Source organism: Trachemys scripta, chromosome 7 (genome assembly GCF_013100865.1).
Source record: "Trachemys scripta elegans isolate TJP31775 chromosome 7, CAS_Tse_1.0, whole genome shotgun sequence".
NCBI lineage: Eukaryota > Metazoa > Chordata > Testudines > Emydidae > Trachemys > Trachemys scripta.
In genome coordinates, this window is record NC_048304.1 from 63,185,755 (window position 1) to 63,257,843 (window position 72,089).

At 41.7% G+C, this 72,089-nt stretch overlaps 2 protein-coding genes across 7 annotated transcripts in view; both read left to right on the forward strand.

The window, feature by feature from the left end:
- Window positions 1-5,141: 5,141 nt before the first annotated feature.
- On the forward strand, window positions 5,142-39,262 carry SAMD8 (sterile alpha motif domain containing 8). 6 transcript variants are annotated; one of them, XM_034775869.1, is made up of 8 exons: window positions 5,142-5,257; window positions 8,104-8,208; window positions 8,556-8,632; window positions 22,257-22,846; window positions 29,710-29,805; window positions 31,333-31,450; window positions 32,300-32,450; window positions 34,035-39,262. In XM_034775869.1, the coding sequence occupies exons 3-8, from the start codon at window positions 8,594-8,596 to the stop codon at window positions 34,337-34,339; spliced, it is 1,299 nt and encodes a 432-aa protein (XP_034631760.1). In that variant the 5' UTR covers window positions 5,142-5,257; window positions 8,104-8,208; window positions 8,556-8,593; the 3' UTR covers window positions 34,340-39,262. The 6 variants fall into 6 exon arrangements, with proteins under 6 accessions (XP_034631760.1, XP_034631762.1, XP_034631761.1 ...); XM_034775871.1 differs by lacking the exon at window positions 8,556-8,632; XM_034775868.1 differs by lacking the exon at window positions 8,104-8,208 and having other exon boundaries at window positions 5,156-5,257.
- Window positions 39,263-62,646: 23,384 nt separating this feature from the next.
- The window catches only part of VDAC2 (voltage dependent anion channel 2), a 16,967-nt gene continuing 7,524 nt past the window's right edge, over window positions 62,647-72,089 (forward strand). The window contains exons 1-4 of the mRNA XM_034775359.1: window positions 62,647-62,801; window positions 63,239-63,299; window positions 67,325-67,396; window positions 69,258-69,307. Coding sequence (XP_034631250.1) covers window positions 63,260-63,299; window positions 67,325-67,396; window positions 69,258-69,307 — 162 coding nt within the window. The 5' untranslated portion in view covers window positions 62,647-62,801; window positions 63,239-63,259. The remainder of the gene's footprint in view (window positions 62,802-63,238; window positions 63,300-67,324; window positions 67,397-69,257; window positions 69,308-72,089) is intronic.

Here is a 72,089-nt window from a genome sequence, read left to right on the forward strand (position 1 = left end):
GTTTTAAGGCATGAGGACACATTTTCAGCCTCATAACTATATACATGAAATTACCATCTATAACATTACTATAACAATAATGTTCAGTGCACCATGAGCATAGGCGCTGACGCCATGGGTGCTCTGGGGTTGGAGCACCCATGGGGAAAAATTAGTGGGTGCTCTGCACCCACTAGCAGCCATGCTCCCCTCACCCCCACCTCCTCTTCCTTCTCCCCGAGCGTGTCCCGTCCCTGCTCCTCCACCTACCTCCCAGCGCTTCCCGCCCAGCCACCACCAAACAGCTGTTTGGCAGCGTTAGCTCGCTCTGGGAGTGGGGGGAGGAGCGGGAACATGGCGCACTCAGGGCAGGAGGTGGGGAAGGGGCAGGGCCAGGGATTTGGGGAAGGAGTCGGAATAGGGGCAGGGAGGGAGCGCAGTTGGGGTGGGACTTTGGGGAAGGGTTTGGAATGGGGGCGGGGCAGGGGTGGGGCCTCATGGAAGGGGTGGAGTGGGGGCAGGGGTGGGGCAGCGCGGGGGGGAGTCGAGCACCCACAGAAAAGAGGGGAAGTCAGTGTCTATGATCCTGAGCCTTCCGAAGACACCTGACATGACAAACTTTGCATTGGATACCACACAATCATATTATAAGGATGAACATGGGGGTGCACGGTGTTCCCCCAAGGTACAGAGCGTCACACTTACCCAGTGGTGTAAGTTATGCATGGAACAATAAATGGGTCAGAATACCAAACTCCCTTTGATTTCACTGGGATTTGTGCACATGTAAGGATTGCAGAATCAGGTTCACTGTTATAAACGAGAGGTCTCAGAAAACAAAGGCTGCAAGGATACAAGCCAATTTGTCTGCTGGTGGCATTCCATTAACTTTGATGGATTTATATTAGCACCCAAGTTTGTTATTACTACTGAAGCTAGAATGTATTAAGCTTTTGTTAGACATGGTGGTGGCTATATAACCAATAAAGGTAAGCTGTGCAAGTTCCTCAGAGCACATTATGATGTGGCAAAGGCACTGTATATTAACAAGAAGACTGATGGGCAAAAGTAATTTCTTTTTTGGACACCTTCTGCTCCCCCAAAATTGGCCCCCTTATGTAATTCTGCCTCGGTGTCCCCTTTCTCAGATTATTTATAACTTTGGAGGCACCTAAAGTTCTGGTACTTCATTATGGTCTCACAGGTTACCTGAGCTACACACCCCTGCTCTTTGAACCATTTCAAATAAACATCCGACTGAGAGCTTTTGGCTACCTGCCAGTTTACTCATTTTTTCTTATATAGGTACCAGGAAGAGCAATGAAGCTAAAATGGCACACTTCAAAGATAAAAAAATATTTTGTAGTAGTTCCATGATATGAAAATAGACATTAGTGTTAGATGAGACAGCAGGTCTTTTCAGCAAATTTATCCAGAAAACATGTCCTTGGGTGAGGGGTGTTTATTGACCAGTTTATTGATAGTTCTTTTTGTTTTCAATGGGAAAAGAATTCTCCCTTTCTTTGCATGTATTACAGAGTTTAATAGGATTATTCAAGTGCAGGTTTGTGGGACTGAGGAAAATTCTACTCAATGTTTGTCAGAAATCTTCAGCACTTTCATTGTGTTGTTTTTTTTAAATTTTAGATGATGTGTATAAGAGCCAAAAATATCAAACTGGATTATCAAAACTGATTTGTCAAAAGTAAGCTGGAGCGTCTGTATTTGTTATAATTAAATGCTAAAACCTACTTTAACATAACTTAGTTATAACTGAAAATCTGAACAGCAAAAGAGGATGAAAACCCTTCATGTTTTCCTGCAGGCAGGGCCGGTGCTACCACTAGGCGAACTAGGCAGTCACCTAGGGCGCAAGTGGTTGGGGGCCCCCAGGACCATCCTCATGCATAGGCAGCTGGGTAGAGCACCTGGAAATTTGGGGCACCATTGGGTCTTAGTGTCCACCCTACTGGTTTTCCTATCCCTGTTCTGACCCTTCCTGCAGGCTCTGAGTCTTCCTGGGAAGGGGATCTAGTAGTTAAAAGAGAAAGTCTCCAGCCTGCCAGACCTATTAGCACAACACTGAAACTGTTAAAGAGCCATTTAACAGGCATTTGCCAACCCCCAGGTATCTACTGTCAGTTTCTGAATGTACTGACCAAAACAGTTGTGCATGACTGTAATATTTACTCAGAACATGTCAGTCTACGGGACCTTAGTTTAAAATTTGCTTTAAAAATATTTCATTAGTGAGTTGGTGAAGATTATAAAACCACATCTCTAAAAAATCCTTGCATAGATTTTTAGATGCACAATCATCTTTAGCCTGAAATGCTTGGATCTTCAGACATATAGTTTTTTAAATAACTTCTTCAAAAGACCACCCTTATCTAATATACACATTTTAATTACTATAGTAAAAAAACTTACTTTCAAAGTCTTCCTGTCCTTTCTGTCCATCCATTTCTCTCCCTCTCCATTGAAGGAAGCAACAGCCCTTTGCTTCCAGATAGCTGGACATAGAGTTTCCCTGTCTTTACTTCTGACTATCTGATGAACTAGTTTTAAGCAAAATCAGTACCTTAGTAAGATATAAAATCCTTTGTTATGCCTAAAAACTTTGGAAACATATTTTTTTAAAGTTGGTGAAATTTCATAAACATGTATTGTTATGGAGATCTCACACAGTAAATTAGTGTTCCCTTTTTCTAAAAGCAATGAACATTGTTATGAACACACTGAACCTCTGTGACTGATTAATTTAAAATAATGTCTGCTAATGTCTGTGAGTTAAATATGTAGCAATCTGGAATGATTACTTTATGAAGGCTTAAGAGTACAATTAAAATATAAAATCAGCTTAGAAATACTGATTAAGAAAATGTAAAACAGAGAAGAGCTGCATCATGTATTCCATAATATTTAATGTTGTATTCAGCAAGACAGCTGACTCACCCTTACTACAAAGTTTTTGCAAATAAATGTCTGACAAACTTCAGGACATATCAAAAACCTGTGACTGACATTTTTTATTCCCAAGTTTAGTGCTTTTAATTAGGTACCTTCTGCATGTCCATTCTGCATGAGGGAGAGGGTACAGGGGGACTGCACAATTATAACTGTGACTCTCTGCCACTGTGAGGCGGGCTGGGTGTCTTGTTATTCTTTCTGCCTTGTCCCTCTGCCCACGCCCACGCCGGGCTGCAAGCTCAGGCTGCTGACGGGCTTAGGGGCACCAGTTTAATAATACCGCATAGGGCCCCATAAATCCTAAGGATGCGCCTGGGGGCGCCAAAAAGCGGTGCCCTAGCTCGGCAGGGAGGAGCTGCCTTCCGGAGGCACCAGAGAGCCAGAGCTTCGGCTTGCGGGGGTGGTGAGCCCCAGCCATGGAGGAGCTGGCGCGGCGCAGGGGGGCAGGAGCCCTGCAAAGGGGGCGGTGCCGCTAGCGGGGAGCAGCCGCACCCCCCGCCTCTCCTGCCCAGACTGCAGCAGATGCATGTGGGCAGAGGCCCCCGTTTGCCCCCCAGCTCCTCCCTCACCATGCTCAGGCTCTGTGGCTCCTGGGCACGTGAGCTGCCGCCAGGGCGCGGGGCCCTAAGCCTAATCCAGGAGGGGCAGCAGCGGTGGCTCACACTCCCAGGAGCCGCAGAGCCCGAGCGTGGGGAGAGGGACCAGAGGGAAGGGGGGCGTGCACGGGGGCTTCTGCCCACATGCATCTGCTGCAGGAGCCCCCAGAAGGCAGCTCCTCCCTGCCAAGCTGCTGCACCCCACCCGTTACCCAAGCCTGACAAAGTGAGTGGACTCGGGGCGGGGGCCGCCAGGGTGGGGTGGGGTGGGGTTGCAGTGGGGCTGTGCACCCTCCAGGGGAGTTCAAGGGGTGGGGAGGGGGGAACCTGGTCTGGGAAGCAGCCTCTGGGCACAGCTGGCGCCTGGGGTCTATAAAGGCTCTTTGGGATTTGCCCCTGAATGAACTGATGTGCAGGGAGGCGGGGGTGCAAGGTGGAAGTTTCACCGAGGGCGCAAAATATCCTTGCACTGGCCCTGCCTGCAGGGCCTTTTCCTTTACTCCCTTATCCCTACTTACATACACTTTCTGTATAGGCCTGCTCTGCTGATGCTCCTCCACTTCACGAAAGGGAGAAACTAATCAACGCTTCTCACCTAGCCCTTCCATTGAACTAGTTCAAGACTTGTAGGAGCCCTTTCTCCTCAGACAACCTGCAGAAAAGATACTGCTACTGCATCGCTGGGTTTGCATGCCCTTTTGCAGCTCAAAGGGGTTGTGAAGAAGTCTGGGTTACTTGACAGCTCCAGTTCTACAATGAGTAGTGAACCACAGCCTTCTTGAACTACTGGACTCTAATTTCAAGGCTGTTTTGTTTAGCTAGATCTCTAGGGTAAGTTTAATGAAAGGGCCAATGGGGGTTACTTTAACTCATATCTGGCGCCCCAGCTTTGGTGCCATAGCATAAGGCAGCAGTTTCTCATGCAGGTTGATGTCGCTTCAAGTCATAATAAACATGTCCTTCTAGGGAGCACCTTTCATACCAAACTGCTAGGCAGCTAAACCCCGACCCAGCAGAGGCAGCCACCTTTGGGGGAGAAGGCGGTAGCTGCTCAGGGGTACAGAGGCATGTGACTGGGTGGTTTATTAGGACAGGAAGTGAAGAAGAATCCAGTACCCAGGGGGCACTGTGGGGAGTTGTTCGGCATTGGCACTAGATCAGGCCTTGCTTGCACAGAGTGGGGTGGGGTCTGTAGGGATGGGGCATGGCTGTGCCCAGTTTGCCTTGTCCCGGGGGTAAGTGCCAGCGATGGGGGTGCCTATGGGCTGGCTCATGAAGGGTCCTGGGCCTCAGGCTGCCATGTCTATCTGAGGGGGGCTGCCCAGGAGCCCCTGCGGGGTAACGAGCACTGGGGGGGCGGGGCAATGGGCCAGCTCGCTCCCGCCCCCTTCGTCTTGCGGTGTGTTTCCCGGCACAGCCCCGCCCCCGCAGGGCTAACGGCCAGCACGGCCCCGCCCCCGCTCCCGCCCCGGCCCCAGCCCCCGGCGCCGCTGATAGGGCGGGAACTACAGCTCCGCCCTGCCTCTCCGGATCCCGTCGGAGCCCGAGCCCGAGCCCCGCCCCTCTCTCCGGATCCCGCCCCTTCCGCTCGGGACGGGGGCGGGGCTGTCCGGTCTTCGCTGGCGGCACTTCCGCCCGTGTGATGGGGCAACCAGCCGCCCGGGAACGGGCCTCTCTACGTCGCCGGGTCGCGCGCACGGTCCCGCGGGGAGGTAAGGTCCGGTCCGGGGCTAGAAGGGGCGGCCCTGCTGGGAGGGGTGCTCCGCTCCGCTCCGGGGAGGGACTTTGCTGGGGGGAAGAATGGGCTGGGGTGGGGGTATCAGACCCCTTTCCCGAATCGGTTACCCCATCCCTTGGGGGCGGGTCTCTCCCCTCCATCTCCTGACTGGTGTACGGTAGATGCCAGTTGCTCAGCAGTGCTTCATGCTGGGGGGAGGTTTCTCTGTATTTATTCATTTAATGTTAGGGTGACCAGGCAGCAAGTGTGAAAAATTGGGATGGGGGTGGGGGGTAATAGGAGCCTATATAAGAAAAAGAACCAAACATCGGGACCGTCCCTATAAAATCAGGACATCTGGTCACCCTATTTAATATACAAGCCACATTCCCCACGCGCAGCGCTTGGGCCCCTTAGTCTCAGTGTGAGCCCTATCTCTGGGGGCGATGTGGTCACTGCTCGCTGGCTGGGTGCTGTTCTGGCTGAGATTGTAGAGTATCCGTTTAACATCTGGTACTTCCCCTCTCTGCAGCGGAGCAATGATATAGACTTGGTGATGTAATATTATAGTTCTTATTGCCCAATACTCTGACCCTGGGAACAAGACGCTTGGAAAATAATTACAAAATTCAAACAAAAAGAGTAATTTCTCTGTTGCTTACAATATATAGCCATACATGGTATATTTCTTTAAAATGGCACAATATTTTTATATGAAACCTGTGTTTTGGAATGTGCCTATTTTAGGAAATGCTGTAAAATTGTGTTGAGGTTTGTTGCTGTTGAGCACTTTTTGTTGCTGCCTTTGCATGCAGATCCACATGGATATTTGCTCTATTGTGAATAAGGTACAGGAGATGTTATATACACACAAGGTTTGGTTTCAAGATCAGAACTTCATTGCATACTAATTGCAACCAGTTTGTCCATTGGTGTAATACTGATGTCTTGACACAAACTTTTTAAAAAAGTTTTTAATTTTTTTTTTTAATTTCTCTCTAGGAAATTGCACATTAGTTGTACAAGTTATTTGTAATGTATGCTTTCTTGAGTATAAGGGGAAGGTTGCCATGACAGTCTTAACTTTAAATGTTCTTAGGTTTTGGTGACTTGTCATGTTCATTTTATTTTAAATTATTTTGTGCAAGTTTTTTATATTAACCAAGGTAAGGAGGAAAAATCTTTCCTGGAAAACTTTGATACATACCACAGAAGTGGCAAAATCTTTAATTAACTGGTCTATGTTCTACATACACGCAGTCAAACTTATGCTAATGTTTGACAGTTAAGATGCTCTGCTTAGTAGGACCCTTATAGACTAAAAGGAGAGCTGACCTAATTTGATTTTATTCTGTCACCAGATTTCTTTATATCAAATTTTTTCTTTAGAAATAATTTGATAAAGTATAATTTTGGTAACATAAGGATGTCGCTATTTGCATGAGCATGAATAATTATTGTGACAGTGTGGTATTCCAGTTTTTGCTCAAAACTCGATGGTAGTTGATACGAATTGGGGTTCTGTTTCACGTACTTGGGAGAAAATTCAAAAATTGAAACAGTTTGGTCATTCCACTTGAAGATCATATTTGAATAGCAAGGCACTGTGGAGAAGCTTGTACTAATGCTGCCTATGCTGTTGTGATTTGGTAATTAAATGGAGGATTTGGATTTCCTTTGAAGTAATGTACAAGCATCTTAATCTATTAACTTCTAACTCTTGAAATCATATTTTAAAAGTGGCTATCCCCCCCCTCCCCCCCCCGCTTAGTAAACAAATGGAAGAAAAGGCAATGGTCAGAGGAGGCATTAATGTGTTCCATCTCCCTGTTATGGTTTTACAAATAGTTATGTTAAATCACTTTCTTAGGGTTTTCTTCACGACTCTTGCCTAGAAACTTCAGAAAAATAGCTGTTCACTCACACTCAGATTTATTTAAAGCTGTCAGCTAAAATATCAGACGATTCCATCTGCACTGAGTGTCCTCCATCCCCACAGAGCTCCTTCATGCTGCTGGATGGCACATGCATTACCCCACAGTGGATACCCCAGGGTGGCAAGAGCTGAGCAGAGCTTCTCCTAGCCTTGCTCCTCACAGTAGCTGGGGCCTGCTGTACTGCCAAGCACAAGAACTGAGAATAAGGAGCCTCCTGTGCTCTCATTAATACAACTCTTCTGGGATCGGGGGGGGAGAGGAGAGGAGAAATGTAGAGGAGGAAGCAGCCAAACTCACCGAGAAGAACATGGAAAGGAGGTGAGGTTGGGAGTACTGGGGGCAGGAGCAAAGCAGGGAGAAGAGCATACAGAGCTGGAGGGAGGTACAAAGGATGGGAGGGGACAGAGGCAGGATCCAGGAGGAAGGGGGAATAGGAGCAGAGGAGAAATGGAGGCAGAAAATGGAGGGAAGGGAACAGGAACTGGGGAAATGATCTGGAGGCAGGAGCCAGGGTGAAAAGGGAGAATAGAAACAGAAGGTGGGGCTGGAGAAGGAGGATTCATGGTTATGTAAGTAGAGCACACTCCCTTCCAGAACCTGGAATTAAACTCAAGATTCCGGAGTCTCAAAATTTCTTCTGCGGTCTAGCAAATAGCTGTGAAGCACCCTGGCAAAGTCTCATTACCCTATAGAGGCCGGTCCACATGGAGGATAACAGCCTGTTCCTGGTACCCATTACTCCATGAGCTCAAGTACTAGAAGTTTGTGCTCTGAATCTAAAGGTCCCAACCCTTCTGATAATCCTCATATGGTGCACTGTAGTTCTACACGATGGAATTCTGTGTGTTAAATTTTAAAAAGCATAGGAAATTAAACTGAAAAACATAAATTTCTGTTTTCTTAGGCCTGAATATATAGTGATCGGTCTTCTGACTTTCAGACAACTTCTTAAAACCTGTTCAAAAACAGGATGTAAACACTTCTGATCCTGTTTGTCCATAGATTACAGGTAGATCTTTTATTTACCCTCGTAAGTATATATAATCTCTTAGGCCTGTCCATTTAGATCCTGGCAGAATGAATGGATGAATATTACATTTGCCTGGGCTTCTAATCAAATTCTTTCCTTTCTATGCACTCAGTTCAATTTACCTTTTTTCCAGCCTTTTAAAGGATCTTTTGCATTTGGGTGTGACAAACTATTTGATACAGACCAGTGTCTATTTGTTTACATGCCAACATTCATATCAGAGTTCCTTCATGTGCAGCCCTTTCTCAATTCATAATTTATTATTGACAGTACTATGTGACATTCATAAATCTTAATCTGATCCTAAAATTCTTTTATGTTTGTAGGCTATGACCCTGCAGTAAGGACTGCGCAAGTGAACTCCATGCACCTGCATAGAGCCCCACCGAAGTCAGTGGATGCTGTAAGATAGTTCTTGGATTAGCTAGTGGAGCATCAGAGCCCTTGGACTTTCACCTACTACAATAATGCCATACAATCGGGGGTAGCACACATTTTCCATGACATAACATTTTGGGAGGTAGGAAGTGAAGAATACTTAAACTTCACAGGAGAGTTAAATAGACTAAAATGAGACTACTATAGCTAGAATTTTTCCCATATGTTGAGACTAATCACTTCTGTTCTTGCAAAAAGTGTCATGTGATCTTTGGCCATAAGTAAGGCTACAATTTTGTCACAGAGGTCGTGGAAGTCACGGCATCCATGACGTTCAAAAACCTCTGTGACTTCAGCCCACGGCGGCTGGGAGCTGCAGGGTCCTGTTGCCTTCCACAGTGCCTGGGAGCTGTGGTGGTGGGGATACCTGGCAGCTCCCGGCCATCATGAGGGGCGGAGGTTCCGGTAGCTCCCCGCAGGCAGCGGCAGGGGGACCCCAGCAGCTGCCAGCCTGGGTGGAGGGGACCCAGGAGCTCCAATCACCTATGGGTGGTGAGGGCCCTGGAGCTCCCAACCAGCCACGCAGTGCTTCCATGAATTTTTCTTTATTGCCCATGACCTATCCATGACTTTTACTAAAAATATCCATGACACAATCTTAGCCTTAGCGATAAGTGGTTAGGATCTCTGTTCTGCTTCTCTCAAAGATGGTGGCACCTGCACCAGATAACCATGATACATAACAAAATAATTAGCCCCAGTGAAGCACCAAAGTTACGTTTACAGGAATAAATACAGTTATAACTGAGTCTTAAAAATCTGCACTTTGGATACACAAGTAGTTATGATAGTCAATATATATTTTCCTACTAACAGGAATAACTCCAAAGGAGTTGCTTCATTACGCTCAGTATAGAATTATTATTTTTTTTTTAACTGCCTAACCTGTTCTCTGTGTTTAATTAGCTTGGAGTCTTCATAGTCTCTCTGGGAACTAAATATAGTTGTCTATATCCATAAATTGTAACTCTAATCGTTTTTATTTTTCTGGGGATTTGACACAAACCAATGGAAGTGAGGAGTCAGTTAATACTGATGATCCTTAATATAAATTGTTTGGTCATTTTGTGGGGTTTGACTTAAGAGCAGCTAGTCCTTCTGTGTCACAATCTTGACACTTATTTAAATATAGCTTTGCTGTATTTAATTGTAGCTCCTAATAATTTAGGTCCCAGTCCAACATAGTGATGTGCATAAGCAGACCGTATTCCTATACAGTCCCCCTGGATCACTTTGCAAGATTAAGTCCTTAGTGGGTTTTTTTCCCCCCTTTTAACAAGGAATGAAGCTTCCTATGGCATTCTCATCTTGAAGGTTACTCTGCCTTTTCCCATTCTGTTTTGTTGCAGTATGAGCAAAATTGTGAAATAAGTGATAAACTTATCAGGTGATTGGGCCACCATGTTCTTTATTTTAAAAATATGTGAACTGTGAAAGTTTTTATTAGAAGGCACACTGTTGGTGGTGGTTAATGCTAATGTTTTTGTTGATGGTAGACCTATTCCTGTCATGAGGGTATTAAGATTGATCATTAGGCCCCAGTTCTGCAAAGATTTACACGCATGTTTGATTTTATGCACTTGAGTAGTTTCATGGATGTCAGTGGGACTTGGGTATGTAAACCTTTTCAAGATTGGGGCCACAACTGATAAAGGGCTTTGAAAACAAGGCATATTGTAAATGCAAATAGTCTTACTCTTGACTACTGGTTTAGGTTTTTTTTATGTTCTTAGTACCAAACAATTGATATGATGATGTTGCAGTGCTCTGCTAGAAATGATTTTTTTCGTTTAGAAAAGGTGAAAATATTCAAATTGATCTGTTTAGGTGGTCCCTTGCATCTCTTAGAGCCCAACTGATGTTAACAGGGCTCTGCAAGCATATAAAAGTCTGTTCATACAGATCAGCTAGCAAGATTGGGGCCAAAGTTATTTTATCTACAATGGAAATACACCCATGGGAAACTTGATAAACTAGTAGATATGGAACTTAAAGGATACTTTATTTGTACCTACATGTGGGAAAGGTTCCGTAAACCTGTTATCCTTGATAGTCTTTCAGTGGTTAATATAATAAAACAAATATGGAAGTCTAATACTTCTAAACCTTCTGGTATAATTTTAAAGTGTCAGTCGTGTGTGTGGTGTACAGCACTAGTGCAAGAGATTCCCAAGTCTCTGGGCACTTACACAATGTAAGTATTTAGTAATACACTACTTGTAAGTCATGTGCATAGTATCTCTTCCTTCTCCTTTTTATTTTAATAAGTATAATAAGCAGGGTGGATTTGAGTTAAATCATGATTTAAATCACTAGTCAGGAAGACTCTCTTTAATCATGGATTTCTCATAAAAGTGCATTCTTGTTGGTTGTTATAACCTTAATACATATTTTTCACAACTCAGAGATGGATGTATGTTTCATTTTTAGAAGGTACACACTATACATTTTTAAAGTGATTTATTTTGAAAACTTTTCAGATTAGATTTATAGCTATATCAGAAAATGAATGATTGTTTGGTTATTTCATTTACCAAAGGTAATTGAAGCAGATAGTTCACCTCCCAATGACTTCATAAATATCTCCAATTCAACGGGTTAATCATTAATATTTGGAGGATTTTCTTGCCATGCTATATTAGAGGAGAACTCACCAGACAGACATTTAAATTGTTTTATTTAACTAAAACAACAACGTTAGGTATTCTGGATTTTTTTCTTCAACAGCAAACATATAATATTGTAAGAAAACAACCATATGAATTTTTGAATTTAGTTAAAACATTCAAGTTTTTTAAAATAAGGTTTATTTTTAAAATTGTTTTTAACTAAAATAGTTAAATCATAGAATATCTGGGTTGGTCATCTAGTCCAACCCCCTGCTCAAAGCAGGACCAATCACCAACTAAATCATCCCAACCAAGGCTTTGTCAAGCCTGACCTTAAAAACTCTAAGGAAGGAGATTCCACCACCTCCCTAGGTAACCCATTCTAGTGCTTCACCACCCTCCTAGTGAAAAAGTTTTTCCTAATATCCAACCTAAACCTCCCCCGCTGCAACTTGAGACCATTACTCCTTGTTCTATCATCTGGTACCACTGAAAACAGTCTAGATCCATCCTCTTTGGAACCCCCTTTCAGGTAGTTGAAAGCAGCTATCAAATCCCCCCTCATTCTTCTTTTCTGCAGACTAAACAATCCCAGTTCCCTCAGCCTCTCCTCATAAGTCATGTGCTCCAGCCCCCTAATCATTTTTGTTGCCCTCTGCTGGACTCTTTCCAATTTTCCACATCCTTCTTGTAGTGTGGGGCCCAAAACTGGACACAGTACTCCAGATGAGGCCTCACCAATGTCGAATAGAGGGGAATGATTACGTCTCTCGATCTGCTGGCAATGCCCCTTCTTATACAGCCCAAAATGCCGTTTGCCTTCTTGGCAACAAGGACATACTGTTGACTCATATCCAGCTTCTTGTCCACTGTAACCCCTAGGTCCTTTTCTGCAGAACTGCTGCCTAGCCAATAAATGAAATATTAAAAAAAAAAAAAATTAAATAGACTGTCAGGTTAACATGAGAAACTTAAAATATTGGCTTCTCCAGCTAATTCAGTTGTCTTCACCTTCATTTTCCTGTTCATAATCTGGAAAAGAAAAACAAGCTTTCATGCGTTTTCAGGTCCCAAACGATTTCTCAATTTGGAATGAATTAGTCCAAAGGAAGAAAATATTCTTTCTACACTGGCAGAAGACGCTATTGCTGGTAAAAGTGAGATTATCACTTCAACAGTCTCTGAATCCAAGTGCTTAAGTGACCTCCACCAGTTCAGTGGTGTGACTTTCTTTAAAACATCATCAGCAAACATATATTTCTTGAATGGTTCAGCCTTAGCTCTGAAGTTTTATAGTTGTCATTATGGAGGGATGATTGCTGGATGTCCATGTCATAGCCAACTCCTCTTCTTCAGCAGTTAAGGTTTGACCCTGGTACCGAGTATTGAGAATATTTGCAAGAAAATGAGCTGGAGACAGTGCTTGTCCCATTTGACTTTTTTTAATGCTTGTAATTTAACTCTGTCATTGCATATTTCTCATTTTAAGATTTCACTCAGTTCCTTCCAAATTTCAACAGCATCAGCAATAAAACAGTTATTTCCCTGTATTTTGTTCAAGGCTACAGAAGTAGGCTTCAGGGTACTCAGCATGCACTCAGCATTTCTCTTAAGCCCAGTGTTGAAAACTTTGGCTGTGACAGTGCCATCTATTTTTTTTTCACGATTTTGTTCACAAACTCATCAGGTTAGGCCAGTTCTTGATATAGTGCTCAAAACTATCCACTACTGAGTTCCAGCACACATCTTGTGGGAGAGTTAGCTTGGTTCCTCCCACTTTTTTCAGAGCAGCTGCCGCAATGTGATTATTATGGAAGTATTTTGCAATTTCAACATTAGCCTTTATTCCTGGAACTCTGAAGTCTTTGGCTATGAGGTGCATCAAATGAGCACTGCAACCGTGTGTTATTAGCTTGGGGCTCTCTTCACTCTGTTCTAAATTTCTTCTCATCTTGGATATATTTGCAGCATTGTCTGTGACCAAGCTGAGTACTAGACATTTGAATTTTTTTCAGTTTGTTATAGCTTTTACTGCTACTTCTTGTAAGTATTCTCTGTGTTAAATACTTAAAATGTAGAATGCTCACAGCTGCTCACTGAACTAGAGAGCAGATTTTAAATGACAAACATTTGAAAAATAACCTCAAAAGCAACCTCTGATTTTTGGTACTCTCTTCTATAGCTAACAAATTTAACAGGGGATGCTGATTCCTTCTTCCTGTTTCTCTTATTTTGATCACCATAGAAGAGGGAAGATGTAAACACAAACTGCCACTTTGATAAGTGTATTTTGTTGAATATTGTGAAAATTGGCACGTATTTCAAAATTAAATCAGTAAATTAGCATATCAGTTCTTCAAATGATTGCATGTGTCCAGTCCTTTAAAAATTGGAAGTTAAATCCTGCTGAGGAAAATAGAAAGGAGCATAAGCTCTGGCAAGTCAGGGAGGTCAAAAAGAATACGAAGAGCAACTAGACAAAGACTGAAAAACTAACACTTTTTTTTAAGTACATCAGAAGAAGGAAGCCTGCTATAAATAATCATTGGCGTCATTGGACAATTGAGTTGCTACAGGAGCACACAAGGAAGATAAGACCATTGTGAAGAAGCTAAATGAGTTCTTTGCATCGGTCTTTACTGCAGAGGATGTGAGGGAGATTGCCACACCTGAGCCATTCTTTTTAGGTGGCAGATCTGAGGAACTGTCCCAGATTGGGGTGTCAATAGAGGAGGTTTTGGAACAAATTGATAAATTAAACAGTAAGTCACCAGGAACAGATGGTATTCACCCAAGAGTTCTGAAGGAACTCGCATATGAAATTACGGAACTAACAACTGGGTTATTTAAACTATCATTTAAATCTTCTATACCAGATGACTGGCCGATAGCTAAAATTACACCAACTTTTTAAAAAGGCTCCAGAGGTGATTCTGGCAATTTCAGGCTGGTAAGCCTAAATTCAGTACCAGGCAAATTTGCTGAAACTATCATAAAGAATACAACTGTCAGACACATAGATGAATACGATTTGTTGGGGAAGAGCCAGCATGGCTTTTGTAAAGGGAAATTATACCTCCCCAATCTATTAGATTGCCTGCCCTCCTTCCCTCTCCCAGTAGGAAGGAACTGAGGGGGTTTGGGGCAGTATGGCCCTTTATACCTGTGTACAGTGGCATGACTCACCGGAGGGTGCCCATGCTGCCCCAACAGTACTACAGAGTGGAAAATCTCCAACAATTGTGCACGAGGCAGTCAAACACCTACAGTGGAATGGACATGTGCAACACATCTCAAAGAACAGCAGTTAGCTACCTTTCTGTAACTTTTTTTTCTCTGTTTGCTATGTAATATTTTTTGAAGTAAGAAAATAAATACTTGGCACTTACATAGTGCTTCAGATTTCTAAGTGTTGTACAAATATTAATAGAATGGTACAATAACATTCAAACATGTGTAAGTTACACTCTGTGGTATGGGAAGTAGGGTACTTAATAAGTTGGTTTCAATGTCCTTTGTCACTGCTTGTGCCTCAAGTTATAACTGTGAATGAAAAGTGTTTTCGTTTTTGGTTACTAGGCTAGAGGTCAAGCATTTCAGTGTTCAAATGAGCACTGGTAGCCCATGTGATTTAACAATGTGTAAGAATAAAGTAGCAGTTAGTGTGCTGTTCAGCTCACTGCAAAACATAATCACTTTCTGCTGATTGCGAAGCCAACTTACATAGCTTTGAGTAATTTTTTAATACTTTCTCCATTTTATGTGCAGATATTACAAACTTAAGAGGCTCTCTTTAAACATAATTGAACTTTGGAATTAGCAGTATAAATCTTCTATAAAACATCATGTAGTTTAAGAAGTAAAATCTATTGAGAGCACTCATTTATTTTCATTACTGCAACTATTTGAAGAGGAGTGCAAGAAAGGCAATTTCTCCTTTCCAGTTCAAAATCGAGGGCACAGGTTGGGCTTCTATATTAAATACAAGATCGCTTAACTTTTCTTCATAAAGTACTGCTTGCTTAGCATAACCTAAGACGCAGTGTTGCTGACCATGCCACTAGCTGTCAGATCAGCATTTTTGTAGTAACTGTATAAAAGCAAGGTTTGTTAAGAAAATAAGGGTGTAACTTACAATACTGTTGTGTGTAAGAGTGTGTGCTTCAGGTAAACATTTTTCTCCCCCTTTCCAGTTTGTGTCCACCACCATATTCTTGATCATGCTCATACATACAATGGCACACATTGCTTGAAAAACTTAAAATCAGCTATTGACTGTGAAAGCACAGTAAGTTTGGATTTTGCAATATACTATATGTGGTGACATTTTGAAGGCAAAGTCAGGGTCAGCTCAGTGCATTAATGAACATTCTTCAAAGACAAAATACTGCATTATCATGAGAGCCTTATTTGCTTTATATAGTTTGAGAACTTCACAGTACTATTCTGTTTAAAGAAAAGCTTGTAATAGCAACCTCTGTTGCAAGTTAGATGCAGAGCACCTTGGGGACAAAGTCGTTCTAAAATAAAGGCAGTACTATGTAACTAGCTCTCCATGCTTCAAGCGTGGTACTACTAACTGGTGTATGAAGTATCAGAGGGGTAGCCGTGTTAGTCTGAATCTGTAAAAAGCAACAGAGGCTCCTGTGGCACCTTTAAGACTAACAGAAGTATTGGGAGCATAAGCTTTCGTGGGTAAGAACCTCACTTCTTCAGATGCAAGTAATGGAAATTTCCAGAGGCGGTATAAATCAGTATGGAGATAACGAGGTAGTTCAATCAGGGAGGGTGAGGTGCTAGCAGTTGAGGTGTGAACACCAAGGGAGGAGAAACTGCTTCTGTAGTTGGATAGCCATTCACAGTCCTTGTTTAATCCTGATCTGATGGTGTCAAATTTGCAAATGAACTGGAGCTCAGCAGTTTCTCTTTGGAGTCTGGTCCTGAAGTTTTTTTGCTGTAAGATGGCTACCTTTACATCTGCTATTGTGTGGCCAGGGAGGTTGAAGTGTTCTCCTACAGGTTTTTGTATATTGCCATTCCTGATATTTGACTTGTGTCCATTTATCCTCTTGCGTAGTGACTGTCCAGTTCGGCCAAGGTACATAGCAGAGGGGCATTGCTGGCACATGATGGCATATATAACATTGGTGGACGTGCAGGTGAATGAGCCGGTGATGTTGTAGCTGATCTGGTTAGGTCCTGTGATGGTGTTGCTGGTGTAGATATGTGACCTCGTTATCTCCATACTGATTTATACCTGCCTCTGGAAATTTCTATTACTTGCATCTGAAGAAGTGAGGTTCTTACCCACGAAAGCTTATGCTCCCAATACTTCTGTTAGTCTTAAAGGTGCCACAGGACCCTCTGTTGGTGTATGAAGGTCGACTTCTTACTGCAGTCAGGATAGGTTCACGTTCCTATTGTTCCCTATTGTGTGTTCATGGCTTAGACACCATCACTTCTGTTGCTGTCTGAGGTGTACTCAGACCCAAGTTCAAAGCGGGGAACCAAACATAGTTGTTTCACTTTTGAAGTGAAGGATGAAAAAAAATGGATGCAAGCAGCATTTAAAACAGTAATGCCCATGCTGCTCCAGTCAGCAACAGTTTTTGATCCTATAATACCTATGCTGCTCGTTACCTGGCACCAGTGATTTTATTGTTCACCTTTCCACAGAACGTTTAGTTTGAGAGTTATGAAGTCCTATGAATGCTTACATTTGGGGAGTTAGGAGCACAGGTCTGTTTACATGGCTGACTGCTGGTAATTCCAAAAGCACAGAGCTTCTGTCATTTTACTAACTTTGGATAATCAATGATAAGATACTGTAATTTTGTATATTTAAATATGCACTTATTTAGCAAAACAATTTGTTTAACAAAGCTGGTTATGGTCTGTTTCATACAGAAACTTTGCTTTTTAAGTGAACCATGGATATTTGTGGTTTGAGGGGTCAAAGTATTGGAGTGAAAGAGAACTGTGTATTTTCACAGAATGGTAACACTCAATATTTTTTTTTTTTTTTTTGCACATAGACCTTAAGCTTTAATCACAGTTCAACAGTTGTACATGTCCTTAATTGAATAATTGGGAGGAAAGGGGGAAGTGGCATGCAAAAGGAGAGAATGACTGTTGATAATCTGACTCAATGGAAGGCCTCTGTAGCCCATAAGCAACTAAGAAGCTAGTTGCAGACATTGCTGATGTCAGGGGAAAACATATTCCACCTGTTGACATTTAAGTTATTTGCTTGCCAGGTATTACTCATAGTGGAATTAGATATTTGGCTTCAGAGATAAAATGGGCAATGTAGAAGGAAAGTAAATAGCTCTTTCTGTACCGTTTCCTACAAAGTACAAGTCTAGTTATCTAGATGACTTCAGTCTTTCTGATTTGTCACTTTTATATGCCAATTTTCACTGTTAATATAAAATTTACTTTGATAAGTGAAATCTGTTTCACTCTTCAGAGTTAGAGGGATCAGAATAAAAGTTGCCAAGGAGATCCATATTCTGTGCAGTTAAACAATAGGAATTTCTTTAGATGCCTCCTATAGTCTAGCCAATCTGTTAAGGAGTTCCTTTGAAGGATTCCCATTAATTAGAAAAGTACTATCCACTATAGTGGGGGAAAGAAGGGCCCCCATTGGCCCGGGACGGCGAACCGCGGCCAGTGGGGGCCGCGATCGGCTGAACCTGCCGCATTGGCAGGTAAATAAAACTGGCCCGGCCCACCAGGGTTCTTACCCTGGCGAGCCGCGTGCCGAACGTTGCCAACCCCTGATTTAAATCATTGATATTTAATCTTGTCTTGCATTTGTATTTTTTTAGTCTCATTTCTTGGTAGCCATTAAAATATGTTGATCTGCAACTAAAAAGCCTTTACACTAAATTTGGTGGTACTTTTTGCTAACTAGGAGGATAGGCTATATCTCAACACATTTATTTAAGCAATATAGTTGCTTAACATAAATTTATTCAGATTATTTTTTTACATTTTGTTAGAAAATGGTGTATGATGCGTTTCTTATTTACTTGTGGTTTTTTACTCCTCATTTGTGTCAATCTGTGTTTGGAATTTGGAATTAAATTAAAAATCTACAGAAATAACTTATATAAAACTGCCCTATGCCTATGCTAGGCATATAAGAGAGTTTATCAAAACATGATTTGCATTTAAAATCAACTTGTGTTATACAGATGTACTATGTGTAGTTAATGAATTGAATAGATTTTTGTTTTTCTGGTTGCCATTCCTTCAAGACTTTAGAACTAGTAGAGCTCATTCTCTTGCACCTAATTTTTATTCATAGATTGGAAGAGATTGCTTTTTAATATGCAATCGGCTTATTAACTTTCAGTGAATTACTTATTGAATTGAACTAGTTGAATTCATTAACTACACATAGTACTTAATTTATTTAATACACAGTAGATTATATTACATTAGCAGAGCTATTTTTATTGTGCACATTAAAATGGCTTTATATGAATAATACATAAAAAGGGGGGAAGGAGCCTTTTTAGTTCAAACAGACTGGGAAAGATAACTGAACCAAAATTAACTTGCAACTATTGAAACTGGTAAAAGCTGTAAGGGGGGGGGGGGGGGGGGAGGGGAATTATTCCACACCATCACATAAGGGTTTGTTTCTCTTATAGTTTTTTTAAATCTACCTATGCCCTACCTCAGTTTTTCCTCCTCTCCTATGCATTTGAAATTAGTAAGCAGCAACTATCAGTTGCATCGTACTTTAGATGCAGACCTTTCCGAAATACAACCCTGCCAGTACTGACCTTTGATGTATTGGTATGTGCTTGCTCAGCATTATTAAATCACTCTTATTACATGGAGTTTGAGGGGGTGATATTTGCCCTGCAATGTCAGAGGGAGAGGTCTGTCTAGTGTTATAATTCTTGATTAAAAAATGTTAACTGAGTTCTCTGGGATTCCGCAACATTTTCTGAGTTCATCCTGAGGAATTGCTTTGTGATAAGGAAAATCAGTGGATTTTTGAGTGAATTCTTGGTGAGTCTAAGTTTACTGTTTCTCAAAGCCTTTGGCAGTGTACAGTATCCGTTACAAGAGGTATTGGAAGCAGCTGTTTCAGTCTCTCCCCCCCTCTCCCCCCGCCCTTGTATTGCCTCTATTTCTGAGCAGGAAAAATCAGAAGCACATGTTAGTGACTGATATAAATTGTTTTTCTAGGTGTTAACGCAAGATGCTTTGGTACAAAACAAAAAATCCTGTAATAGTTCATTTGGAATTAGTGATCCGCACAATACAGCCTGCTGCTAGTAGTTGTGTATTGAATAGAAAAAGTAAGGTTAGTCTGAATGGAAAATATTCCAACTTCTTTATATTGAACAAAGGCAGTAAGGGAGCTGTCCGCAACTGGAATGATTCCTTTTTACAATTACCTTTGTATATAACTTTACTCAAATAAGTTTAAATTTGAAAAAGTTATATGTACATTAGGCTGTGTAAAGTTAGCTCTCTTACTGTAAAAAATTGTAGGTTTAGGAACATCAGATAAACTAACACATCTACCACTGATAAAGGAAAGCAGAATCATAGCTCACCTGTTTGAATTAATCAATATGCAGATCAGCCTCATTATTCGGTGATATCAGTCTTCAAAATGGTGTATAAAAGGTATACAGTGCATGAATCCCATTGTTCTACCCCTGCATATAGGGAGTCAAATTGCATGGCAAAAGCACTCCCAGCAATGCATTATGGATGCCTTGGCCATCATTTGAATCCTTATATTTTTAATAAGGGTTGTGTAGGTATTAGCTCTATATACAGCGTTTTATTTGTGATATTAAACCTTTGTGTTAGAGATACTGTCAACTTGCAACCTAACCCATGAGTAATTTCAGATACAACACCTGGTCAAAGAATAGTCCTTCTGATCATATGGTTGTATTAATATATTATTAATGTATTTATATAGCTTAATATATATATCTTGGGTTTCTCCATGATTGAGTTATTCAGATTAATTTCCCCACTTTTATAGATCTTGCTTACTCATTAATGGCACCTGTTACTTCTGTTTTTGTTCAGCATTGGACTATGTAATATACAAATCCCTCAAATGCAAAGTGTACACATAAGTGTGTTCTGAGATGAAAAAGGCATGGTACTAATTCTGAGAGTTCTTAAGTCTTTGATAAGCTTTTTTTTAAATATGTTGTTTAAATTTATTTTCCGTAACTTTTTATATTAGTTATGTGATTTACTATACTGGCCTTCAAAAATGAATATTTCAACTTCTGGGAGTGCTTTTACTATGTTATCCCATCATCTGTACTTTTATTAATATAACAGTTGCTCACCTAGTCAGCCAATACAGAATTATTGGTTACAGAAAACTTTTGTGGTGGTTGACAAATTAATTCTACATGGCTGAAGTATTGGGACATCTACCTGTTCCTTGGAGTAATATTCCACAGTCCAAAAAGATGTCTGGGAATATTGGAAATTTTCCCAACAGCATAAATCTTATTTTCTTTTATGTAATATCATTGACACTACTACTGCATCATTTTTTAAAAGAAGATTTGGATTCTTTTGGAGTTAGATGTAATGCTTGTTTCAAAGTAAAATACAGGTTAAATGATTGTGGCAGCAATGTAAAACATTTTGAAGTCTGTCACTTTGATGTTACTGTAGTTGAAATGGATAAATTAAAATATGCTTACACTCTGAACATGCAGAATATTAGCATGAGGTATCTTAGGCATTATAGGTATTTAGCCTTCTCCTTGTTGCTCTTATGCCCTATATAGTATATAATCACAGTACATATCTTGTCATGAACCAGTGAAATATGTTGATGCAGAAGCTCTCCTTATTGTGCAACAGGAGGCTCCAAGGATTGTGTGTTTCTTCTTGGAAATGACAATTCATAGCTGGACAGAAAATAGTTTTCTGAACAGGATGTTGTGTTGCCAAAAGGGAAAAATACCCATTCCTGATCCATAAAATGTTGAAATGAGACTGCTATTTCAATCAGGTTTAAGGGAGAAGAGTAAATATCAAGAACAATATTGTGGAATAGGAGTGATCTGGAATCTCTGTGGAGAAACTGAGCTGGAATGGGTCTCAATCAGTGATGTGGGGCATTGGGGGAACTCTGAGTTATAGGGAGTAAGGTAGCAGACAATGAAAAAGAAAAGTAGCTTAGATAGTGCAGTGGGTTAACAGTAGTATATATTTTAGGATATCTATGCTCAACTCTAAAAAGGGCATAAATTAAAACCAGCTGATCTCATCCTATTTTCTATTTCTATACATCACAAGCAGAACATGACTAGACACAGCACTGTCTTAAGGAGAGAGATTAGGTCCTAAATAGCAATGTATTATAGGTCAGGACTGAAGAGTCAATGGTAAAGTTGCATAGGGAAGTTTGCATGGCGTCTGCCTATATTTTTACCTGGCTTACAAATTGCACACTGCAGAAGAGTGTAGTGATAGAAACTTTTCTGTTTAGATACAGATTTCATCATTGAAGAACAAACCAAACATACTGATACCCTTATGTAAGAACTAAATTATGCTTTAGAAAACAGAATGGATTAAAGAATAATTATGTTCTGGTTAGCAGTAGCTCAGTATAGTCTATTGTTTGTGATTTTTAGTTAACTTTTTTGAATAGCTAGAATTGTACAAAATACCTCAAGGATTCAGGAAATGAATCTAAAAAATCCTTAAGAATCCAAAATAGTAAATTGGATCAGTGAATATTATAAAGTAATTCTAAATAAGTGTTAGACCGTTACTATTCATTTAATAGTGCATCTACATCCTAATACTGAGGGGAAATAATTTTAATAGCATCTTTTCTTATTCAAGTAATTATGAGCACACTGTGTGCTCAATGTGTGTATATTAATTCTTTGGGAATATTTTTTTGGACATTTGAGCCTTATCTCTCTGCAGTATATAATTAATGTATTTTATTGGCAGGTAGAGAGTAAGACAATGGCAGGCAACAACCAGCTTTGCATCCGACGTTGGACTACTAAGAACGTAGCCAAATGGCTAAAGGAAGAAGGCTTCTGCGAGTATGTGGACGTTTTGTGCAATAGACACAGACTGGATGGAATTACATTATTGACACTGACTGAATATGATTTGCGATCTCCTCCTTTGGAAATCAAAGTCCTGGGGGATATCAAAAGACTAATGTTGTCAATACGCAAATTGCAGAAACAGCATATTGAGGTTTTAGAAGAGTTGGGTTACAACAGCGATAGTCCCATTGGCACAATGTCTCCTACCGTTGGATCCCTTCAAGATACGGATTGGTTTTGTAATGGTGAAGTACCACGGGACTGTGGACCAGTTACTGACCTGAATGCTGATCAGTATCAATACACAAATGGAAAAAACAAACATCCTATGCGAAGACTGGACCCTGAGTACTGGAAAACAGTCTTAAGTTGTATATATGTTTTCATAGTGTTTGGCTTTACATCATTTGTCATGGTTATAGTACATGAGCGCGTACCTGACATGCAGACATATCCACCGCTACCAGACATATTTCTAGACAGGTAAGTACTTGTTCAGAAACAGAATGATGGTGTTAAATCACACAATTCTTACAGCTTTATAGATGATATTTTGAATTTCAATATATTTCATAATAATCTTTCAATATCTAACGCCTGGCATTGGGATATCACATTTCTGAATGTATTCGCCCACGGTCTAGATTGTAATGTACTCCAATTCTCAAGAGTTTAAAGAAATATAATTTTAAAAGGCTTTTGTGAAGAAAGAAATTGAGCAGTTGACTTAAAGTGCTGCTGTTACTACTATACAATTGGATTTTAAAGGAAAACTGCTGTGATTAGTTCTACTTCCTTAGCTAAATGGTTACTTAAAAGGTGTGTACGCTACCTGACTTGACTATCCCTTCCTCCCACACTCCAAGTAAATTGATTTTAAAGAATCATAACTCCCTTCTCACATGTTCATTGAAATCTCATAAGTGACACTAGTTGTTGTAATTTATCATATAGCAGATAGCGCTTCCATTAACCTGAGGTATAAGTTCTCCTTCCACCTGAGTACTGCTTCAGTCATGTTTTAAAAATCTAATCCCTTTTGGATGCTTCACTTTCAGGTGACTTATTGTGTTGCTTTTTCCTGCTGTGCTGCCCTTTCTTCCATTCCATGTACTAGCTGTAAAGTTTGATTTAGTTTGTGCTGGTGCTTCACCAAACAGGACTATAAATAAATCGCATTTGATGACAAATTCGTGTTGCAGAGTTGGGAGCAGAGCAAGAGTTCATAGAAGAAGCAAGGCACTGAACTGGGGTAGTAGAAGAGATTGTATTTTAGACTGTAAGTGCTTTGAGGTAGGAATTGTACATTCCTTTGTGTTTGAACAGTATCAGCATATTGTGGGTGTTACTGGAACACAGTGATATGGATTGTGGGAAGGACTGACAGGCCTTTTTTTAAAATCTCTTTAAAGAGGTTGGGCCAAACATTACCAGTGTTCTAGGGACACAGATAACAACTTGATATCATTCAGTATATGTGCAACTCATTTTTCAGAATTGCAGAATTTGCTCTTTGATTCTCGTTCTTTGAGGCATGCAGCACTTGAACAAGATTACAACCACTTTGGTGCACTAAAGTAAATGGTAAACTTTGCCTTTTAAAACATTTTCTTCCATTCAATCTTCTGTCACTTTTGATAATCTTTGAAGTAGCTATGCAATGTGTATAGCATGCTGAAAAATGATGTGACAGTCCTTGACAACTGATGAACTGGCATGCTGGAGAAATAAAGCAATCTAAGTGCTAATACCACGTTCAGTTTATTTGTGTTTGATACTAAGAGCTCACTTTTTTTCTTCCTGGGTATGAAGAAACGGAACTGCTTCCTGCAAAACCAAGCAACTGTAGTGGGGAAAAAGCTTTATTGTAACCAAATAATAATCTCTTATTCTCAGTCACCCTTTGAACTGGATAAAGTTCGTAGTTAAAACTGCAAACTAAAGACTTAAAGTTGCAAATGTGGAGGAGTCTGTCTCTTCATCTGCTATCAGTAAAGACCAAATAGAGAGTTGTGATAGCTAAAGTGCTTAAACTGTGTTGCTAATATACAATTTATTTCTCCAACTTCCTATACCAGTTTAAACAAAATCACTAGGTAGAGACTGGGGCACTTCAGAATAATGAAGTATAATAATACAATTAGGCTTGGAATTTGAAGGAGCTGAGGGAAGTTTCAAAGAGATTGTTTACATTGGAAATTATTTTGTTTGTGGCTGACTGCTCAGCCAGATGTAATGAGGAATGTCAGGTCTGCTGATGCATAAATCACTAACTGGAGTTTCATTAACATACTGTAGCAATCAGCTGTCATACATTTTCCACCTTTAGCCAAGAGATATAATTGCTCTATGCCTGGATGTGTCTGCATATGCTAATTCTGCATTTGGTAAATGGCTGTGGTAAGTGGCTGTTGATAAACAGCCCACACATTTCCTAAACATGAGTACTACCATAAAGTCCCACTTGTTTTGAATAGTATAGGAAGTTTTTAGAGAAGGCTTATTTATTAGTTTTATTTCTCTCAATACTCCTACTAGCCCCAACATCCCCATGATAGCTAAATGTCTGGAGTAGATGCATAGAGGGGTTTGTTATACTTGATTATCTGTAATACTTGGTGGACTGAGTGCTAGTGAGAGAGCCATTAATTATAGGTAAGGCTACGTTTTAGTCATAGGTATTTTTAGTAAAAGTTAGACAAGTCACGGGCAGTACACACAGATTCACAACCCATGACCTGTGCATTTTACTAAAAATACCAGTGAATAAAATTGGGAGGGGGGGAGCATTGCCTGGGGGCCTGCAGGTGCTGGCGGAGGGTGGCCTGCCTGCTTGGGGGATGGGACCGCAGCGCACGGTCCAGGTGTGGTGGTGCTGGGGGGGAGAGGGGCTTGGGGCACTGTGACAGGGTGAGGCAGGCTCTGGGTGGCACTTACCTGGGGGGCCTCCCTGGAAGCGGCGACACCCCCCCCCTTGCTCAGCTCTGCACGCTGCCTCTGCCTGTAGGCACTGCCCCCGCAGCGCCCATTGGCCAAGATTCCTGGCCAATGGGAGCTGCAAAGCCAGTGCTCTGGGTGGAGGCAGTCCTCAGAGCTTCCTGGCCACGCCTCCGCCTAGCAGCTGAGTGAGGGGGCGGGGTCGCTGCTTCTGGGGAGCCCCTCCCAGGTAAGCACCGCCCAGAGCCTGCCTCACCCTTTCCAGTGGCCCAACCCCCTCCCACACCCAAATTCTGCTGCGGGGGGTAGGGGCGCAGTGGCCCGAGACTGCCCCAGCAGTGGCCGGTGCCCTGGCACAAGGGCTCCCTGAGCTGCTCCTGAGCCAGGCGCACTGGCCGCTGCAGAAGTCACAGAGGTCACGGAATCCGTGACTTCCCTGACAAACTCACAGCCTTAGTGATAGAGGAATGACATCCATGCTGTAAATGTTTCCTTTAAATCCAGAGAGAGCAACTGCTAGAGCTACTTAGTTTCTGCTCAGCCATGTGAGTTTAATGTGGAATAAATGCTCCATTCCAAGTAATTCTCACACACTATACTACAGACTTATAAAGTGCACAGAAAAAAGACATGACCTGTATCAGGAGGGGCTCAGTCCTGCAGCCTTTATTCATTAAAGTAGTCTCTACTTCACAGGTCGTCTCATCAAAGTCATTAGGACTAATCATGTGAATAAAGGCCGCACAGCCTGTCATTAATTTAGACATTACTCAGCAAGTGATGACCAAAGGAGTGATGGAAGAAGGGAGAATGACAGTCATGACAAGACTGGATACTAGAGTCTGTTCCTAGGACAGAAGCGCTGTAATCACAGTGTTGGGGCAGGGGGGCGCTACTGTGGAGAATGTTAGCAGAAACAACCAAAACATTGTCATAGGATTACAACAGAGCCAGTGTCTGAGTAATTACTTCTTTACCTTTTGTGTAGCAAAGGGGACATGTGACAGAGAAACAGCTTCAGCTGAAATCTGTAGCAATTTCTGTTCTGATGATATTGCAAAGTGCAAATTACTGGCAGTACCAGCTTCCTGGGAAAGGAACTTCGACAAACAAGGCTAAAGAGATTAATACACAATCATTCTGTAGTTGAAATCTAATTTAAAAAAAATGCTTTGTAGCTTCTCAACATTCATTGATATATATATCAATGAATGTTGAGAAGCTACAAAGCATTTATATATATATACACAACAGATGAGGCACTAAGAGGACAGAAACTGAGTAAGTTTGAGTGGCCTCTCTTGGAGAGGTTTTACTCAGCAGCTAGCAATAGCTTACTGTTAGCTTTCTACATTTTTTTTTCTTTTTCCTTTCTGATTCTCCAATCAGTACTCTTGGGGTATGTCTACATGACCCGCCGCCTCCTCTCCCTCCCTCACCCCCCAAAAATACCCCCAAACAAACCCCTAACAATGTGGCAGTGCATCTTAGAATCTGGGTCTGCAGATGTGGGCTCGCATTACGGTACTAAGAATAGCTGTGTAGATGTTTGGACTCGGTCTTTGAAACCCACCCCTTTCCCTGCCCTTCAGAGCCTGAGCCTGAACATCTACATGGCTCTTTTTAGCGCCCTGGGGTATTTTATTGTGGAGACATAAATGGGATTGTGGTAGGTGTTTACCAACTATGCAAACTGTTCTACCCTCCCCATTTTCCAGCACAATATTACAGCACAGGACTGTGATCCTTGTATATTATATAGCATTAAGTATGTTTTAAGTGCTTGTAAAATAATAACAAGAAAATATCACATTTTAAAAGCTAACTAAAGCACATTTTCTACTGAAGCAGGGGACTGGTAGTATTCTTTGGTTTTATTTCATGCTCTGCTCACTGATTGTGACTTTGGAAAAGTTGCTTAACTTCTAAGCCAGTTTACCTACCTTGTTGTGCGGGGGGAGGGGGGGAGCGGGAGGGTGATGTTTCATTAATGTAAATATGCAATGTATTATAAGGGCAAAGTAATGATTTAGTAAATGTTAAATTAAAACTTATACCAAAAAGTTTGATCATGAAAGGACTCTGGAATAGCTTTGAGATTTCTAGGCATTTTAGTCTTCTCTACCCTTTCCAAGGGATTAAGTTTTTGCATGTAATAGGTGTGTCCCTCCTATCTCCTCTAGGTCTATATAAACATCGTACTCAAGACTGTGCCATCTGAGTGAGGACTTGTGTAAGAATGCATGAAGACAGAAATGAACTTTTTCTAGTACTTCTCTCCCACTGCATACATCTTGACTGGGATTTTCAAAGGAGTTTAAGGATTTAGCTGCCTAATTCCTATTGAAATTCAGTGGGAATTGGACACCTAACTCACTTAAGCTTCTCTGAAAATCCTAGTATAAATCTAAACTTTAAGTCTCAGAAAACTATATTAAATATATTCTATTAGAGCTATAAATGCGAACTTCCTAACACTAGGAAGAGGTAAATTGAAGAGCAGAAAGAGCAGTGGTTCTAACTATGCGCCACACACCATGCTTCCCCCCCACCCCCAATAAATGTTGAATGCTTTGAAAATAATGAACTTCAACTAAACTGTTAAGTTAATCAGAGCTATATTTAACCTACTATCTTTGAGCAAAACTCCCATGACCATCAATGAAGATCTTTTGTTACTCAAGTCAGGGCTTGAAAACCTAGTCAACTAGGGTGTATTTATATTTGCGGTCCAAGTGAATGATCCTCTCTGTGAAGCTGCTGCATCCTTTCTTGGGAGAGGAGGAAGCTGGGGAATTATTGCCCCAGGCGCTGTTGATCCGCTCTTTAAAAAAGAATGGGGTTGCAAGGAGTGAGGAACACAAATGGTGCTGATGGATTGAGTATATGGGGGTTGGAGGAGAGCTCAAGCAGATATAACAGGAGAAATAGGAGATTGGGTGGATATTATGGGGAAGAGGAGGATGAGGCAGAAAACAGTGTGGGGAAATACCAAAAAGTCTGTCAGGGCGAAAGCAGGAATACACTGATGATACTGCAGATAAAAATGCACTTTTTAAAAAAAAGAAAATGAGTGGCATGAAGTGAGGAAGGAAAAGGAGTTGTAAAGAAAGCTGTGGAGACCTTGTAGCATGTATTAAATAAAAAGCTGACAGTGTGCTTAAATATAGTAGAGTGCACAATAAGCAGTACAAGGTCCTCTTTTATAAATTACAGAGGACATTGTTTTGAGAGAAAAGTAGCATGGGTATTTTTCCTCTTGGTTAGTGTATTAAGACCTAATCTTACAGTTCTGGCATATGAACCCTAATTACAAATTTAATTTAGCCTTTATCACAGAATGAGTTTCATGGTCCTGTCCTCCTGCATTGAAGAGATTTATTATGCTTTAAACGCTAAATTGAAATGGAAGTATTTTAAGAACTTTGTGCTGACTAGTTTTTTATTGCAGTTACAATATATGTGATACATGATGTAAGTTAATGTGTCAAGATGAGTGATATTGTTTTGGAAATTCATTACAAAGAAACTACTAACACCTTAAGATCAGTAAAGAAATTCTGGTAGGAAATCCATGTAAAACATTGAGTTTTACAATAGGTTTTGGCCTTTGATCAGTTTCATTTTAAATGTCCTCTAAAACATTTTTAAAATGGGTTGCGAGGGGAGTAAATAAATGAACTAGAGCTTAAGGCATTACTAAGTCTGTCAAAATAAAGTTCTTTGTGCTGTGGAAATCTTCAGTGTTAGTTTTTACCAGTTTCAGAGGAATGCAATACAAGATAGTAGTACCAAAGAAACTGTGGCCAAAACTTTCAAACTTGGGTGCCTGTAGATTCATATATTTAAGAGCAGAAGGAACCATTAGATTATCTAAGCAGACCTCCAATATGCTATAGAACTTTACCCAATTATGCCTGCATTGAGCCCAATAACTTGTTTGACTAAAGCATATCTCCCAGAAAGGTATCCAATCTTGATTTGAAGATTTAAAAAAATGGAGAATTTATCACTTGCATTGGTATTTTCTTTCAGTGGTTAGTCGCCCTCACTCACTATTATACATTTGGGCTGAATTTCTAATTTGAATTTCTGCCTTTAATTTCCGGTGATCAGTTCTTGTTACAACTTTCTCTGCTAGGTTAAAGAGCTCTTTAGTACCTGGTATTTTCTCCCTGTGAAGGTACTTGTACACTGGTAGGCATCTAAATCTTTATTTTGTCACCTAAATACATGGCTTCATTTTCAAAAAGTGCGGAGCACCTGCAGCTTCCATATACCTCAGTGGGAGCTGCAGGTGCTCAACACCTTTTGAAAATTAGGCCATTAATTCAGGTGCCTAATTTAAAACACGCATATTCATAAAAGTTAGCTCTATTATGTAGGTTAACTTTTTCCTTCTGCTTTAGTGTTCCTAGGATACCTTGGGCCTTTGCCATGACTGAAGTGTGTGGTGTGATTCTCTGCTACATTTGGCTCCTGGTTCTCCTCCTTCACAGACACAGGTATAGTACTTTCAATTAAAAGAACTCTTAATTCAGAAACATCTGTTGGCAACCTAATAGAGATTGAATGTGACTGAAATCCATCATAATAACTATAGCCAAGACTTGCCTTTAAACACAATTGTTATTTACATCATTAAGATGGCACGATGAGGCCATGGTACAATTCTTCCTTCCACTTCCCATAAAGGAAGGAATTCCTTTGTTTCCTTTATTTGTGCCTGGAGGATACCACTATTGTGTGCTACTTTACTTCCATTGGGGTGGTTGTTGCCACTTTGTTTTGCAATGTTGGTTGAATTGGGAACCCATGAAAACCAATCTTGTATATCTCTCTGCCCCACCGTCTGAATATCTACCATTTCTAAATAACCAGCCTGTTTATAGGAACTGGGTGTATATGTCCCAGACTGGGAGATGAGTGACATGTGTCAGACATGACTAGCTCCACAACATTTCTTCCAACTATTCTGTTCTCTTTAGTCCAGGGATTCCAGTGTGTCCTCTTGCAGGGCTTTCTCCAGAAGCTTGTAAACTTCTTCTCTGAATGACTAGCTAATAGCAACATAGTTCTAATGAGAGAACTAATAAAAATAGTTTTACATACCTTACACTTAGAATAAACAATATCTTTGTAGTTGGGTCAGAATTGACAATTTGAGTTGACTTTTTTTTTTTCTCTTCTAGAGAAGCATAACATTAACTAATGCCCAAGAGACAAGGCAGACAAAAACCACCTTTGCTCCTTTTTGTATCATGAGCAGGACAAAGGAATCATTGACTTGCCTGTCTTAAGATCAATATTAAATTATTGTAAATTTGGGAGGGTCTAATTAATTTTAGTATTGCTGCATTTTGTGTTAGTGCTTTGAAATATTTCATCTCAACACTAAAGAGTTCACTGGACAGCTTGCGTGTAGGACCTCATTTAAGATTGTAGTTCCAAAGGAGAAGAATTTGTTGTTCTCAGCGCTCTTGTATACAGTATCCATATTGTCCCTTTGCTGAATAGGAGATAGAGTATGTCACCTCACTCTGAGGGGAAAACCCCAAGAGCATAGCATACATGGATGAAGAATCACATTTTTTTTATATGCTTGTGAAATGAGGGCTGGCATTCCTGAGACTTGGCTTTTGTCACTTTATTATGGACAAATTGTGGGTGTAAATACTATATTCAGAGACATGTTGACTTCTGAACCCTTGTATGCACTGATCTGAATATCTTTGTCAGTCACTTTCACCATGACACACAATTTCATTCAAAAATGTCTATTTCAGTAAGATGCCAGTACATAAAACAGCATTACTATTTGAAAGAAAGATAATTATAGAAATAAAACTAAATACCATGTTAGGCTAAATTGTTGTAGTTCAAGAAATCCCTGTCCCATTAAAAATCATGTCATGGGGATAAGTTAGAGAAGAATGCTGTAAATCTCTCATAATTCTTTTAATTTTCATAACCAAATGTGCAAAAGTATTTGAATTCTTGTACGACTCTTGCGTCCCTTTTTATTTCCCCAGGTCTATACTCTTACGCAGATTGTGTAGCTTAATGGGGACAGTGTTCTTGTTGCGTTGCTTTACAATGTTTGTTACCTCACTCTCTGTGCCAGGCCAGCATCTGCAATGTTCCGGAAAGGTAAAGGAATATTCTTAAATGTTTGTTTTTTTCTGATTTTGGTTTAACCTTCTCAGATGAAAATTATTGTGATAAGGATAGTCATATTGTAAGCATTTATGTAGTTAGCTGCAAACTTCTGCTTGTTAAATACTGACCCTCATGTGCAAATCAAGGATCATTAATTTGGTAGTCACTTCTATAGGGTTTTTGATAGAAAGCACTTAAAATATTGCATTCATTTTGGGGCTTTCAGGGTAGTACTCTATGCAAATGAGAGGATTCATCAGAGGAACACATTTGAGTGACTGAAGGGGATAATTTATGAGGAATGACTGAAAATTAAATATTTATACCTCATCTAGCCTGCTAAAATGACACACAGCTGCCAAGTATTTGAAGGATGGAAACACTAAGGAAAGAGAAGGCTTGTGTAGGGCGTAAGACTATAACTAAAAATAAAGGAATGAAATTATGAAAAACATTTAGGCTGAATAGCAGGAAAATCTTTTTGACTGACTCACTAGGCTGTGGAATAAATCCTCAAGAGAATGTGTGGAAGCTCCATTATGTGAATCATTTATAGCTATGAATTAAATAAACCACAGAATTTAGAGAAAGTACTTATCAGAGGTACTTTGTGTACCTCTATAATTATAGTTATAGATCCTAGTTATGCCAAAATAGAATCCATGGGCTGTTCTGATAATCTGTATTTGCAGTAAAAAGTTAAAAATGGAAACGGGGAATGTGAATTAAATATACATAGTGCTAGGCAGCAACTGAATTTCTATTAGACATGTTTGGACTATAGTAAAAAGTATTCTTAGCAATGGCTTTTAAATATTAATGTTGCTGTTTTAATTTTAGTTGTATGGCAACGTGTGGGCAAAACTTCAGCGAGCATTTGCAATATGGAGTGGTTTTGGAATGACACTCACTGGAGTACATACATGTGGAGACTACATGTTCAGTGGCCATACTGTTGTCCTGACTATGCTGAACTTCTTTGTCACTGAATGTAAGTACACAATGCCAATGTCCAAACACGTACGAGTATTATGGAGACATGACAGTGACTGTAATTAAGAGGCATACTCCTTCCCTATTTTTATTTCTTCCGTTCTCAAAATCTCCTCCTTTTATGACTGAAAGCTTTCATGATTAGTGTTGAGCTGGAGATGGAAGTTAGTTCTTTTTAAGTAAGTCCCTGAGTATTTTGACCAATCACTGTAAAATCTAGGTGTCCTAAAAGATTAGCATGGAATGTGCTTGATAAGATTTGCTTAGACTATAACTGGAAAGTGAAGGGTATGTGGTTTTCAGAATGCACCTAGCTACTTTTCAAGCCCCCAAACAGACTTCTTACCAGGCTTCCTGCCCTCCTTGTAAAAGTGCTTACGGGGGGAGCCTGAGCAATTCTAGGACATACATTCCATATGGGAGCTTATGAAATGGATTTCCATAGCACCTTCAGGCTCAGAAGCATTTGGGTGGGGTTTTGGTAACCCCAGCCCCAAAGGCAACTTTCTAAAAAGATTTTAACAAGTGAAGATTGGGGGTGGAAAATGGAAGTGCCGTATCAGTTTCAACTACTGTGTCACTGCCATGTTTTAAAATCTTCTTAATTTAAGACTCTTAAATGAACTAAATAGAGATGTGATCTTGCTGTTCAAGTTGCTTTCTTGTACAGCAGCGGTCTTCCATTCTTCAACTGTCCGTACCCGTGCTCATATTTTCCCTTTCTCTATTACTTTTCTCAGTTTTCAATTTTGTTTTAGAAGTTGCCTTCACATCAGGTTATCCTTATCTGATCCTCACTCTTTTTCTGTTTCATCCCTCTTTCCTGCATACAATAAGCTTCTTATAGTGTTAACATGAGTCTAGTACTTAGAAAATAAAACTTTACAAAAATACGAGCTTTTTGACTGGTCTTCACACAGTACTTGATGCTGATATTAATTATTCGTCACTCTATAAGGTATTGTTAGTAATTCAAAATGTGACTTTTTTTTTTTAATGCATTAAACAGCAAATTAAGAGAGCTAGCTTGACTAGGAATTGTAGTTGAATTACTTCAAAATCAGTTATACATGCGCACCTGGAAACTTCTTTCTCTTAAAGAAAAGTATGCCAGACCTACCTATATCTGTATAGCTGCCACTGGAGAAGGTATTCTGCTTGTAGTCATGCCATATGTTACTGTGTAATGGAGCCCTGCAGCGGGACTGGGATCCTGCAGGATCCGCTGCCATAATGATAGGAGCGGGAGTAAAGAATAGTCCTGCACAGGGCTCTACTGTGCAATATTTCTATGTACTGTTAAACAGGTGCTCCCTTTCACCCCTGTGCTTGTTGCACTTCAATAATGGGTGAAGTGATTCATAGTCATAATTCTTAATAAAGTATGCTGAAGTAAATTAATTGGGTTGTGCATATGAGTACCGGATCAGGCCCCTATTTTGTTCAGTCCTTCGGATTACTGTGTAAATGTAAGATCATGTCAGGTGTCTGATGGGAGTAGGTGTAGTAAACTTGCTAAGAACCTTGGTTTGTGAAACATTCTAAGTGAATCTTTTAACTTGATACTTTTGTCCTTTGCTAGATACACCAAGAAGCTGGAACTTCTTGCATACTTTATCCTGGGTCCTGAATCTCTTTGGAATCTTCTTCATTTTGGCTGCACATGAACATTATTCTATAGATGTCTTCATTGCCTTCTACATCACCACAAGACTCTTTTTGTACTACCACACATTGGCTAATACCAGAGCATATCAGCAGAGTAGGAGAGCGAGAATCTGGTTTCCAATGTTTTCTTTTTTTGAATGCAATGTTAATGGTACAGTTCCTAATGAGTATTGCTGGCCCTTTTCAAAACCTACAATAATGAGAAGGTTAATTGGATGAAGAGTACCTAGTTTAATCTAAGTTAGTATGAAGTATTCGTAACAAATCTCTACAGAACTAGCTGAAAAAATAAGAAAATAACTGTTTCCATCCCTGTGGTCTCATGCCCTGCTTCTTAGATTCTCATTCACAAAGTTGGGATTTCCATACTTCACAAGGTAATAGTAGAAACTAACGCTAGGAGGATAAGTAGAGGCTGCCCCATAGATCATTATGAATCTGAAATAGAGAAGTCGTCATTACCATTGGCATGATTCTAGAAAAATGCTTTAGGGTAGAGAATAACTTACACTTTTAATGTATGCTTTACCAGACTTGCTGTTTTGAGGTCCAGATGATCTCTGGTACCTTGAATGTTTGCCTGTACAAATAATACTAAGTACTAATTTGTTAGCCACTGACTTTCTTTTAAAAATAATATTAAATATAACTTTTTCCGTTGAAGCGTGTACACTTACAAAATGAGATTCTGAAGAGTGGCTTGTCAGAATAAGGAAAGTAGTATAGCTCTTTACTAAATGGTTTCCCAGAAATCTTAAATAAGAATTCTGAAAAAGGTATAATGGACAATATGTGTTGTGTGTGTATATACAGAATGCCAAAAATGAAACCGCCTGCTTTTTTTGATTTGGGGGTTGTCAGCTATTAAGATCATGTTTGAACAGGGCTTATTTGGTCAGAGTAAACGGTTTATGCCATTGTCCTACCGCTTAGATAGTTCCTTGTTGGGTTAGAAATGAAAGCTACATCTCTTGAAAATGAAGATGAGGTAGCTTTAAGTGCTTTAGAGTCACATAGTTACTCTCTCTTCTGTATGGTTTATCAAATACTTCACCTAAACCTATGCATGCTTTTTATGAGCAACTCTTTAACCACTAGAAGAATAGAACAGTTAAATTTGCCTTGAAGTAACGTAGTGCCTCGTAAATAGATGGGGAAATGCATGTAGTGACTTTTTTTTTCCCTTCAGGAAAAGTTTAAAAGCAAGTTTCAAAAATAGTGCTAATGTTGATCTCTTTTATTAATTTTTTTGTCCCAATCCATCTGGTATCAGCAAATGTTGAACATATTTGAATGCCTAAGGGTTTTTTGATGAATTGTATAGACAGTAAAATGCTTTATACTTAGTCTTAGAAATTATGAAAATAGACTGGTGGTTAGAAATAAGCTGCTTGTTTATAACACTAGGAGTTACAGTATTTTAAGTGGTTTAACTTCTATCACTTTTTTGAGAGATCCTGATTTTGCTTGTGAAAGACTAGTGATTAGAAATGGAGCCTGAAATAGTGTGTGCAAGCAAGGCCCATACTTGTTAGTGATCTTACAAACTGTTATCCATATATTTTTGTGTGCAAGAAGGTAGCTTTAACTGTAGTTAGTCAGATTTAATGGGGAATAGTAGTGTAATTTGAGAGTTGCAAATTGCAACAAATATATAAATGTTGGTGATCATCACGTTAATTCACTATCCCATAATTTCAGAATAGCTAATGTGTGAGAAGAGGTAGTAAAATGTCAGCCTCAAAAAATTTCCATGACAGTTTGCCATCCCGATACAAACTGTTCACTCCCACTTTACAGTGAGTATAGGAAAACTGAAATACATACAGTACTTGCCTGTCAACAACAACAAATTTACCCAGTCAAGTAGAATTTTGCAAGACTTAGTTAGGTATTTGAAGCTCAAGAATCTAGTATGGTCTCCCATCTCTACATTTATGGGCCTTAACAAAGATACTTTAAACTTGGAATTAGAAACAGTCATTCAGGAGAGAATATATTACCGGCTCTTCATAATGTTTATTTTAAAAGTTTGCAAGTTTATTTAGTTCCTGTTCCTGGGATGAATTCCATATCCCAGAGTATGTGTACCAAATGCAGGCGCGCACCTAGTGTGAGTTACATTGCTCTGCAGACTTTGATTTCTGTAACATTCCTGTTCTTTAACAAACCTGCTGCTAATGGTAAAGCATCCAAACCTGCTGAGTGCTCCCAGCACCTAAACTAGGGAAATGCACTGACACTTTGCAAAACAGACTCTTTAATCTCCAAGGACTTACGTTTTTATGATAAACAATGTTTGTTTGCTGCCCTTGTCTTCCTGCTAGGAAGAGGCAGTCTCAAAATTCCTCTCTGGTACTCTGGAATAAAACATCCCCAGCTATGGGGACACACTTGCTTCTGTAGTGCCCAGTAATTCATTGGGCCATTGTTTAACAGTGTTATTTCTTTAACACTTTAATGTGCGTCCAAAATGTGTAAAGATTTATATTCTTTGAGGTTTTTGATACTTTAGGGAAAACAGGAATAAAAAATGCAACTAAATTTGCAAAGCTGTTGACTCTGACAGTAACTCCAGACTGCTGATCAGCTTTGCTGTGTCTGAATTGTAGAATTCTTTTTCAGTCTTTTATTTACTCATGTCTAGTAAAGCAAAAAGTTCTATAACTTATCACAGAAGTGTTTACATAAACTAAAATGACATCTCAAGATTTTTATGTGTAATACTTAAAGTTCAAATCTTTGTTTTTGAAGCATAAACATTCTTGGGTTTTTATTTTGCCTCCAGCTTTATTTATTTCTCAAGTGCTGTTTACATCTAAAGTATTGTCAAATCAGTATTGCTGTTTGTGTTTTGAATATTTTTATGAAAATAGGATATTTGCTATCTACACCATTGCTTTATGTATTCACACACTGATCCTCTGGCTGCTAAGAATCTGTTTCGGATATTTGTAACATGCAGGATTGATTTTTCCTGGGAACTGGGCAGGGTGTTAAGACTGTCAATCCTTCTCTTTCTTGGAGGTTGGGCATCTCTGCCAATAGATACAAATGCAGTAGTTCATAACGATTTTCTGACTATAAAGAGAAAACAAAATATTTCAGGTGCTTTTATTCAGAGTTTTAAAACAAGGGTTGGTCCTTAAAGCAATACTGGCAACTTGATTAGACTTCCCCCCCCCCCCCCCCCCCCCAATTCGTTTCAAAGTCAAGTGAGGTACAGAATTTTAAAAATGTTTTTATACAGTTTTTTTTGCCCCTGCTGTTAACAAGTCTTGGTGTTTGTTTTTGCAGCCTGCAAGGGGTGGGCCTGAATAATGCTAAACATGCTCAAGCTTGCTGTGCCTCCCCTTTTATGACCTCACACACTTGCATGCTGCCTCTTCTAGTTCATCTTACCTGCAGCTCTTTCTGGCAGATGCCCTGTTGCAGAGCCTGGGGTAAAACCATACGTGAGTTCCCCCTCAAAACAGGACATGTGTGAGGTCATCAGGTTAATGCTTTATACAGGAAGTGCAAATGATGAGAAATGGACTTTCAAACACACAAAGTAAATAAACTGAATCAAATAGAGAAACATTTCTCTAAATCTTTCAGTTACAAGGAATACCTGAGATTATTGGAACAGTAGGGTCAGATGTACAGATTTCCCCCCCCCCCCCCAGCCCTCCAAAAACAAAAAACCCCAAACTGATTGTCCCTTTTAACTTGGCTGAAATAGTTGAGGTCTTGAGGGACTCTGGCTTAATACTTGAGGCAAAAGTGTAAATTCAGGCTTAGATTTTTGGCGTATACAGTGAATGTGAAACGCAAAGGGGAAAGTGCCCTTTCTCGGTCTCGTGACATAAGAAGGCTGAAAGCTACATGCAAACTGTTTGTGTTCAAAGTATCAGGTCTTGATTCTTTTTGCTGGAGGATTCCTCTGAGGACTGGAAAATTAGTGGGATTGTGACACTACCAGAGAATGAACCTGAATAAAAAAACAAGTACTTTTTAAAACCGTTTAACGCAAACTCCTGACAAAGACTTGGGAGAGAATCTTTTTATCAAAGATTCAACACCTCTGCTTTTCAACTGAGGACTCAGCTTCCACTCCACTCCTCTATTCCTTTTATGGAGTCCTCCAGCAAAAACAGGACAACTCGATAGTTCTGATAGTTCTAAGAAAATCAAATAAGCAGAAACATTTCAGTAGGCCCCCAAGTCCTCAGACTTTCAGACTGACTTAGAGCCAGATCTTGCAAGGTGTGAAGCATACGCTTAACTTTAAGCACATGAGTAGACCCATTAGCTTCAGTGAGATTACTCATGCTTTAAATGCTTCCCTGGATCTGGGCCAATGTGCTCAGCACCATGTAGAACCGAGCCCTTGTATTATAAATAAGTGGGCAAATGATTTTGTTTTCTATTTTAGGTCACATTAAATCTCCATGCACCATATGGAAAACATGTTCCAATAGAATATCTAAGATAAACGAATGTTCGAAGTAAAGTCACTTCTATAGAGATGACATCAAATCTAGGACCGTTGTTATTAGTGGTTTGATGTTATAAGAAGCAGAGCTCAGTGAAAATGAGCTGGAAATCCCAACTGCCAGTGCTAATATGGTAAATAAAACCTTTTCACAAGTTTCTAACCCCCCAAGCCCCAAAACTTGGCTAATTTATAAATGTGTAGATTGTTCAGTGTAGCAATTCTTGATCTGTTTTCCCATATGGCTAACTGTATTTTTTTCATATGGTGCAAAAAAGAATAACACTTGGGGGAATGGTATTAGTGGAATTTACTGTGGTTGTGAACAAAAATCAATATTTAAAACAGCATTCCTAAAGTTTGCATAACTTTATTAGCACAGCGGTATTAACTACTTACACACTACAGTGCTATACTGTTTCATTACTAGTTACACAATTTCTTATTAGTACAACAAAATCAAGTTACTTGGAATTGTCTGAGTTTAATGGAAGTTCTTTTGTAGACTTCAAGTACCACATAGTAAAAATAATGAATTATTAGTCCTTTCCTTCTTGTATTTTTTTCTATTTGAGAAGATTAAGATATTTTTGTCAAGAAGGATTTTGCCATAATTTATGTTGCTTATTCAAAGCAATTTAGGATTCTTTTTTTAAAAAAAAAAAGTTCACCCATGGTAATTATAAAGCCAACATGGCTTTGTAGGGTTGGCAGTTTGTAATTAGTAGATACCCCAGCAATGATCTAACGTGAACTGTGAATTACCTCGCCTGCCTAAAGGCCTTTTTGTGTCAAGGATTAATTGGTAGACCACTAATAATCCATATACATGTATTTTTCTGGTGTTCCTTTGAGACATGGAGAGATTTTGAAAGATTGTCTGATTTTTATGATTTGACTGAAACAGTGTTTTGGGCAAAGTTGACATGGAATTAACCTACAAAATAGTTCTCCTTCATTGTAAATGTCTTTCTGAACACTAAAAGGCACAGTACTATATTACATCTGTTTTCAGTTATCCATTTTGTAGTTTCTGGTAATGTTCATAGCTTGAGCCACAAGTGTGCTAAATGAATGGAATGTACATAGTTCTACGTGAAATACATTTTCAGAACAGAGTTGTGGTAGTTGTATAAGAATTTAAAATAACTTTTAAAAAATGGAGCATATTGAATTCATGTATTAACCCCATGATTTAAGTAGTGACTTTACTTTAAACTTAATGTAATGTCCTCTTTCAACTGTAAGTGACTTATTATACAGAGGAATTACAAACTACACTAATGTATAGTGCTTCACATAACAAGGTATATAAAAACTAGTACTTAAACGTTTTTGGGGAAAATGTTTCTTTGCACTAAACACAGATCTTTTAGTTAAGCGCGCGCACACACACACACACACACGTTACTTGAAGGTTTGAAAGTTCCTGTGGCAGTGAAGTTTGAAGCACAGTAATGTAAATAAGTAAATATTGTTTTGACTCTAAAATTAAACCCAGATTTAATTAATATATTATTTTTATCTTGTATTAAAACAAATATTTAAAAGCATTAAAAATAAAATTTTTGGAAGATGGCTGAAGACTGCTTTTTTATTTTAAATTTAAGTGACTGGTCAAATATCTATTTTACATTTGTAAACATGGAAAATAGTGGCTAGAACAGGGGGCCTGGGTGTCAGGACTCAACACCTAGCCCCACTACGGTCAGACTTCCTTTCTGACCTTTGGTGAGTCACTTGACCCCTCTGTCTACTTACTCATAACAGCCCCTCGCGCCTCCCCCCCCCCCCCCCACACTTTGTTCCCATCACCCCACACCCGTTTACTAGCACCTAACCCATCCTCCTCTGCTTACTCCCATCTCTGGCTCCTGCAACCTCCTCTTCCTCTTCCCCCATCCCCATCCCCAATTTCTAACTCCTTTGCATTCCAGTGTAGCTGCATCCACCTAATACTTGCTGCCTGGATACAAATGGGGATGGGTGGACACTCAGAGCACATGAGACAGTCTCTCTGCCCTCACTTCCTGTGCCTGCTGCCACAGAGCCCCCCACCCAGTAGCAGGGAGGAGCAATTGCCAGGTAATTCCTGGTCGGTTCCTGAAGCCCTAGGATGGACCATGCTTGGTGCAGACAGCATCTTTGGAGAATTTACGTGCACAAGTTTCTACTGAGCATGAGCAGACTCAGATTTTACAGAGTTATGACTTGTCAAATTTGGGTGAATTTTCACAGGGTCAGGAAAAAGGCACATCTATGGCAGGTGATCCCCCTCCCCAGACACCAAATTTCAAGCCCATGTGCCAAAGCATGGTAGCATTGCACTAGAGCTTCTCAATGAGATGGTTGCTCTTAGCTCCCCCTGTAACTTGGCTCCATGTGTAGCACACTGCATAAGGTTTGGTCAAAAACAAGGGTGAGCAGGTACAGCTTGATCCAGCAAGTCAGCTGCAGAGCTGACTGGCCATGCCTCCACCTAGCAGCGAGGGGGGTGTCGCTGCTTTTGGGGAGCCCCCCAGGTGAGCGCTGCTGAGAGCTCGCCTTGGCCTGTCCTGTGCCCCAACCCCTTGCCCCCTCCCACACCCAAACTCTGCTACTGTGGGTGAGGGGGGCGGGACCCCTCCCTGCCCCCCATCACCCCCCACACACGTGCACAAGCGGGGGTCCTGGGCCATGCACTGCTCCCAAGCAACCGGGCTGCCCTCCCCCAGCACCTGCGGGGCCCCTGGTTTTTATTCACTGCTTTTTTTTAGTAAGTCATGGACAGGTCACTGGCCATGAATTTTTGTTTACTGCCCGTGACTTTTACTAAACATACCCGTGACTAAAACGCAGCACTCATCAGGCCCTTAGCAGGGGAACACATCTGCTCCAGTGCTGCCCACTCTCATGAACTTACCGCAAGTAAGGTGGATTTTGGCCACTGCTGAAAGGCTCTGGGTTTCCAGACTTCCCCTCTGCCTGTCCTGCTTCCCTGCCTCCTGGGGAAGAGAAGCCAATCAGAACTGCTGTAGGAAACAGCGGTGGGGGAGGGAAGAGCCAAAAGAGAAGAGGGAGCAGAAAGAGACCTCGAGGTGGCTCTGCTTCCCTCTCCCTGCTTTATGAATAATGGGCTGGTCTGCTTTCTGCTTCTCCCCTCTGTCCCTACACCACCACCCCGGGAGCAGACAGCAATGATCTGCTGAAGCTGGCTGTCTCTCCCCAAACCTGGGAGGGGATGAAGACCTTGCACAGCTACAGAAGGAGCAGAGATAAGCTGGGCAGCAAGGGTCAGGTGTGTGTGTGTGTGTGGGGGGGGGATTGTTATGGGACCGGTGGGCAAAAAGCAGATGTGGAGGGGGGGAGCTCACCATTAATTGTGTTTGGGGCACCTGGTGCAAAGTCAGTGTCTGGAGGCCCCAATTGAATTTCTCTGGTGGCCAAAGTCGGTATTTCTCATTATAAATTGCCAGTACTTATTGTCACATGCACATGTTGGGGGGGGGGGGGGGGGATAGGGGGGCAGAGAGTTTTTAAAAAATGAAAACTTAAAACACACATTTAAAAAAAAACACCATGATTTGTTGGGGTCCGACTTGTGATTTGTTTATTTTTGTGTGTGTGCTGGTGGGGGTGCCAGTACTGCTACTAGAATGTGGCAGAGATACTCCAGCAGAGTGAGTGAGAGACTGGCTGAAAGAATGGCTCAGTGCCTCCAGCTGTGAGAACAGCACCCCCCCATCCTGAGTGTGAGCTTTTGTACCCCCCTGAGGAAGAGCACCAATACAGCCAGAGTAGCCCACTCAAGCTAATGAGACCGCTTGCAATTACAGGAGCCAACAGACCAGACATGTGGACAGTTAAAACGCTGGGGGTGGGCAGTTCTCTGTGAATGGCTTTATTCACTATGGGGGTAGGAAACTGAGAAGAGAAAACTAAAGAAGGCTGGTTAAGCAGTCTGTTGCAGGGAGATGAATATAAAACCCCTACTCCAGACTTTATCATGGGAGAGAGTCACTTTCCCTTTACACTGAACAAGGAAGCTTATAATAAGAAAATGGTGGTATCCCCACAGCTCCTCTCCATCTCTCCTCTTCACAGTGGAACTCTGCCTAGAACTTTCCCCAGTTCCTTTCTGCCTGGCTTCCTTCTATAGAGTTAAAGAAACAGTATGTGTTCCTTCCTAGAGACCTTAGCAAAGGCACAGAAATTATTATTTAGGTTCCAGAAGCATTGATAAGCCCCAACCATGATCAAGGACTCATTGTGCTAGACTCTGCACAGGCACATGGTAAGAGAGAGTTCCTGCCCCAAAGTACTTCCAATCTTAATAGATTAAGCATGGGAGAAAGGAGGTAGTAGCGTTCCCATTTTACCGATGGGGTGCAAAGAAGGAATGAAACAACTAGCCTTACGTCACACATGAAGACTATGGCAGATCTGGGAATTGAACCCAAACTAGTTCCAGTCTAGAGAACCATCCCTTGTCTCTAAATGGTGTGCAGGAGCCATGATACGCTTGACTAGACGTTTCACCATGCAGCTAAATCAGCTAAGCACGTAAATAATGTGCCTTCTTTATTGGTGCACTTTATGAGCTTATCAAAAGAAATTTATTGTGATTCAATTTTCCCAGGATCAAAACAAGTCCAGATCTCACCACAGCATTCAAAGGCCTTTTCTCTGGGTGAGGGGTATTTCCATGGCAGGATCCTGCTTGCAAACCCTACCTGTTTCAGCTACAGAGCTGTTCAAAAAAGACTGGTAGAGATTTTTAATAATGGTGGGGGAAAGTTCTCTTCCCCCACTCCCTTTCTCCTTATAACAAACAGCTGAACCATTTTGGCTCAGGTCTTATGAAAAGAAAATCACCTTTGGGCAGAGATCAAGTCTGGAAAATTTCAGATCAGATGCGAAAAATACAGGAAGTTATGAGCAACTGAAAAATTTGATCTTAGACTGGAAATGCTTATGCCCCCGTACCTATACTGGTTGCTGTAGCTCTTCCTTTTATAAACTCAGTGCTAAAGTTTTCCACGTGACCCAGGAAAAGGCCTGGTGCCAGGAAAAAATACGTGAACTTAAGGTTTCACGTGCAACTTTAATGTCATTTCCTCACTATTCAGTGCCAAACCAGGCAAGTTTTGGGTTAGTACTGTGTATGGACTGTTACAATAATCCATCTGGAGAAAACCTATCCACTTATTTGAAATACTATGTGTATATATGGTTTTAAATCTGCTTGTGGCTATCACTTTGAATAGTGTGTATCGATTGTGCATCAAATTTAATTTAATTTACACTTTTTAAATTGCTTAATATCAGCAATATATTTGACTTGTCTGGGCTCTCAGATCACTTAGCTGTTGCGTTTATGGATTATTTAAACTCAATTGGCTATAAATGTAAAAAAAAAAAAAAACCTGGTGAGATTATCCTGTCTAAACCTAACTACAATATTAGTTTACAGGCAGTGAAATCCAATCCCCCTAATTAGATTTAAGCCTCCAGGTCCATGCCTGCAGCTTTGCTTGATCAATATTTTTATGTGGGTATATACATGTGTTTATGAATAGCAATGGCACTAGTGCATGGAAATCAGGTAATTGGAGGTGCAAATCTGGAGGTTTGTGTAGACTAAAATTGTGTGCCAACTGGGGATACAAATGCACAGGCTACTTCTGAAAACGTGAACCTAAAAATTACACATGCATATGAAACAAAACCTCTGATCCAAACACCTCTGAACTTAAATTCAGCTCTGAATCCAAACTTCAAAGCTGATTCCTACCACTGTAAAGGACTGAATTTATCTCTGTACTTCAAAGATCCCGGGACCTTGTCTACTAAAAACATTTTTGAGCTAAAAGCAGTTACTGTAGACAGCCTTCTTCCTCTTGTCCCTTATGCTGCTCACAGATGATGTTCAGACTCAATACATCCTCCTAAAATTATTTTTGCTAGTGCTTGACCTGTGCATTTCCATAACCTGAAAGTGATGTAGAAATAACCATATAGTTTTTATTTAGCAAAGAAGGTGATTTCTCAGATGTTTTCTTACTGGGTAGAACCTATAAGATTATTTATTCCGTTCCTCACTGTATCTATTCCCTAAACTCCTTTCAAACACACAGTAGCAACTATGTCGGGGGTTTCCTGCTTCACCTTCCTTTTTGTCCCCCTTGCGGTGTAAGGCCTGGTCTACCCTACGAGTTTAGTTCGAATTTAGCAGCGTTAAATCGAACTAACCCTGCACCCGTCCACACAATGAAGCCATTTACTTCGACATAAAGGGCTCTTAAAATAGATTTCTGTACTCCTCCCCGATGAGGGGAGTAGTGCCGAGATCGACATTGCCATTTCGAATTAGGGTTAGTGTGGCCGCAATTCGACGGTATTGGCCTCTGGGAGCAATCCCACAGTGCACCATTGTGACCGCTCTGGACATCAATCTGAACTCTGATGCACTGGGCAGGTAGACAGGAAAAGTCCCACAAACTTTCATTTCCTGTTTGCCCAGCGTGGAGAGCACAGGTAACCACGCAGAGCTCATCATCACAGGTAACCATGCAGTCTGAGAATCGAAAAAGAGCACCAGCATGGACTGTACGGGAGGTACTGGATCTGATCGCTATATGGGGAGAGGATTCCGTGCTAGCAGAACTACGTTCCAAAAGATGAAATGCCAAAACCTTTGAAAAAAATCTCCAAGGGCATGATGGAGAGAGGCCACAATAGGGACTCACTACAGTGCCGTGTGAAAGTTAAGGAGCTCAGACAAGCCTACCAGAAAACCAAAGAAGCAAAAGGAAGGTCCTTTTTTGCTGAGGATCAGAGCCGCAGACATGCCGCTTCTACGCTGAGCTGCATGCAATTCTAGCGGGGGGCTGCCACCACTACCCCACCTCTGACCGTGGATTCTGAGGAGGGGGTAATCTCAGCCATGGCTGAGGATTCTGCGGACGGGGAAGATGAGAAGGAGGAGGAGGAGGAGGAGCTTGTGGAGAGCACACAGCACTCCATTCTCCCCAGCAGCCAGCATCTTTTTCTCAGCCTGAGAAAGTTACTTCTCACCGGTGCTCCGGTGCCAAGATAGGGATATGGGTTCCATCTATCGCCCGTCACAATTAGGGAATCCCATCGCAGCAAAGCCATCCACTATGACCTGCACATTTCCCAGAGTCACTACCTTTCGTAGCAGCACCTCAGTGATTGCTTTGGCTACTTGCATCACAGCAGCCCCCACAGTAGATTTGCCCACTCCAAATTGATTCCCGATTGACCGGTAGCTGTCTGGCGTTGCAAGCTTCCATAGGGCTATCACCACTCGCTTCTCAACTGGGAGGGCTGCTCTCATCTTGGTATTCTGGCGCTTCAGGGCAGGGGAAAACAAGTTCCATGAAAGTGCCCTTACGCATGCGAAAGTTTCGCAGCCACTGGGAATCATCCCACACCTGCAACACGATGCGGTCCCATCAGTCTGTGCTTGTTTCCCAGGCCCAGAATCGGCATTCCATGGCTACAACCTGCCCCATTAACAGCATGATCTCCAAAGCACTGGGGCTTGGACAGAATTTGATAGAATTTCATGTCCATGTCCTCATCACTCTCGCCGCCGCGCTGCCGTAGCTTACTCATCGCCGCCCGGTTTTGCAGGTTCTGGTTCAGCATAAACTGCACAATAACGCGCGAGGTGTTTACAATGTTCATGACTGCTATCTTGAGCTGAGCAGGCTCCATGCTTGCCGTGGTATGGCGTCTACACTGTTCACCGAGGAAAAAGGCGCAAAACGGTTGTCTGCCGTTGCTTCCCTGGAGAGGGGGGAGGATATACCCAGAACCGCCCGCAACAATGTTTTTGGCCCCATCAGGCATTGGGATCTCAACCCAGAATTCCAATGGGTGGAGGAGACTGCGGGAGCTATGGGATAGCTACCCACAGTACAACGCTCCAGAAATCGACGCTAGCCCTGGTACAAGGATGCACACCGCCGAATTAATGTGCTTAGTGTGGCCGCATACATTCGACTTTATACAATCTGTTTCCAAAATTCGAATTATATAAATTCGGATTAATCCCGTAGGATAGACATAACCGCTGTGTCACCCCTGCCCTGTAACCTGCTTTGCTGCTGTAGCTTCAGCCTGGACTGCTCACAAACAGCCTCCACCACTTCCAGCTATGTCTGTGTGTGTGCTGCAGCCAGGCAGCCATACCTTTGGCTCTTACCAGCCTCAGTTATAGTGCAGGGTGACCACAACACACTCCCAGTCTTAGATTTCCCCCAGAAATGTATGTCCTGCACTGCCCAGCCCTCTCCTGGACAATACAAGCTTATTTAAAGCCTGTTATTTCTTTAACAGAAATAATATGCACACAACTTGCCACCCCAAATGGAGTTTCCCAAACGCTTCAATTTAAATACACTGGATTAGATAAAACAATGGAACAAGTTGATTAACTATAAAGAGAGATTTTAAATGAGTACAAGTAATGAGGCATAGAAGTCAGAAATGGTTACAAGAAAATGAAGTTACAGTGCTACTGGTGCCTAACTTAAACTACATCAGATTCAAGCAAAGTTTCTTACCATAGGCTTTCAGCAGTCTTATGACCAAACCCTTATGTCAAGCCCCCTTCTCCCAGAGTTCAACAAATGGTTCCTTTGTTGCTTCTGGTGCCATGAATGCTGTGGGCAAAGGGGTGGGGCGGGAGTGTGCCTTGGGGTGTTTGTTCCTCCTTTGTATTGTGTCAGTCCCTCTGAGATTCAGGAAACAAAGAATCTACATGGAAGGATGTTCCCTGCTGCTTGTTCCTCACCTGTTTGCATGTCCTTTGTTTCCCCTCCTGTTTGATGACTGTTTACAGCTTAAATGCACTTAAGCAGAGCACCCATTCCTTTGTTTGAGACAGACCTGTTTGCGAACCTCAGTTTGGAACATGTGTTAACATTATACAGTGGAATCTTTTAACTTCATACACAACGTTGCCACACACATTTTATCAGGACAATAATGACCAACAAATTATGAATTTTCAAATGATACCGCACACAACATACTTCGTACAAAGATTATTAAAATTGTGTCTGGGGTATGGACACAGGTACATTCTGTCACAGTCCTGGAAGGATCTGTACTATTCAACATATTAATAAATGGCCTGGAAAAGGGGGTGAAGAGTGAGGTGGCAAAATCTGCAGATGATACAAAATTACTCAAGACAGTTAAATCCAAAGCAGACCGTGAAGAGTTCCAAAGGGATCTCACAAAACTGGATGACTGGGCAACAAAATGGCAGATGAAATTCAATGTTGAGAAATGCAAAGTAATGCACATTGGGAAACATACTCCCAACAATATATACAAAATGATGGGGTCTAAATTAGTGGTTACCGCTCAAGAAAGAGATCTTGAAGTCATCACAGATAGTTCTCTGAAAACATCTGCAGGAGTCAAAACAGGTAACAGAATGTTAGGAACCATTAGGAAAGAGATAAGACAGAAAATATTATAATGCCACTTTATAAAATCATGGTATGCCCACACTTTGAATACTTCCTGCAGTTCTGGTCACTGTGACTCGTATCACTACCCATCTAATGTGGAAACACTTCTGTCATAATTGGTACAGCTTGCAAGATCTCTTTAATCAGCGAGCTAAACTCCTGCTGGTGAAAGCAAAGGAACTCTGTGGAGGTACTCCCATTTATACCGAATTTGGATCACTGGGCAAAATTCAGAGGTAACTAGGAGTGTAAATGTGTTACACATTAGTAAGCAAGTGTTACATTGACTTAAGGTATGTCTACACTACGGGATTACTCCGAATTTACAGAATTCGATTTTTGGCAACCGATTGTGTAAAGTTGAGTGCATGTGGCCACACTAAGCACATTAAGCACATCGGCGGTGTGCGTCCATGTACTGAGGCTAGTGTCGACTTCCCTAGCGTTTGCACTGTGGGTAGCTATCCCATAGCTATCCCATAGTTCCCGCAGTCTCCTCCGCCCATTGGAATTCTGGGTTGAGAGCCCAATGCCTGATGGGGCCAAAAACGTTGTCGCGGGTGATTCTGGCTACATCCTCCCCCTCCCGCCGGGAAAGCAACGGCAGATAACCGTTTCGCGCCTTTTATCCTGGGTTACCTGTGCAGATGCTATACCACAGCAAGCATGGAGCCCGCTCAGCTCAACGCAGCAGTCATGAACATTGTAACCATCTTGCGCATTGAGATGAGCTTCAACTAGGATCTGGAGGGATAATCGCTTTTGGTGACAAGGTTGTTAAATCTCTGCCATTTCTCTCTCTCTTGACATTTAAATTGAGCCTGCAAGCTATGACGGGGGAGGGGAGGGGGTTAATGTGGACCCCAAGCCACCATGAATGGGGTGAAGCCACCAATTCCACATCTATTGCCAAATAACTATCAACAGCTAAATACCTCTAGTCACTACCAAGTCTGGATTGGAAACAGCAACTCCTCTGGAATATTCAGTGGACGGTTTGTATTAATCTTGACTTATGTAAAATCTTCGCCAATCAATCAGCTACCTCTAATTAGAGTGCCTATTTTATAAAAACAGAGGTGCATAAAAATCATACTATTGAATGGCATGATTTTTACCAGCTTTTGCAGTCTCTTGTACATACATATTATCATATATAAAATCCTTATGAAATCTTTTGAAATGCAGTTACTGTGCATACAGAATAGACTCCTTTCAAAGAAGAATGCATTGGCCATTCATCTTGAATAAAAAAAGCAATAAAATATTACTTTGTGTTGCTAGATTTTTCATTCATTTGAATGTGGGCTGGCCCCTCTTGATCTCAGTTGCTAACTATAAAACAAACCTTTATATCTGTGTTTAGCTCCAATGTTGGATTAATGTTGGAGCTGGAGTAGCTTGCTGCTATTTTTAGTGCACTAGCTGGATCAGGGCTACCGCAAGTATGTCTATTCAAGCTGGAAATTACACCTTCCCTCTCCAGTGTAGGCATACTCTGCTTCTCTTAGGGCATGTCTTCACTGCAGAGTTAGCTTGTCTACAGAGGGAAATGACTGGCATAGTTACAGTGGATTAACTTTCCTCTACAGCTATACCAGTATAACTCCCATATGTAGACAGTCTATTCTGGAATAAAGATGAAGCAGAGTAATTTTTCCACAGTAAAATTACTTTTATTCCAGAGTAGAGTGTCCACAGGGGAGTTATGTTGGTGATTTTCCCTTTGTAGACATGCCCTTGCTTCTAACTCCCTTCCCAGCCAAACAAAAAAAGTCTCACCCAAATTTAGCAGTGTTTTAAACAAGTGGCTCTCAAACTTTCCCAACTACTGTACCCTTTCAGAAGCCTGATTTGTCTTGTGCACCCCAAGTTTCTCCTCTCTTAAAAACTACTTGCTTACAAAATCAGATATAAAAATATAAAAGTGACACAGCACACTATTACTGAAAAATTGCTTAGTTTCTCATTTTTACCATATAGTTATAAAATAAATCAATTGGAATATAAATATTGTACTTACAGTTCAGTGCATAGTATATAGAGCAGGATAACCAAGTCATTGTCTGTATGAAATTTTAGTTTGTGCTGACTTTGGTAGTGCTTTTTATGTAGCCTGCTGTAAAACTAAGCAAATATCCAGATGAGTTTATATACCCTCTGGAAAACCTCTGCATACCGCCAGGAGCACACATACCCCTGGTTGAGAGCCACTGTTTAAACCTGGGCTAACTGGCTCAATTGGGGGTATGAGTTAATGCTCATGTGCCACTTTGCAGTGAGGATGCAGACTAGGTCACTTGAGTGTTGATAGTCCTCCACTGCTGTCCTACAATTCCTCCTGTATGCCCAGGACAGACAGATGACATAGGGCCTGTTATGCAGAAGGTAAGACTAGATGGTCATAATCATCCCTTCTGGCCTTTAAAATCTATGAGCATCTTAAGATCTGGAGGAGGTGTAGAAATATGCATTACTCTTTGGTATTTTGCCTGTTACCCTGAATGAACCCTGGTCAAAATGTTGGATGTATGAAATGGTAGCTATGTACAAAAATATAAGCCTAATGTTTTGCCATGATCCATTCGGCTTCTTTAAAATAATGGTAAATGTAAGAACTAAAGTTTGAAAGACAGTTATTTTATTAGAAGCTGCTATTAGAAGCTGATTAATAGATTCCTGCTAGACAACACGTGGGCATTTTCGATGAATGATGACTAGAACTTCCAGAATCCTGCCAACAGAAATATTCTTGATAAATTAAAATTACTAGAGTATTAAGCTTGTTTGTGTGTCATAGCAGCACAACACTGCACTGCAAGTTTGTAACACAGATTTGAAATCCATCCTACTGGAAAATGAATTAAGGATGCACTTACCCATAGATATTCCAGAAGTGTCATTGGATTTAACCAAACAAAACTCTAACACTCAGCAGGAGTTTTAGGGTTACAGTCTGTGCAATTGTCAAAAAGGATGTATCCCACTCCAACTATACTAGAATTGTTCACTTGTACCTACTACACGGTGAAAAGCTGAGTAAAGCTGCAGTTGAAAGAAAACTAACAAGCAATGTTATTTGCTATAATCCTATAATGACTAGAATAGCAGCCACCGAGACGAGAACAGCCATCACAAACTTAAGCCAGAGTTTATACTTGCTAGTTTCAGTATCTTTGTACTTCTTTGTACTTCCCAGCCATTACAACAACACACTTCTTAAGCGAGAGGGAAAAGAATATCATTTTGAGTGGATAAGTAGAAATTCTCCTTCCAAACCGCATTCCAACCTAATCCCCGTTACCTGAGGCCTTTTCTAGGAAGGCAGCCAATTCAACCTTTTTGCTACTTCTGAGATGAACTGTCAGAACAAGCCACAACATGTAACTGCATTTGTTAAAGAAACAGTATTTTATCAATTCCTTCAATCAAGGAGTAACCATTTTAAATTACTGGGATCTACATTTCTATATTGACCACCATCATACTTGTCTACAGCAGTGGTTTTAAAACTTTTTTTCTGGGGATCCAGTTAAAGAAAATTGTTGATGCTCGCGACCCAACGGAGCCGGGGATGAGGTGTTTGGGCATAGGAGGGGCTCAGGGATGGGGCAGAGGGTTGGGGTGCGGGGGTGAGGGCTGTGGGGTGGGGCCAGGAATGAGGGGTTCAGGGTGCAGGAGGGGGCTCTGGGGTAGGGGTTGGGGTGAAGGAGGGGGTCAGGGCTCTGGGCTTGGGGTGCAGGCTCTGGGCTGGGGGCCAAGGATGAGATGTTTAAGGTGCTGGAAGGTGTTCTGGATTTGGAGGGGGACTCAGGGCTGGGGCAGGGGGTTGGGGTGCGGGAGGGGGTCAGGGGTCTGGGTTGGGAGTGTAGGCTCTGAGGTGGGTCTGGGGATGAGGGGTTGGGGTGCAGGAAGGGGTTCCAGGTTTGGGAGGACTCGAGGCTGGGGCAGGGGATTGGGGCGTAGGGTTGGGGCACAGACTTACCTCCAGCGGCTCCCGGTTAGCGGCGCAGCTGGCGTGCAGAGGCGGGCTTCCCACCTGTCCTGGCACCGCGGACCATGCTGCGTCCCAGAAGCAGTCAGCAGCAGGCCTGGCTCCTAGGCAGAGGCACACGACTCTCGCCCGCAGGCACCGCCCCCTGCCGCCCAGTTTCCATTGGTCAGTTCCCAGTGCTCGGGGCGGGAGGCGGAGCCCTGTGCCCCCTGCCTAGAAGTTGGACCCACTGTTGTCCGCTTCTGGGGCGCAGCGCGGTGTCGGAGCAGGTAGCACTAGCCTGCCTTAGCTGGGCAGCACTGCTGACGGGACTTTTAACGTCTGGTCGGCGGTGCTGACCAGAGTGATTCAGTGACTGACATGCCACGACCCAGTACTGGGTTGCGACCCGAAGTTTGAAAAACGCTGGTCTACACTACACAGCCTTTGCTGGTATAGCTATGCTGGCAGAGCCCCCCAGTGGAGAGACAGAATAAATCAACAGGAGTTCTGCTGGAATAGTTATGCTGCCTTCTCGAATGGCATTAGCTAAGCCAACAGAAGCGCTCCTTTTGTCAGCATAGTTGCATCTACACAGGTGTTTTGCCAGCATACCTATGTTGGCTAGCGGGTGTGGGGGTTTTTTACACTCCTAGTCAACATAGCTATGACAGCAAAACTTTGTAGTGTAAACTAAGCCTCAGTCAATAGTATGTGCATTAGAAGGTTTAAAAAACTCTTATTCCAGACCGCATGACATCTGTTACACTGACACAGCCCACTTCAAAACTGGAGTTAAATTGGATCAAGCCACACTCCATTGTGGAAATGTGCAGCTGCATATTAGCTGTAGGTGCTGATTCGTACAGCATAATTCTTAGCATCGGAACCTGGTGCAGATACTTAAAATTTTGTTTTGGAGAAAGGGGACTGCTAGGCCCCAGTCCCATTTGGTAATAAGCACAGCCTGACCCCTGGGGTGTGGAGATGGACTTTGCAGGAAGTCCTCCTGCTTATATGTAGAAAGGCCCAGAGCAAACTCGGCAATCAGAGTGGGAGGGTTTCCCCTTCCAGAAGCCATGGCCCTGGTTGGCCGAACTGAAGGGTTTTTGAATTGCTAGCTCTAAGACTCTGCAGGGTGGGGGAAGGGAGCTGGTGGTGGTTAGCGGTGGTAACCAGGAGGGAAAGGCTCTCAAGGAGGCTGGGCACAGGTTTTGGTAGAGTCAGACGGCAGCTGTAACTGTGGGTGAGCAGCCTCTTTTCTGTTGTTGTGAAGCTGGTCCCAGGACCTTTCCAGAGGCATAAGACAGCTGTAAACAATAATAACTAGTTTGTTCTTCATCCTGGACATGATCTCCTCATGTCTGATTTCTCTAGCACTGCTTCCAGTCATTGAACCCGGAACTCCCCTTGGTCAGCGTCCACGCGAACATCCGCGGTCCCTAACCTTATCCTGTGGCAAAAGCAAAATAACAGCACCAGCCAGCTCACTGACCTCCACCTCCACCCTTCAGCTATGGCCTGTGGGACACTCTGGGGACCATTCTTGTCATTCCTGAGTTGTGGGATTTTGAGTAATGAAAGGAGGAAGTGTTTAATTATTGCTGGGTTTTTTGGCCCACGAAAGCTTATGCTCTAATAAATTTGTTAGTCTCTAAGGTGCCACAAGTACTCCTGTTCTTTTTGCGGATACAGACTAACACGGCTGCTACTCTGAAACCTGTCATTTAATTTGTTTCCCTGATTCCCCTGCTTTTTTCCTTTTGCCCCTGTTTCCTGCCATTTTTTTTCTCTCTCTCTCTTTCAGCCCTGCCTTTCTGGAAATAAAACATTATTTATTCTTATCTGTTGGTCCTTGATTTCCTTTACTTATAAACTGTATTATCCTAGTGGTCACTTTTTTGGAGTGCCCAGGCCTGNTTTATCTTTGTTTTCTCAACTTGTAAATGTACCTTTTACTAGGGTGTTTACCTCTGTTTGCTGTAACTTTGAACCTTAGGCTAAAGGGGGGTCCTCTGGGCTCTTTAAGTTTGATTACCCTGTAAAGTTATTTTCCATCCTGATTTTACAGAGATGATTTTTACCTTTTTCTTTAATTAAACGCCTTCTTTTTAAGAACCTGATTGATTTTCCTTGTTTTTAGATCCAAGGGGGTTGGATCTTGATCCACCAGGAGTTGGTGGAAGGGAGGAGGGGGGATGGTTAATTTCTCCTTGTTTTAAGATCCAAGGGGTTTGGATCTGTATTCACCAGGGAATTGGTGAAGAGTCTCTCAAGGCTACCCAGGGAAGGGAATTAGCATCGAGAGTGGTGGCAGCGGACCAGATCTAAGCTGGTAGTTAAGCTTAGAAGTTTTCATGCAGGCCCCCACATCTGTACCCTAAAGTTCAGAGTGGGGAAGCAGCCTTGACAACAAGGGACTAGAAATCCATTTGGCAGAGGCAATCGTATTGTATGCTACTATGATGCAGATCACCTCAGTAAGTAAAACACATAGAGGCTTATTCAGCTATGATAGAATTTCACTGGAGTTGTATTACGGATTCATTTAGCCCATGGAGTTTGTCTGAGGCAGGTGATCCTCTTACAACTTCTTGGAAAAACTTTAGACAAGTGAAAAGTCTGAAACTTCTGAGACCAACTTTATGGCTTCTGCTTGACGAAGTAAATTCTATAATCATCTCCCTGGGTGGAGTGCTGTGATACACCATACTTTGTTCTGATACAATACTTGGTAGCCTGATTTTAGGGTGATGTACACTTCTACCCTGATATAACGCTGTCCTCAGGAGCCAAAAAATCTTACCGCGTTATAAGTGAAACCGTGTTATATCGAATTTGCTTTGATCTGCCAGAGCACACAGCCCCGCCCCCGCCCCCCCGGAGTGCTGCTTTACCGCATTATATCCGAATTCGTGGTATATCAGGTCGCATTATATCGGGGTAGAGGTGTATTTAAGGCACCCCCAGAAGCTTACAATCAACAGCACTCCTCTGGCACCACACAATTCAGTGAGGCCTCTCTCATGTGTAACTCTGCATATGTAAGTGTTTTCAAGATCAGGACGTAAATCTTCAAAGGTCACATGTCTCCCTTCAATTTTTGTTATACACCCGCTATTTTTCACACAATGCCAGGGACTTAAACCTATTGATTAAAAGGAAATGTTTTGAACTGGAATCATAACCACCACCTTCTCTGATCTGTGTGCAGGTTTCATTAGAGTCTCTAGTCTAGGGCAGGGGTCTCAAACTCAAATGACCACGAGGGTCACATGAGGACTAGTGCATTGGCCCGAGGGCCGCATCACTGACACCCACCCCTTGCTGCCCCTGGTCCCGCCCCCACTCCACCCCTTCCATGAGGCCCCTCCCCTGCCCTGCCACTTCCCGCCCCTCCCCTGCCCCCATTCCAACCCCTTCCCCGAAGTCCTCACCCCAACTCTGCCCCCTCCCTGCCCCCAGGGGGTGCAGGAGGGATGCGGGGTGTGATGGGGGCTCAGGGCAGGGAGTTGAGGTGCAGGAGGTGTGCAGGGTACGGCAGGGGGCTCAGGGCAGGGAATTGGGGTGAGGGGTGTAGGAGGGGTGAGGGGTGTAGGAGGGGTGAGGGGTGTAGCAGGGGTTTGGGGTGCAGGTTGTGGCAGGGGGCTCAGGGCAGGGAGTTGGGGTGCGGGAGGGTGTGGGATGTGGCAGGGGGCTCTGGAGGGGGGGTTGGGGTGCGGGGTGCAGGCTCCGGCCCGGCGCCGCTTACCTAGAGCGGCTCCGGGGTGGCAGCACCACACACTGTGGCCAGGGCAGGCTCCCAGGAAGCAGCCGGAGTCCCGGGGGGTGGGGAAGGGGGAGGAGAACGGCGCCATGTGCTGTTCTTGCTCCTCCAGGTACCTCCCCCAAAGCTCCCATTGGCCGCGGTTCCCCATTCCCGGCCAATGGGAGCTGCGGGGGGCAGTGCCTGGAAGTGAGAGCACGGAGCCCTCTACTTCCCCCCCACCACCCGGGGCTGCAGGGACATAGTTCCAGCTGCTTCAGGGAGCGGTGCGGGTCTCGCGGCGCCACCGGTAGACAGAGGGGCACACGGGGAGCTTGGTGGGCCGCATGAAAGAACCCTGCGGGCCGCGTGTTTGAGACCCCTGGTCTAGGGGTTGTGTATAGACTTCCCCAGATGTATAAGACATCCACAGCAACACAGCTGAATCAAATAAAAATGCGAGAGATGACCTGAAAAGCCTAATTTTTCTCCTCAGAATACCATGGGATTTGGGGAGAGCCCTTCCTAACTCCCTTAGATTCCAGTGCCTCAACCCTGCAAACACTGACGCACATATGTAACTCTACTCCTGGGAATAGTCTCATCAAAACCAATAGAACTTACATGAGTAAAATTACATTCCTCGGTGTTTGTAGGGCTAGGGCCAAGGTGCCCTAGTAGTCTTTCAGGTGGAAACCACTAGCTAGTAGGAGAATAAGTGTAGTAACTGGGTGGGCAGCTGGGATGAATATAGTTAAGTGAAAGCCATTCATTCAAATACTATTCCATGTAGGGGAGCTGCCTCAAAATTAACCCTTTACAGGCCCTTAGCATAGTACAAAGTAGGGGCAAGGCTTGCTGAAGTTTCAACCCCTTTAAAGCAGCACCCTGCAGAGGCATGTAGTAGGGAAAAGGAAGTGTTAACCCTCCCATCATAATCAGTGATCCTACCAAACAGAAAATGCTGCCCTCCCCCACATGCTAGGAAGTTTATGAAGGCCTTGCCTCAGTAGGCTAGAAGACTATTTCTTCTTCTGTGGCCCATCTCTATATAGCCTTTCAGTGGTCTCAGTCCCAAAAGTGTACTCATGCCACACTTTTCCTCATTTGTTAACTGGGGACATATTCTCGTACCTTGCTCTTAAATGTTAGTTTCACCTCAATTAGAGGCTATTAGCAACTCTAACTGCTATCCCACATGCATTTGGATCCATTAGCATTGAAAATAAATACCTTATAAATAGTATCCAAAAATATAATAGAAAAAATAGTAACAGATGATGAGATGTGGTCTAAACACAAGACTGGAAGTCTGGAAATCCCAAGTTCCAGTCCTGCCTTTTATAACAATCCTCTCTGCGGCCTTGGGGAAGCTACTTAAGCTCTCTTCTTCAGTTTTCGCTGACTGTAAAATGGGAATACTATTATCTCAAGAAGGTGATGTGAGGATTAATTAGTGAATGTCTGTAAAGCCCTTAGTATGATTAGTGCTGCATAGAATTCAAATAGAAATGAGAGACAGAAAAACACCAACAATACAGCAGGAGTTAATATTTGTATTCATGTTTACTGACTGCCATTTCAGGTGCAAACTGCTATACACATATTTTACATCACTCAGATTCATTACTCCATTTCAGTGAATTAGGGAAACTGGGCTCTTTATCTGAACCAACTTTCCTATGAGCCTTAGATTTGCAAGGGCAGTTATATTTTTATTAACAGTCAGTATTTGAACAATCTTAGATTGTGCTTTTATCAGAACCTCTTACTCCTTTTTAAAGCAGAAAACTCAAAATACTCCTCCCCGTAAAAGGCTCTACAATAGCTCCTCCTACAAGGGATAAAGTCCCACCAATTTAGCCACCCTAAAGCCTTAGTAAAACAGACTAGTGCAGGAGATAAAGCATAGCAGTGTTTACCTATGTTAGACCAGGACTTATTCCCTGAGGCACAGGGAAAAACCTCAAGGGAGATGGAAACCCCACTAAAAAGAAAAAAGAAAAAGAAGAGAAAGGATTTATCAAGCAAAGAAAAGCACAGAAGTAAAAGTAAGTACAAGCTCATTCATGTGTCCTAGGTTGGCTACTGTCCCCTTCCCTTAAGTTCCTAAGCTCTCTCTCGCAATGGAATTTTCCCCTGGCCCCTTTTATTTTCTTATTGTTTGTGAAAGACTAAGGAGCTTTGGGATTGACTTTATATGTGTGAATAATTGGGATCCTGCAGCCACCACCAGCAGTGATGCTGCCCTTTATAAAGCCTAGTATAAGCAGAGGGAGTCTAGCTGCCTTCGGCCCAATGATCCTATAGTGCTAAGGGCACCTATGCTTCCTTCAGCTCAGGTTGCCTATACAATTTCAAAGTGCTTCAGGACTCCCTTAGCACTGGTGACTCCTGCAGCCATTCTGGCTCCCCAGCTGGAATCCCTGAACCATCTTTCTCCTGGTCCCATGAATACCACCCACTGGTGCTATTGGGAGCACAGCCTTTCCCTACATGTGCATTGGTGCAAGTTTATTTAAACTGGTGCAATGCTCTGTGTGGACATTCTGCTTTAGTTTTAGGAGTGACTTTTTTTGGTTTAATTTAATCCTGTTTCTAATTGATTTAAACAAAAATGAAAGAAGCCTGGATTAAACTGAAATAGGAATGGATACTTTTGCACCAGTTTCATGAAATTGGTTTAAAATCACAGTTAATTAAACTGGGACAATTCAGCGTGTCCTTAGCAGAGTTCTGGCAGTTTGAGTATCCTAGCTGTTATGCTTGGCTTTCTTTTTAGTTTGTCCTCAACTCTGCATTTCCTGGGTTTCTAACACTCAGTAAGTGGTATCTGCAAAGTTCTTATGTTTTTTAGCCTTAAATTATTGATATGTATGTTCAGCCCTATCTCCAGCTTAGCCAAGCTGTTTCGTGGAAATACATATGAATTCTACCCACTTGCTTTCTTTTTCTTTAATGGGCAAGTACCTCACTTTTTAATATTTTTCAAGATCATCATGGTATGGGTCAATAGAGTTTTTCCAAGAGCTGATAAATTTGCATGACAACTTTAAAATCACTCTCAACCAACCCCATGCACTGACATCAGACACATGCATTCTGACGGAGACTGGTGCCTGGATCCATACAAAGTTGTGTTAGTTAAGAAATATGGGCTGGAGGAGCTGGCTGAATGGTGCAGACAGTGGAGGAAAGCCAATTTAGAGAGAAGGGAATGGGGAGGGGTGGTTGTGACAACGGCTAAGATCTCGAGAAGACAGTGTTATGAAGGCATAGGAAGTTACCTACCAAAGTAACCTTTGTTTTCCAAATACATCATCTTTGCAGATCCACAGTGACCCTCCTTCTACAATACTTTGAAGGCTTAAGGCAGGGGTTCTCAAACTGGGGGTTGGGACCCCTCAGGGTGTCGCGAGGTTATTACATGGGGGGTCACAAGCTGTCAGCCTCCACCCCAAACACCGCTTTTCCTCCAGCATTTATAATGGTGTTAAATATATAAACAAGTGCTTTTAATTTATAAGGGGGGTTGCACTCAGAAGCTTGCTATGTGAAAGGGATCACCAGTACAATAGTTTGAGAACCACTGGCTTAAGGGATGTGTCTGTAGCTAAAGAGGAACTGAGGGATGGATGCATGGTTTTTATACCCTTAATAGAATGCTGACACAAAGGGGAAGCGGGTGCAGTCTGAAAGAGCAGTGATTCACCACCATTTCCTATGGGTGGGGCAGTTATTTCTTGCAGTCTCTAATTTCTAAAAATAAAACCAAATCATATCTAAAACTTTTTTTTAAAAAACTGATTTCAGGTAGGTGGATTAGAGGTTTGTTCATAATGGCTGACTGTTTCTTTAAGTAGTGGACTTGTGGCTTTAAATAATGGACTATTATGCAATTTATGCCACAATCCATTTTGTATTTAACAAGACATCTATTCATTTCTAATGAATATTCCAAAACATTGATTTCTTCCTCCCATCCCTCTCTCTCTCTCTCCCCAATTGTTGTTCACTCCTTTGGTCTGTGTATTTGGTATTCACTCACTAATACATTGTCTCCTGTAACATGCTCATCTTCTTTATTTAAATGTATTAGCTTATTGGGTCCTCCAGCATGAATGTATTTATGCTGGACCTGAAAACTGTATTCAGCTTTTCAACTCTGCACATCGTTTATGGATACCAAACAAGAATATATCGGACCCGGCTCCTAAACGGCTTTCTTTTCCATAATCCAGAATATTACTTTAGTGCCATATATTCTGATAAATTATGAACCACTGTATCATATAATAGTGAATTCATTATACTCTCTTGTGGGACCTCATTTTGTGTCCCAAATAAATTAAAAAGGCAATACTATTAGAGGGGACTAGGAACCTTAGAACCAGCTGTGCCATACAGATTGTTCCTTGGCCCAGCACAAATATTGTACTGGTGACTAAGCAATTTCTGCTGTGGGGTTTGTCATAGGGCATGATTGACTGCTGCAGAACAGTCATGTGACACTCAGTCTAGCTTTGCTTTCTGTTCTTAGAAAGGGATCTCTTCTGTGGTCAGATGAGCACTGTAAAAAGAGAAGTTTTTTGGCTATTGGTGCCAGTGACCTGACTGATGCTTTTCAGCAGCCTAGACCACAGTATTCAGGAGCACTAGTTGTAGGGGAGGAATCCTAGTCAATATGTATTCTAGAAACAATTAAAGGACAGTTGCTTTGTTATTTTTGTGTTCACACATTATGTATAGGGTGCCCACATTTTCAAAGTGGAAAAGCCAGGACCACAGTAGCAGGGAAGTAGGGCAGCACGGGATGGTTTTGGTGGGGTGTCAGGGCTAGGGAGGTGTGCACAAAAAGGCTTTGGAAACTGTGGTGGGGAGAATTTGTGCACCAAGGGCAGGGGAAATGAAAGGGTGGCAATGACCAGGTGTGGGGTGAGAGTAGTGCAATCCTTGAGGCACATGGCAGTTTCATTTGCTTAGCTGCCTGGTGGTACCTTTATGTTGCTACCACATGCAGGAATTAGGAAAACAGCATAAAATGCAGTGGCTTTTTTATGTATGTAGTAAATTGGAAACAAGGACAGACCCTGAAACCGAGTGCAACTATTTCCTGTTTTTCAGAGACAAGTAGCCAATTTGATCATATACCCTTCCAATAATAGCACCATAATGGCACAATTACCTTTATTCCCATCACCCCAAACTGCACAGCAGGGGGCTGGATGCTGACTTCATTTGATTCTTTATTTAAATAGGAATACGTTTGTCACCATGAATGTCTTAAACTTACATCTTGTGGACCTATGGTCTATAGCATGCCAGACACAGCAAAGGACTCTTGTTTTGGTTAGTTAAAACTGACTCTAGATTCCCTACTCAGGGCTGGTCTACACTACAGTTAGGTTGTTCTAGGTACGTAGCTCAGGAGAGTGAAAAAATTCACTCCAGAGAAACTTAGTTAAGTTGCCCTAAGCCCCAGTATAGACCCCACTAATTGACAGAAGAATTCTTCCATTGACCTAGCTACCGCCTCTCGGATATGAATTTACTACAGTGACAAAAGAACCCCTTCCATCTCCGTAGTGTGTATACTACAGCAGCACCATTTCTAGTGTATAACAGTATTTTGAATGGGGATTATTTCCCCAATATGGATATTTGTGGAGTGTGGGCAGGCATCTCTTGCATTTTTCATGCGCCCTCTGACGTTTTCTCCACCATGCATACAATCAACTCTGAACCAGTCATGTTGAGTACAACCCTCACATCACACCCACACTTTCTTTCCACCAGATGATGAAGTCTTCTGCTATGTCTTTACGACTGCATTACTGCAAACTGGCTTATCAGAAACAAAGGAGCTGGAGACTAAGGCTAGGTATACACTAGCTTACACCTGCTCAGCTGTACCGATGCACCTGCGCCACGGTAAGATCTATGCTGACTGGAGAGAGCTGTGCAGTCGACATAATTAATCCACTCCCAACGAGCAGCAGTAGCTATATCAGTGGGAGAAGCGCTGCACACACACTAGCACTTATGTCGCTCGGGGGTGGAATATTCACACCCCTGAGCAACATAAGTGGTAATGTAGACAGCCTTAGAAAACAGTGTGGATTTAAAAAAAAAAATGCATCCCCAACAGTACATCAAATATTGGGGACACAACAGGACAGATGCATGCTTTCAAAGGCCTGTGTCTTATTTCTCCTGGCTCTTTTTCTGGGAAGCCTTGCAGCTGTGATGCACATTAGCAAGGGTTGTTCAATTACCCCCACCTCACCCCCAAATTCTCATTTCTACCAAAAACGGTTTCCCCCTCCCAGGAGCGTGAGAGAGGAGATGGGGATATGATCTCACAGTATTCAATATCCATTCCCACCTACAGCCCCCCTCCTCCTCCTCCTCCTCTCCCCCCAAGCATCTCCTCCTGCCCCCTTCTGCGAATATCCCCCCAGTGGCCCCCTTCTCTGCCCCAGCCTTTCCCCATCCCCTTCTCTGAATATCTCCCATAAAGCTTCCTCCCAGCACCTGCCCTCTAAAGCCTCCTCGTCTCGCCCCTCCCCCTCAGAGTATCCCCCCCTTCTCTCCCCTGCTCCTGCAGGCCCCTCCCCTCCCTTCTCTCTCTCATTCACTCACTCACTCACTCAGGGCCAAGAGGACCCCTCTCTCGCCGGGGTTGCCCTCCGCAGCGCCTGCTCGGCGGCGGTCTCCTCCTCTCTCAACCCTCCGCCGCCGGGCTCCCCGCTTTACCCCCGGGGTGAGGTCGGTGTGTGCCAGCTGAGGGCGAGGTGTTGCCCGAGGCAGGGACCGCGGCGGGGCAGGCGGTTGGTGGGGCGGCCCCGGCTCGTTGGGGTCCTGCGCGGCGGCGGCGGGCGGGTCGACTAGTCGGTGTCTCCTTCACTTCGTCCTCCAGTTCGAGCGGCCGCAGCCAGCGCGGTCTCCTCACGGCGAGACCCTCCCGGCTCCCCTCGGACAGCCCCGCCGGCCAGGTGACGGGGCCGGCCCCGCCTCGGGGCTGGGGTCGCGGGGCGGGGGGCTGTGTGAGTGGGGTGAGGTGGGGGCAGCCCGCGCCCCTCCGGTCCCTCCCCGGGATCGAGCCCTGTCCCGCTTTGCCCTGCAGGGGAGTGGGCCACTTTCCTGGGAGCCCGGGCTGGGGCCGCGGCTGGGGACATGGGGGCGAGGGGGCGGCTGCGATGCCCGCTCAGAGCGGGGTGACGAGAGGGCCGGGCCGGCCGGCCGGCGTCCTAAGATGGCCGCGTTCACCTTGCAGCCGCGGCGTGTCTGGCTGGGCCTTTGCGCGGGGAGCCCGTTCCCTGCCAGGGCCTTTTGTCCCCGGGCGGTAGCGGGGCGGCCCTGGCCCCCGGTCCATGCTTAGAGAGCCATCACTCACTCACTCTTGAATGTTGGTTTCCCCCCCTCTTTGTAGATTCATTAGATTGGCCTAGCTATGACTTATCCTCCACCATGTTCCCCTCCGCCTCCGAGACGTAAGTAGGGAAAGAGTATAAATGTTGTAAGATTAGTAGCTGTATAAGGTTGGAAGGGGCGGATGAATACTGAACCCAGAGGGCTAACATCAGCCCAGTATTCTCCTCAGAAAGGCATCCACCCTCGACAGGTCCAGCGTTTTAGAATAAAATCCAGGCTTCCTAAAGTTGGTGTCAAGACAGTTTTTATTTGCCTAAAAATGCGATCCACCTTCTGACGTTTTAAAATTTACACCAGTCCTCTAAGAATTCCTCAAGGTGTCTGTAATATGAGGGTGTGAAGGAGTTAGACAGAATACCTTGAGGGAAAGGTGTACTGTGGTAACACTGTACGCTAATTGTATTTCTTTAGGGTAGGTTAATAGTATTTTCTTATCTGGTTGTTAAATCACCAATTATCGTCCTTCTTTGGTAAAGAGAAAAATGTAATTTGGCTTTCTTGGGAGCAACAATTGTGACCCCCATGTTTCCAGGAATGTACAAGGAAAAAGGGATAGCTTGAAGCCACAGATAAGGGTGGAGCTGCCATTTGCATCAGTCACAATCCAGAACAGGATTGTTCAAATAGTTGATTTCTCTTCATAAATTTACAGTTTGTAAGTGTCTAGGATTTATAAGTATAATGTTTAAAATCTACCTGGTTAATATTAATTTTTAGTAAAAGAAACTGACAATTGGAGGCTGGATTGAAAAAAACTGCTTCTGACTTCACTTGGGTTGGGTTTTTTTGGTTAATTGGAATGGAGGGCGGTGAAGTAAAGAGTTGATGACAGACAGGGTTTAGTATTATTCTTTCATTGAATGTAGCAGCATTACAGTAGGGTGACCAGATGTCCTGATTTTATAGGGACAGTCCTGATATTTGGGGCTTTTTTTTAATATGGGCTCCTATTACCCACCACCCCTTGTCCTGATATTTCACACTTGCTATCTGGTCACCCTACATTACAGGAAAGATCATTATAAAAGCATTAAGGACACATGTTAATCATTGGTCCCTCACTTGATCTGTACTAATATAAGATTAAAAATTACAGGCCTGTAGGTTAGATTGCCTTTTAAGACAAGGGCAGTATTTATGGTGGTATTCATGCAGTTATGGTCACCTTTTATTTGCAGATAGGACATGTAACAAATATTTAGCAATTTATATGTACCAACCCAAATGTTTGTTACTGTAATTGAACTAGCATAATTTTCATAGTATCTTTCTAATCTGCAATTTTATTATAAATTGTTTGGTACCTCCTCTAATAACTTTCCATGGCATCTGCATTGTTTAGCATAAATCTGATGCCATAGTATGAGACTGTCCGTTTGAATTTAAATTGTACTACACAAAAACAAAAGGCTTATTTACTTTATCACTGCCAAAATGTTTTGATGCTGAAGGTTACTATAAAAATGAAATCAGAAATAGCTTTTTCTTGGGCGGTGGTGGTTTGGAAGAAAGCCCCAAAATATGTGGCTTAACACTTTCTAGCTTTATTTTAAAATGCTAACCATTAACAAGAGCTGTTGTAAGTCTGGCTGCACAGTAGGATGGAAAATAGCAACGTTTCCTTTATTGTTTATGTAGCTCAATCAGAACAACAGCTGTTCATTTCTAAACAACTGAAACATTTTCTAACTTTCTTTAAGGTGGTAACTAGTCTGCTATGGCAGCTTTTTAAAACTATATTTAAATTGGGTATTATAATTTGTAACTTAATCAAAGCAATTTCAAACGAGCTGTTAAAACATTCTTCTGTATGTATATGATCGGCTATTTAATCTATAAATATTAATCACTCTTTTTAAAAGGGCAGGTAGAAACTGCTTCATTGCAATGCCAAGGTTATTCCACTTTTTATTAAGGACATACAACTATTTTTCAGAATAATGAGCTGGTCTAGAACACTTAGCTAAGGGATAGCTGGACTATAGGTGAACCTACTAAAATGAGATTTAATTACACAGGTACACTTGACATATGTACTAGCACCATAGAAAGGTAATGTTAAGTCTCAAAACAAAGTAGTATTGTGACTGTTATTTGTTCCTGAATATTGAATTTTCTCTTTACAATAGCAATTTCTAGTACTTAAAAATGACAAAGAAACATTCTGAAAAAGTGTGAGTTCTTGAACCTTGCTTTGATCCCATGTGCTTTAAGGCTCGCAGAGATTTCCAAAAATCAACACTGTGGAATTCCCATTGTCTTCTGCAGGACTTGATTTACCCCTTTAAAAAAAATTAAGTGTGAGCTGCCCTGTTCATCTCAATAGGATGTTAGTCTTTGAAACCTAATGAATGACAATTTAGTGCCCTACTCTGCAAAACAAAATGGAGGCATTGAATGTTCTGGCATACAGATAGTAAAAATGTAAATTCCTTTGTACTCTTGCCTCAATAAGGAGGCAAACAGGTGGCATATTGGAGGCAGCTGTGTGTTAATTCCTCATTAGAGACACCATGAACTTAAATATTACATTTGTCTAAAATTTTATCTATTAACTTGTAACACAAGATCACTACAACTGAATGAGATTAGAGAACTTTTCTCTTTGTTTGCATACCTTGTGCTTTTGACAGCATGTCTTGTCAAGTCAGTTTCACTGTTTCCCCTTTGTAGTTTCCTTTTTTGTTTTTGGCGCTTTTGCATGGGAGATAGGGTTATACAAACACTTCACATGTGAAAATATGAAAATAGATTTCAAATTGACAGTGGCCCTTTTTAAGGTCCTGGTTCTTTTCCGGTTGAAGTCTATGGAAAAGCTCCCACTGAAGGAGATAACAGCCTTGCATTGTGATGAGTTGTTGAAAGGGCAGTGATCGATAATCCTGAAGACCAACATGAGGAGTTGGGTGGTGGTGGGTAGTTGAAAGGGGTGAGTAGTAACCACATTAGAGTGACAAGTGTTCTAGGTGCCCCTAATCTGCTTAAGACTCCCAGGCTGAAGGAAGTCTTGCCAAAACTTTATTGTGCTTCTCCACCCATTTGACCTCACCTCAGTCTGTCCTCCATTGGCTTATAAAGGCTTAAGCTTTCTTACATTCCCCAAGAAAAGCCTTTATTTGACTTTAACTTTTCTGATAGCTCTCATTGGTTTGGGGGATCTCCACTTAGATCCCATCAACCTAATTTCTGTTACAGAAGTTGCTTCAGAGCAACATGGTGTGTTCTTCAGCAAGATCTGATCACATTCCCTCTGCACTGCTCCCAACTCTTGCCAGCATGAGGAAGCAAGAGGTTGGACCACAGAATAGACCCAGCTCTCTTTTTTTATAGTAAGGGGCTGCATTAACTAGAGTAACTAGATTGGCCATTAAATACTTTTTAAAATATTAAAATAACAGTGATCTACAAATGTCACTAAAAATTGTGATAGAAGTGACATGGTGTTGTTAGCTTTAAAATATTTGGCTTCTTCATTGCAGAGTGTGGGATGTGTAGAGTTTCTATAAAGTTTATCAGAACAGTTGTTGAATTTAATAACCTTATTAGTGTTTTTGAATCTCTCTCCTTGAGTTAGATATCTGGTATTAAAACACAGGGCCAAGTATAGATGCAAACTAGATACACAATCCTGCATTTTTTTTCCTTTCAAAAAAAGGGGAAAAAATCCTGTGGGGTCTTAACAAAAATATCTCATGAGAATCCTGATGAGTCTAGAGAGTCTGTTGATTTCATCACAATTTCCTACAACTTTCCAGTGCCCCAGTTTGGAATGGCATCTTTCTCCTCTGAAAGCTTTTGCAATTTCTGAAATATGGAGCATTTTACATTTTTAACTAAACATTGGGAAATCCATATTGGAATCTACATGGGGAGGAACTTTGGTAAACCCATGCCACTTTGAAATAGTCAGTATTCATTCTATGAAAATCTGTAGGTGTATCATGTACTGCTTTAGTTTGAGCCATCTGTTGTTAATTGTCCTGTATGAGTTCTTGTTGGAAGACACAGTGGGTTTAGAACTAAAGATAGTTTATCTTTATGATATGTTTCAATATTAATATACCTGTAATTTCTATCTTTCCAGCTCCAATGGCGATCCCTCCATCATATGCAGATCTTGGCAAATCTGCCAGAGATATCTTCAACAAAGGCTATGGTAGGAATAATACTTTAAGAAAAATGCAATATAAAGAAATGTCACTTTGCTGAAGCACATAAAGCTAATATTTTTAATTTGCACATGTTCTGGAATGTTAATTTGTGTGTGCCTGTATACACTGGGATAAACTAATGGATTTAATTAAATTGGAGGGAGTTCATACAAGGGCAGCAAAATGATTAGAGACCTTGTGGGACTGACTTGAAGAAAAATTAGATAGACACACACACATTGGCTAATTAAAAGTTAATAGATGGGAAACAAATATGTAAATATCTGATATAAACAACAAGGAAGGAATGGGTTTTATAGTAGTACTCTAGGGAGGAAGGTGTGGTCTTGTAGTTAAGACAGTTGACTAGCAATCAAGAACTAAGGTTCAAGTCCCAGTTCCTATGGCCTGGTCTACACTTGAAAGTTATCCTGGAATAATTGTTGGTTAGGTATGGGACTTTAATTATATCTGTTTTTAAAAAAACAAAACAAAAACCCCACACTGTATTGATTAACCCCCTAGAGTGGACACAGTTGTTATAACGTAAAGGTGCCATATACCGATGGTTTCCTGTGCTGTATTGGAATAGCTATACCAGTACAAAGCACTTTTTGTACTTGTATAACTGCATTCACACTTGTAGGATTGTGCTGCTTTAAGCAGGTATAGTTAAAGCAACATGACTTTCTGTTGTTAAAATGCCTGTGTGGACCTTGGGGATCACATTGTTGGTCAGAATCTTGCAATGAGTTCCTGCTAGGCAGACCCCTGGAATCTCATGGACTTCATTGGTGCTCTGCAGAACACAGAAGTCTGCCAGAATTTATTGCAGGATTGGGGCCATAATCTGTGTGTTTCAGTTCCCAATCTTCTGCTTATATCATCCATCTCTTTCCTCACACTCTTATTTATTTAGACTGTAATCTCTTCAGGGCAGAGACTGTGCATTTGGACAACATATAGCACTATGAGACCCTAGTTTTGGCTGGGGCTTCTAGGTGCTACTGTAATATCAAATATAAAAACTTTGAGGTCTGTTAGACTGTAGCTTAGAAACCTGTTGCTTGGGACATGTAATTGGACTTGACTAGATAACTATGATAGGAAGCAACCTTACAGTGGCAAAGAAGTAGAGGATATGACTGATTCTTGTGTGTGTATAACTTCTGATTATTTTAAAGCTGAATAAATCAACTTGTGTGGTGTGGGATCTTGTATTGAGCATCCTTCAGGAGGCTTCATGGGAGTGACTGTGTAAATCTCATCCTGTTAATATAAGAATGACATTTCTGGAAAAAAAAAAAACATACATCTAATTATTTGCTTAGTATAATATAAAGTACAGCTAATTGTCAGAAGGGTGACAATATAAAAATGGCACCTTCTTAATTTTACTCCCTTTGTATATTTGGAACTGTATTTCCTAGTTTATTTGAGTCCTAACCTTTGTTAGCTCTGACTCAGCAGTGCTATAGAATGAACTGTATTCTATTCTGGTTCACACATCAGCATAACATCAAGCTAAATTCTGACTGGAGAATCTTTTACTGGTGGCAGCATAAAAGCCAGAAAGGACACAGCTTGTCTTTGAGAGGCGGAGTAGACAGAAACAAACTTTCATTTAGTTAACTGAGAGAATATCCCCTAGTAGTCATTGGTGTACAATAAACAGGCCTTCGCTATTCCTTTTTTTCACTTTAAAGTTTGAGAGAACCCTACTCAATTCAACACTGACTACAGATGTTCCAATGTTCATTGGATTTATACCGCTCTCATCAATGGCTGAAGTATTTTTTTTTTAGTTTTGTTGCTTAGACAAATGCACACACTTTAAAGTTATTACAGTGTACTTTTTATCTTAAGGTTTTGGGCTGGTGAAACTGGACGTGAAAACAAAGTCTGCAAGCGGGGTGGTGAGTTTTAAATTCACAGTATTTTTGATTAATGTGCTCTAATTTTCCTTCTTATCAAAGGGAACTTTTATGGACAAAGTTAGCTAGTTGACAGAATCCTTTGATAAGTGTTTGCTGTACAGTACATTTCAGAGGACCATAGAGATCTGCGGCTCCAAACATAAATCACATTGCCATGTATGCTGACACGCAGTAGTCAAAAGTAGTTGTTCTGTTGTCTTTGTAAAGTTGTTAAGCAGGGTTTATTTTGGCTGTCACTTATTGTGTGTAAAAATGAACGAATAGCAGAACCATTTTTTAAAGGTAAAATTGATATCAGACCATATAGAAATTTAATTTAGTTTTCTTTGAATATTCTTTGTTTTTGTTTGTGTTCAATGTAAATCTCTCAAGACCCTGGTAGAACTGCTGAAAAGTTGTAGTGGATCGCAAATTGAGTCAACAATGAGATGCAGCTGTGAAAAAGGCTAATACCATTCTGGGGTGTATTAACAGCAGTATTGTATGTAAAATATAGGAAGTAACGGTCCTGCTCTATTTGTCATTGGTAAGGCATCAGTGGAATATTGTTTCCAGTTCTGGGGGGGCACATTTTAAGAAAGATATGGAGAAATTGGAGAGAGTCCGGAAGAGAGCAACAAAAATGATTAAAAGGTTAAGAGAACCTGACCTATGAGGAAAGGTTAAAAAAACTGGACATGTTAAGTCTTGAAAAAGGAAGGCTGGGGTGGGATCGGGGAGACCTGATAAATCTTCAAATATGTTAATGGTTGTTGTAAAGAGGATGGTGATCAATTGTTCTCCATGTCCACTGAAGGTAGGACAAGAAGTAATGGGCTTAATCTGCAGCAAGGGAGATTTAGGTTAGATATTAGGAAGGGTAGTTGAGCTCTAGAACAGGCTTCCAAGGGAGATTGTGGAATCTCCATCATTGGAGGTTTTGAAAAACATTTATCAGGGATAGTTTGTAATTACTTGGTCCTGCCACAGTGCAGGTGGCTGGACTTAATGACTTCTTGAGGTCCCGTCCAGCCCTACATTTCTATAAATCTGATTCCATACAATTGAACATTGAAACAACAGTTTCACCAGTCACTTTGACCCCTGACACTGACCAGTGCTGGATTCTTGAGCAGGAGACACATTGTTCAGTATTTTACCCCGGGGGGATATTTCTTTCTGAATCAGCAGAATAGTTTACAAAGTGAAGAATGAAGGTTGATGGCCATTGTGGTGTCATACTAATTATATTTCATGAAAATGTCTAACCTTTTAAACATCTTACTAAAGCCTGGTCTACACCAAAAAGTTTTGCTGACATAGGTGTGTGGGTGGGTGCGTGAGGAAATCACACTCTCTTGATTAACATGGCTATGCTGGCAAAAGCCTTAAGATAGATAGCTATATCGGCAGAAAAAGTCCTTTGGTACAGATTATTCCTTTTGGGGGAACAGGTTCAAGCTGTACCAGAAAAAGCGCGCTCGCGCTCTCTCTCTCTCTCTTCCCCCCTTCCTCCCCCCCACTAGTGCTCTCCTGGTATAGATATATTGGCAAACCCTCTTAAGTGTAGATAAGGCATAAGCTATTTATCACTAATAGTCTTCAGCCTTTAGTTGCTGTCTTGATTTATAGAATCACAGCCTGCCTTAAATAGTAGGTATTCCTTAAAGAAAAAGGTGACCGCTACAGGCAAACGGGCTTTTGCGTAACTTGAATTCCAGTTTTTTCTTCCCTTGTTTACTAGGGACTGCTGCCATGTCTGGAACGCTGTGTTTTGCACAGACATCTAGTGGCTAAATAATATGCTGCAAGTAAACATCACTCAGTCAAAGTTAATTTTTCATATAAAGCTACCTCCATTTAATAAATTTTAAGTTTTGTCTTAACTAAGGTAAATCTTTAGCAACAAATTCTGGGATTTATATACATCCTTTATCTACAGGAAATCTAGATATTCCTTCAGTGTATGGTGAGATTGATACAATACTCCAGAAATGTTTGGTTTAAATATACTCTTCTCATAAAACGAATGCTCCCTCTAGTAGTAGTAAATGCATATAGTACCTTAAGGAGTGGATAGCCAATTCTAGTGGGCGTAGGGGAAAACAGGGCTTGTCTACATGGTGCATCAGTTCACATTAAAGGAGTGTGAATTCTAAAGCACACCAATGTGTTGCACACTAACTGGCCCAGATAGACCCTGCTGGCATGAAATAAAAGTTCCCTAATACATATGCTCAAGCAGGGTCTACCTGGGCCAGTTAGTGTGCAACATGTTGGTGTGCTTTTGAATTCACACCCATCTAGTGTGCACTGCTGCACCATATAGACAAACCCACATCCAGACATATCTTGGGTCAAAATTTTGACTTAGTATTTTTTTTTTTTTTAAATGAAAGACCATCAGAAATTTTTCCATACAATTAATAAAATGGAGTGGAAAGACTGTTTAACAAATATTCCGTGCAGCAGTTGCTAGCCAAACACTTCAGCATTGTGCCCATGTTTATTTTTAGATTTTCAAAATTTGGTAGACATTGACTAGTCTTTCCATTCTCCAAGAAGAGAGATGTAAAAAGGATAAGTAGCGGGAGGTAACTAGTGTTTATAACTTTCAGTTTTAATAACTAAGGTGCTGTTTGTAATATAACTGCAATGTTTGTTACACTAAGTTATTTTAAAATAGTTACACATTGAGAGTCCTGAATCTAAAAAATATAATTCTGTGTAAGGAATGGAATTCTGTTAATAAACTTACTATCAGTTAATGTCACAGTCTCCC

What these genes read in the sequence shown, in the direction of transcription:
- SAMD8 (XM_034775868.1), top strand. Translation starts at nt 5,188, where the DNA reads ATGGGGCAACCAGCCGCCCGGGAACGGGCCTCTCTACGTCGCCGGGTC. An exon ending in CACCGAAGTCAGTGGATGCT is followed by an intron (nt 8,633 to 22,256) that starts GTAAGATAGTTC and finishes TTTTATTGGCAG; the next exon opens with GTAGAGAGTAAGACAATGGC. An exon ending in ATCTGCAATGTTCCGGAAAG is followed by an intron (nt 31,451 to 32,299) that starts GTAAAGGAATAT and finishes TTTTAATTTTAG; the next exon opens with TTGTATGGCAACGTGTGGGC.